We start from the raw sequence: 72089 nt of genomic DNA, 5'->3' as shown, positions 1-72089 counted from the left end.
AAAAATAGCAAGTTTCATTGAATGGAAGCTTTAAGCATCAATGTAGATTGACTAAACATGATTTGATTTAATATACAAGCAAGTAGATTGACTAAACATGATTTGATTTAATATACAAGCAATGTTTTCTACAATAGTGGATATGGTGGGGGCTATGATGGTAGGCCTTGCAGGCCCTGAGGGAGTGTGGGATTGTGTGCACCCCCATGAGGACAAAGGCACATGTATATGCACCAAGAAGTGGGGAGGGGTGGATGACGAGGGCATGCAACTGCTTCATCATCGCAGTTGCTGCATGGCGAGAGAGTGGAGCAAATGCATGAGAGGATGTTGAGGTGCATGTAATGACAGGAGCAGGAGACTAAGGCATCCGTGGAGGTGCCCACAACAACAAGCTGGCAGGCACACCCCTGACATGCCATTGGAGGTGCCACGAGTAGGTAGGTGGGCAAGCAGGGGGAGCTAGCGGGGGGGGAGGGGGGGCGGCGGGGAGGAAGGGAGAGCTGGCACAGAGGAAGGGAGATGGAGAAGAAGAGAAAAGAGAGGTGAGGGAGGGAGAGGGGAGTGTAGGAGAGGGTAGAGGAAACAAGATAGAGGGGGGAGAGAGAGAGAGAGAGAGAGAGAGAGAGAGGGGGGTTGGAGAGAGAGAGAGAGCGAGAGAGAGAGAGAGTTCTTGCCATTTTTGTACACGTCACCAAAAGATGCTCGCCAAAAAAATGCACTCGATTACACCCGACTAGCACATCCGTCTCTCCTAACTCATCTGGGATACATTTTGTCCTCTTTGAATTTATGTAGCTTCCCCTTTCTTAGCTTCTCTTATGTCACTCATGTTCTAGCTGCTCTCGGCATTTTTACCATCACTATCCCTCAGTTGCTTACTTCTCAACTCAATCACTCTAGCTTCCCCTAGCTCAACTAATCTGTCCTCTCAATTGCTTAGATTTTTCTACCCATCACTCATGGACGAAGAGAAAGCTTCCCTCTCATCACCAACATCTCAGTTGCTCTCTGAGCTTTTTGCCCCTCATAGATGTCTTCTTTTTGAAGATGCCACCCAAGTTTAATAAGTTTCTCTCATTCCAAGATTTCTAGCCCCCATTGCATGGTGCTTTCTACAAAACTGCACAGCTGAAATGAACTCCATAAATATGGAGGGATTGGACCATCATAGTCTGCAAGTGGATTCGAAAGATTTGTCAAAAGACGATTGGTGGCATGTCTTTAAGTGTCTGTGACCAGCACCTTGTAAAAAGGTGGAGTGCATTGATGTCAAACCATAGTGTTTGGAAGATTTTATGATGTTGCATTGGAAAGTATACCAAGATGCTCCGAAGATGTCGGATAGTTTTTTGCAAGGGTAATTGCAATAAAAAACTTTTCAAGTGAAAGTCAATCGAGTGAACTTTGCTGAGTAGGATACGGAGTTTGCAGTGAAACATAGTGCTCGTTGGATGCTAAGATTGCCAGATGGCAGGACAAAGAATTGAGATTGAAAAGTGGGCTGTCATGGGATGAGTCAATTACAAAATCTACAACCTCTATGTGGATGCATAAAGACCACAGATTCTCCTCCATGACTACTATTAGAAGGATGGGTTTCATGCATGCTAGCATAGGGGATGATGAGTTGCATGAGCTCATTCAAACGGTTGAGGTTGCATAGAAATGAAAGGAAGAAAGCAAAACCTTGCTCTTTGATGCATAGACTTCATTAGAGAAGAAGTCATTGGAACAACACTGGGCTGAGGGTCTATCTTCAAATGCACATGATATCTATGCAATTCAAGTAGCAATCCTCAAGATATAGAAATTAGGTGCAGTAGCCTGTAATGACCTACTAAGCAAAGTTGACACGCTGTACTTAGAAGACTCTCAGGATAAAGGTGATCAAAGAAAAGGTATGTGCTCTCTGGTCAAATATTTTCTATGTTTACATGTGCTTTAATGGCTTATAATATGCTTTCTTGTACATCATCATGCAATGATTGTATGTGCTCTCTAGTGTGCTTTCTCATGTGCTTCTATATGCTCTTTTTTGTGCTTTAAAACAATCCTTATGTGTTTTGTACAACATGTGCTTTTATGTCCTCCCTATTGTGCTTTGAAGCAGTTTATATAGGCTTACAATGCGCATCATTTGGTTTCTGCTTATGTATTCACAACACCAAAACGTTTCAAGACTAGAAAAAAAGTGGATTCTCTTTGGATAGATTTGAGACTATCTACTTGAAATGTTGCTTTAACCCTGTCCCACAGGAACTTTGAAGTAGCTCATGAAAGCCTTTTCATTTAACAAATCAACACTAATATGCATTTTGAAGTACCAAGTTTCAAAGAAAGGCTCTACTTGATTCAAGTGAAGATATTATTCATTGATATGTAGAGGCTGAAATTATGCTTTTGCAAGAGTAACAAATAAAAATAAGTGATTACTAAACACAAAGTAATGCAAAGCACCCCCATTGGAGGCCAAAAATTAAGTCATGGTTTTTAACACAATTTATTTATGAAATACTTGTCCTGTAGAAACGCAACTTGAACGTTTGGTCAACACATTTTAATGTGTATGCTACTGCAATGAATACAACAAAGGAGGTTGTATATATAAAAACAAGCACGTGCACTACTACTCTTGAACTACTTATTGGTAATGTCGGAGTTGCCCTACTCCACCGGGAGTGGTGGCCTTATGTATAAATTTATTTTGGCATTTCAACCTAAGGTTGCATCCTTTGTCACAGATCGTCTGTCGAACTGAACAAGTGATGCAAAATATGAATGCCTCGAACATATAAGATAAGAGTATGTATGGGAAAAAAAATGAGGGCCGTACCTTCGGCACAAGCTTGCTTGGTAGCCACAACAAACATGCTTTTCAATGTCCTCTTTGAATTCATTCGGACACCACCCTCTTTGGACAGAGCTAACTCCAAAGGAAAGCTCTTTGTTGAGTGAGGCGGAGGGACATACGTCTTTATGATACAACCTTTTGAGGCTGAGATGACTCTGTGTTCGGCAAGTGCTCGTATCGCCTCTCTCATCGGTGGGGCGAGGCCTCTTGTAAAACAACACCAAAACACAAATAATGAAGTGAGGGACAAGTCTAATTTTAATGCGACGGTAATGCAAGTCCTTTTGGTACAGTTCTACTTCTATTGGATTGGAATTTTCATGTCCAGCCCCTTTATTCTCGAGGGTTCTTTTTGAGGCTATAGTGTCTATAAGGATATCTGGAATGAGAAGAACACTACAAGGCATAGGTCCTTTTTCGACAAAAATACCGACATTTTTTACATTAAAAAAAAATTTACGGGCACGAATGTCATTATTAATGTCATTAAAAGCGTCGAAAAAGAATGGTCGCTATAACGTCGCTATATAGTGATGTTGATAAACATCGCTATACAGCGACACTGATAATCGTCGCTATATAGTGACACTGGTAAACATCGCTATATAGCGACGACTAATAGAACAAAAAAAAAAGCATTAATAGGGCTAAACAGGGCTATAGCAAGCCCTGTTTTGCCCCACTAATGTTTTTTTTTTGGTAATTACAAAAAAAAGTTTTTTATTACAAAATTTCCCTTGCGAAAAGGGTGATACAAAATCACTCAAATGAAATGATCGAGCAATAAAAGCATATACATGTTGAACATATACAAAATTGTTTGTTACAAAATTACCCTTTCGAAAAGGGTGATACAAAATCGCTCAAACGAGCCGATATACAAAATGACATACATGGCGAAGTATATGCAAACTACTATTACTATTACTACTACTACTACTACTTATTCGAATCGTCGGCATCGTTCTCCTCCTCGTCTTGTTGGCATGATCCTTGGTCCTCCTGAGCTGCGCCTACTCCCTGACCCTCGTCACGTGCATCTGATCCCTGGCCCTAGTGATCAGTCACCTCCGGTGATGGGATGCTCGAGCTTTGACCCTAAGAGTGAACCATATAAATTAAAAATTAGATTGGAACTTAAAGAATAAAACAATTTAAAAAGTGAGATTACAAGTAAGAGTAGACTTATACCGTGCAAGTAGCCACCTCATCCCAATCGACCATCGCTCCAAGGAAAGAGAGGGTTTCTACGCCCATCACTACAACTAGCACTTAAGGCGCTAGCTGCAGGCTAATGCAAATAACAAAAATAACAAAAGGAAAAAAGAGGAAGTACTTTCTTACCTAGAATAGTCCTGCTCGGTGTTTTGTGGACTAGCCCTACAAAAGAGAGGAAACATACCATTTTTCAAATAACTAGTTAGAGGAAGGAGGAGTTTAAAGAAGCAACTTCTCAAAGGGATTGGATTGAGGAGACAAGGAGAAAGAGAAGGAAGAGAAATACAAAAAAGACTAGAAGAAAGAGAAGGAAGAGAAATACAAAAAAAACTAGAAGAGGTGAGTCTTCTTTCTTTCACAAAATCTCATTTTTTGTCTTCAATCCTTGAAAATCAAGCATGAAAACTAGCACATAGCCTTAGCAATACAAGGAGAAACATACTTCAATACTCACAAAATGAAATCTCACAAAAAACGAACCTACATTGTTTAAAGAGACTCACCTTCTTGAAAAACTTCTTTTCACACAAGCAAAGAGGGAGAAGGGTGGAGAGGGAGCACAAGTATTAGGAGAGGGGTGAGTAGTGGTGAGGACTGGAGAATAGAGTGGAGGAAAGCGAGGTTGTCGGATATAGGTGGGAGGAGAGATTACTAAAGAAAGCGCCGTGTCGCGAGGTTTCGGGTTTTAACCCACAGTGTCGCTATATAGCGATGCTGGTCAGTCGCTATATAGCGCTGCTTTTAAATAAAAGTGTCGCTATATAGCGATGGAACAAAGCAAATCGTCACTATATAGCGATGAAACAGGTCAAAACGTAGCTATATAGCGACGCTTTAGGACACTTTTTGTTTAAAGTTAAAAAAGAAGCTCATAGATGCTATTTTATTACTGTTAATATATTTCCTTGCAACTTATGTTGTGATTTTATAAGTGCAGATGGAAGGGATGAGTGGAAGCTCGTCCGATGATGTGCTAATGCCTGGGAGCACAAAGTGGCTTACGGAGAGGCTATATTGTCATTGCGCTCATTGCAAGCGAGAAGTATGACATCGTCGTATTATCATGCACCACTTGCGGATGTATGGGGAGGAGCCCGAACCAGTACCCACCATTGGTGTTGCACGTGTTGATGGATTATTGGTAAGTCAAAGTTATTTAAGTTCGCGGTTAATATTGGATACCATTATAATACGAAATCTTGAGACAAGATCTTATATTTACACGAAATCTTAAAATAGGATGAGGAGGTTGACGAGGGTATGCATATACCTTCACACTTTGAGCAAGACTATAGTCTCCCGGATGATGACGAGGGTATGGTCGACATGATGGATTCTATTTTTAGGGGCACTACATCCCATGTACACGTGATATCAAAGTTTGAGGTTAAAATGCGAGAGTTGCAATCAACACAATTGTACGAGGGTGCTAGGATGTCTAAACTACCTGCTTGTCTCTTAATCTTGAATCTGCAAGTAAAGTATGGGTGGTCGGATACAAGTGTCTTAGCCTTAATGAGGTTAGCTCTTGCATTAATTTGACTCATTATTTGGATATTGTTTGTTTTGAGAATCATCATGTATGGATTAGTGTACCGAATCATCATTATTCGAAGCCTATGTATGTTTGAATTGTGATAGGTTGCTCTAGAAGATGTTGCCTGCACCAAATACCATGCCCGCATGAAGAGATGAAGCGAAAAAGATGCTAACAACGGTGGGTATGGATTATGATACCATCCATGCTTGCCATAATGACTGTATTCCCTTTCGTCCTGAGCATGGAGATTTGGCTAGTTGTTCGAAATGTGGGGAACAACGATATAGAGATGACTTGCAGGTACCGATAAAGCTCTTGAGACACTTTCCCATCATTGCAAGAATACAGCACATGTTCCGATGCAAATCCATAGCAGAGTAGATGACATGGCATGCATCTCATCGGTCCACTGATGACACATTGAGGATTTGTGCAGATTGTGCAGCTTGGAAGTACATAGATAATTAGTGGCCGGACTTTGCAAGGGAGCCACGCAACTTACATCTTGGGCTCGCCATGGATGGCGTGAATCCTTTCGGATTACACTCGACATCTTGGTCGACATGGCCCATAGTCGTGGTGAATTACAATATCCCACCATGGCTAATAATAAAAAAGGGATACCTCATGCTTGCACTACTTGTGCCATGGAAGTACAAGGCAAAAAATATGGACGTGTACATGGCACCTTTGATAGAGGAGTTACAGATATTATGGAGAGGAGTGCGGGTCTTTGATATTTCCAGAGCTCCTAGACATACCAATGATATTATGGTCAGGGGTATCTTGATGTGGACCATGCATGACTACCCAGGATATGGAGAGTGCACAGGTACGTGGTTATGTCTCTACATGTATAATATAGGATTATGCTTTTATGACTCTCTTTCGCACGCATGTCTTATACTAACACATTCATGCACGCGTGCAGGACTTGTTACAAGTGGGTACCATGCTTGTCCTGTTTGTGGACCGGGTTTGAAATCGCTTGCACGATACTCCAAACATATAAGGAAAAATGTTTATGAAGGTCATGCTCGATACCTTCTGCTGGACCATCTCACACGTGGAGGTCAGCTTGATCCGCCACCATCATATTTGAAGGGAAGTGACTGGATTCAAGATTGGAGGGCGAATGGAGAGGAACGTCCTCCTGGTATAAAGAGACTGTCGATCTTTCACGAGCTTCCTTATTGGGGTCAGTTACAAATCAATCATCTCTTGGATCCCATGCATATCTTCAAGAATGTGGGGGCTACTGTTTGGGCACACTTGGTTGGTTCCAAAGACTCGAGAGGAGTGCAAGAAGACTTGCGTGCTATGAATAGGATGTCTCGTTTGTGACCCCAAGTGCATGCTTCGGGAAAAGTTATCCTCCCGAAAGCAACGTGGATCCTCTCTACGAGGGTGGAGGCAGCGGTCAAGGCAGACATTGCCTCTTTTCAAACACCGACAGGGTACATGCATTGCTTGAAAGGAGCATTTTCAAAGGACAATAAGCTTAGTGGGCTCAAGTCCCATGATTGGCACAAGGTCTTACAAGTATTCTAAGCTGTAGAATTAGTGTACCAATAATCGTGATGCGTTAACGTAATTATGATTATGTTATATTGTTGACATGAGTTCTTTGTTGCTTTGATAGTTCATCCTCCCAATTATAATAAAAGAGTGCTTACAAGAAGATGTTAGAAATGCTATATTCAAGATCAGTGGTATTGTGAGGTATGCTTACTATCAAATCGCATTGATTGCATTTTCTTCAATTTAAGCTGAATAATCTGTAGACTGATTATGAAAATATCTTACATGGGCATGTGAAATAGGTGGATATCTCAAAAAGAGATCTCCATATCGAGCATCAAGAAGGCTAGGGTGGAATCCATCGAAGCCGTATGCTTGCTTGAGAAGCACTTTCCCTCGAGCATTATGACAACTCAAGTCCACTTGCTTGTGCACATAGTTGATGAGGTGGTTATTGCAGGTACCGTTCATAGTCGATGGATGTTTTTTCTCAAGCGGTTTATGAAAACTTTGAAGGGATTTGTAAGACAAAGAGCAAGACCAGAAGCAAGCATGGCAGAGGGATGCTTATATTGTTGACATGAGTTCTTTATTGCTTTGATAGTTCATCCTCCCAATTATAATAAAAGGGTGCTTACAAGAAGATGTTAGAAATGCTATATTCAAGATCAGTGGTATTGTGAGGTATGCTTACTATCAAATCGCATTGATTGCATTTTCTTCAATTTAAGCTGAATAATCTGTAGACTGATTATGAAAATATCTTACATGGACATGTGAAATAGGTGGATATCTCAAAAAGAGATCTCCATATCGAGCATCGAGAAGGCTAGGGTGGAATCCATCGAAGCCGTATGCTTGCTTGAGAAGCAGTTTCCCTCGAGCATTATGACAACTCAAGTCCACTTGCTTGTGCACATAGTTGATGAGGTGGTTATTGCAGGTACCGTTCATAGTCGATGGATGTTTTTTCTCGAGCGGTTTATGAAAACTTTGAAGGGATTTGTAAGACAAAGAGCAAGACCAGAAGCAAGCATGGCAGAGGGATGGCTTATGCAAGAGTCATTAGTATATATCACGGAGTTTCTTGCATCCACGGATCCCAATATGCCATAAGCTTGGCATAACAAGGATGATGATCGCATCATTGGCGAGGCTCCCCAAGGAAAAGGGATTGAAAGAAAGATGAGCGAAGAGCAAATGGAGAAATTCAATAAGCTTTGTATCCTGAATAGCCCTCAGATGCAGAAGTGGATTGAGAGATATAAAGTGGCAAAAGCAGAAAGAATAAATGCAAGGACGAGATTCAAAGTAATGTACAGGCGATTGCAACCATATCCACGAGATCTGGCTCTTCTTCCCACTCACATGTCATTTGATTGGCTACAACTGGCTCTATGTAAAGCCGAACGCGATGGAGAGACAATAAAAACAAGCGCGAGCGAGAGTTATCATTTGGATGTATGATGCATGTAAGTTTCTTACCTCTTAAGTAATTATTTATAGCAATATACGCTATAAAATAGATGCATCTTCATTGTTTTAATGATGCTCTTTTACAGTACAAAAAGTACAGTGCATTATGGTCATATGGACGATATTTTCGTGTGGAACGCATCGATTCAAAGAGAGTCACGTATGATTGTGGAGTCATGGATAACTTCACACAAGATAGCCGAGCAAGTGCTTCGGATACCAATCTTCTCTCCTCACAGTTGGATTATTGTGGAACCATACGCGAAATCTATGAAGTTGATTTCAGATGATTTAGTATTTTCATTCTTGATGTAAAATGGTTTAGAACTATTTACAACGGTCCCCATGCGACAGTGAGAAAAGATAGTAGCCATTTCTTTGCAATAGTCTCCACCAAACATTGGACCCATGAAAGTGATACTTTTGTTCTTCCCGAGCACTGTGAGCAAGTGCATACTAATGATTTAATTAATCGAAGCTTTCGTTTTTAAAGATCCATTGATACATGTACTTAAGCATAATTTCATAGATATAATTGACGACATTTGGCACACATCTTCAATATAGGTGGTTTTTCAATCGTTCTGATCCAAGATGGTGGTACCTGATCCAAGTTGCACCACGAAGTAAGCAAATTTTTGAAGATAGAGATGTGGATATGGAGATGCCACTACCAATGCCGAGTCCAATTGATCCTGATGAATCTAGCGAAGAAGATAAAGATCACAATATGAGCCAAGAGGAAGATGCACATAATGACATCGCACGGGAGGAAAATGGAGATCACGATATTGAGGAAGAAGATAAGGATCATCAAGAATCACCACACTTTATTAAAGAAGATGATCAAGTACTTTTAGGTTAACGTACGATGCCAGAGTACGATGATGATATAGGAGATCAACTCGGTATAGAGTTAGAGATAGACTTGTTTGGCGCGTTAGACTTGGCTCAAGATGAAACAGTTGATGTAAATGCTCTTGATTGATTTTTTTCATCTCAAACTTGGACATGAATATATGAGCTTCAAAGGCTTGATGTACATGCTCTCATACTTTTATTCTCTCAAAAGATCAAACATGTATGAAAATTTAAAAAAATTTGTCATTGGAAAAAACTAACGTTTAAGACCTATATGAATAAAAAAGCTCTCTGTAAAACGTCGCTATAAAAAAGTATCTCAGTGTTGCTATATAGCAACACTTACGATTCTGATAAACGTCGCTATACAGCGACTTTACAAATCGTCGCTATATAGCGACGTTTGCCTAAAGTCGCTATATAGCGATGCTTTATGAGGCACGCTTTCTATACCGACGATTAGCGCCCCGTGTGTGCTAAACATCGGTACTTAAACGTCGCAATAGGATCCGTGTGTAGTAGTGGAATATGGTATTAAAAAAACCAGTGAAAAGGGTCGCTCGAGCAAAGCAACCAAATAATGATAGGAACAGAGAAATAAAAGGACAACTAAATGTATCGCCAATGGGGTGGATAGATTTCGAAGCTTCGTGCCGTACAGAGGCATTCCTTGGCTCGGGTTCTCTTGAAGAGTGAACTTGCTCATGGCGGTTTTGGGATACAAGACTTTGTACATTTCTGCAATGGAGAGAAATCGAGACATATTTAATTTTGCATATCTTAGGCTGCCTGGACGAGGATGTCAAATAAAGAAAGAGAACTGGAATTCCCAAAGAACTCGAGGGAAAAATAAGAAGACGTACTTCCTACTACTCAAGTCCCTCTTACTTTGGAAATATTAAGGCGTAGCGTCGAAGTATATTTACGCTATTTGAGCCTGCTCATTCCTAATGGACGCTCGCAGCTATGCAGGAAACCCATCCTTGTGTACAGGCAGCACATCTTGCTCTCCTGCAAATCGTCATGTCGGCCTTATAATTGGGTTAGTCATCGCTAGTTCGCTGTGGAAGAGAAAATGGAGGGACACGACATCTAAGAATCTGGCGACTACAAGCACAGGTATTCTTCGAGAACATGGTAGGTATATCCTTGAGGATTTTACAATCACCAAGTTCTATTTGCCCATCGATGTAACAATCTTCTAGCGAATTCCAACTTTTAGATCAGCAGACACCTATCTCGATTCGTTGAAGACAGGCATAGGAGAGATTTAAGGTTACGCAGTGGGAGAGAACCCTTCCTATGCATTCAATTTGCACCGTCCTCGGGATACGCCTTACAAGCAGTGGCCTCATTGTAAGCTCCAGATAGATGTTCATAGGCAAGCCGTAAGCTTTATTCAAGCGAGGTGGTGCTGGGGGGAACCGAACGGATGTGCCATGCGGGTAATGAAGGGAATGCCCATGCGGGTAAGGAAGGGAAAGGCGGCTGTCCAAGGAGGACCAAGAGCAGAGACGGCAGGTGAATTCAGAGGATGAGCGAGGTATAGAAGGAGAGACTGTGCTTTCTCTCTGCAAAGGTTGCCAGGTATCGATGATCCGACTGTGCTTTCTCTCTGCAAAGGTTGCCAGATTCCACCATTATCATCATAGCTTCAGAGAGCCATCACAAACGTAAGTTCTTGAAAAAGAAGCGAAAATTTTGACTGGAATTTTGAAAGGAAACTGGAAAAACCGAGGAAAAACCGAGGACCTCTTTCGAATTCCCCCTGCTAGTGTCCATGGAGTCTCCAGATCCTTCCGAATCATCTTGGTAAACATCGTTCTCTGGTTGCGACATGCCTGGTGAGATCTCTTCATAAAACGTTCCAGATAGGAAGAGAGATACGCAAGGAGAAGACACGAAAAAACGGAGGCAAAAGCAGGTATCCAAACAACCTTACATAGAAGAAACAAATGGTTCTCGTTTGGGATATGATCTTCCGTGCCCATGATTTTCTTAGTTTTTGTGCCAAACTGCTCCATACCTTTCCTTTCTGGAAATTCTCTGGAAGCAGCGCACGTGAAGCGGTAAAACCTCGACATGTCTATGATTTGCAATGTAAGCCCGAATGGATGCTTCTCGGCACGGAGACGTAGAATCTATGAAGCATGAACTCATGTGGACACGGTCCACACCTACGCAAGCTTGTGTTGGAGAACTAGTCTCTGGTTGCTGACTTATCGTAATTGCGCGATTATTGAGAATGTTCAAGAATGTATTATAGACCTTGCCGTGGAGGAAGTTTGCTCCAACAAGCTGTGGATCAGGATTCAATTAGTTCGCCAACTGCAACACCTCCGCGTTGAAGCCCTGCACCAAATTGTTCACGTACTGGATGCACTTACAATCCTTGCTCTTGGTACTGTGAGCTCCTAGCTTGTAGAGAGTCTGCAAGGCATAAGACATGTTGGCCATATGTCTTCAGCATTTTGCAAACTACATTTTGGGAGTGTACTCCTGGCTGAAACCAGTGGAGTTGATCGGGGAGTTAATTGACAAAGTCGTTGCTATCGAACACCATGGTGAACACGGCCTTGGAAAGAAACATTGAGGTCGTACCTAGAGCTCCCAAGAGTGGTCGTAACTCCTAGAGAGTGTTCTTGAAGTTCTCAGTCTACTGTTGAAGCATAATTGCGCAATCTGAAACACAACAAGGTTAAAAGGCGTGCTTCTACATGTCAATGATCAAAGCACAGGTTCACGTGAAAATCGAGCTTGACTTGAAGTGAGGGTCTTAGATAGTTTTTGTCGGATGCATCAAGAATACCACCAGACTCCAACATTGTTATCAACAAAGCATAGATTCTCCGTCCCAAGCACTCGCAACATTTCTTAACAACAAAACGTACACAGGTCGAATCAGTTGATTACAAAACATACCTTGTACCAGATGGATTCTGCTACTCAGGGGCCAAATCGGCACAAAATCTCAACGCGTTACCTCTGCGTTACATAAGTACTAACTAGCAAAAGTCCCACCCAACGATGCTAGATAGCGAACCAAACAAGGACGTTGATTCAACACACACAATGATTCCAAGACCTCAGTTCAACATCTTGAGTCTGTTCGATCAACTTTTTATGCACCTCGGACGAACACACAATCAGACCATATGTTAGTTCTAAAATCTCACAAGACCGACCTTGCTTAACATTGCAAAATATTTCTTCAACTTTATCCGAGTATGTATCCTTAGTAAGGATGTCCAATCTGCTCATCTGCAGACCTAAAACCTTCAGGAATTAACTTAGTTTTTTGTAGCTTGGATGTTCAGTTTTGCTGATCCCCTCTAACCTACAGATATCAAACAAGAATGAGCAATTTGCGCTCTTCAACACTTCTATGTCGAAAGAACGCTCCTCCCACAAAATTGCTTACCTAGGCTTGCTGCATCAGACCCTTTTATGATGCGCAGCCTCCTCACCATGGTGACAAACATTCTGCTCGGCAAACAACATTCGTGTAATGAACCTTACAGAATTACAGAGAAAACCGGCAGCATTCAAATACAACATTTGTTAGCTGAAACTTATAATAGACCTATCATGCACAACTGGACATCTGAATAGCTCCTTCGAGATCTATATTGTGAAGAGTACAAAAAAAAGCGACAGTTTCCAATGTGTATGATGAAAGCCATTAACAAAGTCACTTGTCTTGCAAGCCGACAGTGTCCGCTCTGTCCATGTAGTGCACAATAAGAGCGATGATCGAGAGGAAGAAGAATTATCAATTCGTGATCCGTGATCATATGAATAAGGTTGCCCTGGAGATGAAAGCACTGTTCAAAACATACCATTGATGAGCCGTGTCATCGACAATCTGTTAATGACTGAGCTCGCTACTAAGACAGAGAGCGAAGACGTGGAAGTTTGCGACTATCTGATGAGGATGATGGTAGGCGTCATTGAAGAGGCTGCATTCGGCACACAATTCGGATGTCTCAAGGGACAGAAATCGGGAGACCTTAAAAGCTTGGAATCCAAAGTAATTCTTTGTGCACAGAGATTTATCGCTGCACTCCGGTTGGACGAAAGCTCCATTAAGCACTGTCGTTGGAGTCTTCTTGCCTGTCCTGCAACAACCAGTACGAAAGTTTCTGACTCTGCTCCCCTCGATAGGTGATGATAGGAACCAGGAGCAAATTGGGCCATTGTAGAGACGAGCCTTGGAAAATTCCATGTCTAGAGCAATCAAGTCCTTCCACCATTGCAGATGATTTTGCTTGAAAGGATGGCCCTTTCGATTGAGGAGTTGCTGATGGTGAAGGAAGGCACTTCCCAAGGAACACTATGTAGAACTCCTTGGAAACCAGCGCAGCAAGCAAGCCAAAAAGTGAAGGAAAAAGGCAGAGCCGACGACGACGGTGAGGAGGAGCTCGAAAGGCAGAAGCCTTTGGTGCAAGTCCATCGAATGCATGCAAGTAGATCGACCCATTACATGTGGACAACGTGGAAAGCCTGCATGCACCAATCAGTCTCTTCCACGCGTCGAAACCTGGCACGCGACAATCAGCCTCCACATAAATCGAGCACAAAATCATTTTAAATAAAAGCATTTTCGCTTCTCTCTCAAAAGCACCTTGTCTTCACTTAGGCCTTCACGTGGTAGGCCAAAAATCAAACTACATAATAACAAAGAGGAGAAAATGTGATGAGGGGGTGGAAATCCCCACAAATATAATGAGAAGGTGGAAATGCTCTATCTATGATAAGAGCTCTCATGGGAAGTGTTCTAGGTGTAAGTGCCACACACAAGGGAAAAGTAAAATGCCCCATCTATTAGTTAGTAGTAAGGAGAGAGATCAAAACGAAAGGTGGTGGAAGGAAGGCACCTTTGTGGACTAAAAAAAGGAGAGGTCAAAGTTAAACGTGCCCTAAAGAGTGCTCTATTAACAGCCCATCAAATGCAGAATTATCGACACTAAACACAGTTTTGCAAATGCACAAGCTATCGGCCCATCACCCTCGCACCCACAAACTCTCTCTCTCTCTCTCTCTCTCTCTCTCCCTCTCTCTTAGTTGAGCTTCAGCTCACTTGTTCGACGTAACCCAAAATATCTTCGACGCCTTTCATGCTCCAGAACATCTCCACTTTTTCTGCAACTTCCAATTTCCCACCGCCCACTTTCTCCAACCGCTTCCATCCGCTTTCCGGCACTACCACCCTTCACCTCGTTGACGCTCAAGGTGACTTCTTGGCTCAAACCCACCTGTCTTTTGAAGCTCCTTCTTGTTCGTTTTGACGACTGTGAGCTGACTGATCGTTGTAGACCCCGTCAATTGTCGCCCACCTCACAGTGCTAGTGGAATTGCTGCTCACCGGGTGCGACACGGCGGATAGCTAGCAGGGTGGGGAGTGAAAAGCAGCAGTCCCTGACTTTTGAGGAAACTTGTTTTATTATATAAAAACTGCGAGCTCACGTAGAACGCTTGCCGCAGTGTAATGGGTTTGTATCTTGTTTAAATGGAACGTTGCAGTTGGAGTGGAGACGAGGCCACAACTGGTTTCAAGCACAGCAAGGTCAGCGTAAAGCACAGCGGTGTCTAACCGAAACATGATGCAGGAAGACTTTTGCTCGAAGCGAAAAGCATGAACTCCGTTTGAAAGACATTAACCAAAGCTGCAGACGTTGGTATGCACGCAAAACGAAAGGCTGGGAGCGTACTCTCCAACGAGACGGTCAGAAAGGAGGAATTCCGTTCAGAGCCCATGTTAATATCCAGCTAGAGGTCTAGGGGTAAAGCTAGAGCACAGCATTTTCAAGGAGACGACTGTGCATTGCTCGATCCCGGAGAAATGAAATCTACAATCAAGCGCATGCAAAAGTGAAATCGAAAAGTAAGCAGCATGAAATTAAGGGCTTCAGTATATGAGGAAAAGGGGATAGTTTTTAATGAAATAGATTAGAAGAGACGCCTTTTTGGTGAACTAGCAATCGTTTCTTGCACCACCCAGGGTTCTCATAGAAAAGGAAGTAGACAATGTTTTGAAAGGGGAAGGTATAGAGGACATTGTGCTAGAAGAGGTGTTGTGGACAAGGGAATGCAAGGGGAAGAGAGCGGAGAAAAGGGAGCAGAATTTCGCTCGATACATTTTGATTACTAATATTTAAAAAGGGCGGCCAAAGTAGTGCCAGGCAAGAAAAGAGAACATGGAAAACACCGAATCGTGGTATGAATTGGACCAATTTTGAAAGACTACGCGATTTATCATGGCAAAATTTAGCTTCTTGAAGGTACAAAACTGTTCAGACCTACTTGAGCAGTAAGAGGAAAGGAGGGAAAATGCTATCGACTAATAAAGAATGCAAATACCAAAAGGAGAGCTGGATCTGTCAAACAGAAGGATGTGATAGAGGTGGTACAAAAGAGCATTGGTTATCATCAATAACAAATAGTTGGGTTATTGGAATCAAGGTCCATTCAGTTTGGCATGGGAAAAACGGGAAAGAAGGCCAAGGTGTGCATGCATCATAATAAAAGAAAGTTACCATATCTAAAATGGTTATCCTTAAAACTTGTGTTTAACACTGGGACAATCAGGTTCTCCTGACAGCCACCCTTGTCACCATTTGGCAGGATATTGTATACCTTGCATGCGATGGGGAGCACGGGACTTTAGCGACCACTGAGAGGCAGGAACATTTCTGCAAGGTTTGGCCTGCAGGTATCTTTTATATCATTGCCATGAGAGGTATTTGCTGGATATATAGACCTCCACGCTGGTTGTTAGCCTCTGTTCCAGGCAGTAAGCTGGGTTCTATGGAAACAGGCTGGTTTCTCTGATGGCCAGTTTGTTTTCTTTCCCATCATCAGATTGCTGATTTGTATGGCTGTTTTTTAAGCGTTAATAGAACTTCTTTTCTCTCGGGGAAAAAGACACTGGGACACAAAGGAAACACTCTCTATATGCAGGAATGAGTATTTAAGCAAAATCACTCTTCTACCATATAGCTTGGATCTGAAGCTAAATGTGAGAATTTTTCAAAATGTACGAGTAGAAGATACGCTCTTCCAAGGAATAAGGGCACATTATAGTAATGGAGGATCACATTGCAAGAGTAGATAATGCAAAGATAGGGGGGTTGAACATTGCTAATTTGTTGGGACACGAGATGATTCAAAGATGGAGAGCAAAATCAGAATGCACATAGACAAGCACTGGTCAGACTGTGCTGCATTGTAGCTCATGACCAGTAGTCATCCATGGGATAAGGACATGCATTACTTGCTTTGGCTTAGAGGATTAGTTTGGTCATGTTCCTGCCTTCATCTAATCTGCATACTAGTTTCACATTAGATGTTAAATGACACTATTGAGAAAGCTCATGTTACATATTAGGGGATCAACAATCCCTTGGTGAAAAAAAATCAAGACCCGTCTCTTACTATATCACGAATGCATCGCATATGCTTATACCCTTTGCTAGAGAGGACACAAATGGATGCATGCTTTTGTCAATCTTGGCAAAGCAGGAATATGGCATGCAAAGGTGCGAGATATCATGCTTGATGGCATTCACGATTATCATAAATGGATTATCTTAGCATGCATTACCTTCACGTTCACATAACTCTGAATTTCTTTACGTGCCATTGAATGCATTAGTCCAGTGCACTTTCACATGAGTTCTTTGCATGCAAGACTTTGTTAAGTGATAGAAACTGCGCCAACACAAGCAACTGAAATCCACGAGGTCCCATGCGATCAGGAAAATCTGAAGTCACACCACTTCATATCTTCAATAAGCCACTGAATTTTTCTTTCCCCTCTTGTGTTGATCTGAGGAAGATCCCCTATGGAAATTTAGAAGCTCCATGTGGCACTGTAGCTGAGAAAATGGAGCAGTTAGAAACCAAAAATAATATTGGGGCTTGATGTTCGATAGGAGGTGGCTGCTACAGGGCGCTTACAGCAGTGAGCTACGCACCATGGGCTAGAGAATATCAAATTCTACTACGAAGTTAAAATTTGCACGCTAAAAGCAGCAAACAACCAGGGAAAGAATTATGCAGGTTGAATCAACACCTATCTATGTGGATGTAGGTGTATGTTTGCAGACATGCTACATACACGTGGGTGCACACATTTAAAATCACTTTACTAGCAGGACATCCTTAGTGTATTGAGGAGGAGAATCTTACAAGAAATAAATGACATAAAGCATTCTTTTGCTTGATCATTATTGTGAAGAACACACATTCAATGTGAAAGTCTTTCCAATGTAAAAACTGTGGAGCATGATATTTTTTGAGGGTTTGTGGTTGATTATAAAATATGTATTTTATTCATGTGTGCTCGTCCTTGTTGGGAAATACAATGTCTACTCTCTCTCTCTCTCTCTCTCTCTCTCTCTCTCTCTCCAGTCTTTATGAAAGGTTTTTAATTCTCTATTGGATGTGGTCTGAATTTTTGATCTCCTTTGAGCAGATACGGAAGTAGAATCAGAAGTCAAGTCATGTGCTATGGACTTTCAGAATTTCAACCTAGGTGATCTATCTATGAATTTCACGATGACAGACGACCAAAGTATTCCTACGCTCGCACATTGGCAGACCACATGCAATCGAAGAAATTTGTTGCAGAAAGAAGTGGAAGCAGGATGGGGACATGAATATAAGGAAAATCTCATGTCGTGTTCACTTCCCAAATTTGTAACCCATGAAATGTCTGACCCAATTACTTCTGGTACATTTCCAGACTATAGAAAAATAAATGGTCAAGATGAACAGGATCCAAGTCAACAATTCATGCAATGGTCAAAGAAAAGGCAGAGATTCAAAGTTTTGCTTTCAGATATGAGAAGAATGGAGATTACCTTATCTTCTGTACATGGAGAGAAAGAAGGCATTGCATATCAAATTAAAGGCTTGTCTGAACTTCTCAAATCAGTGATTGCAGAACTTGAGCACAGCCTTGCACAGAATTTTCTTTGCTCAAATAGCTGCGAAGATAGTTTCTGGGTCTCTGTTCAGGCCATGGCCAACAGAGTTGGTTTCGACTTTGCTGAGTTTAGAAGCCTTGTTCAACTGTTCTCTTCCTTCGACACTGACATACCTGGACTGGATGATCATGGGTCTGTCAATCCATGCATTCTTATGGAGCAAAGTATCCAAGGACCTGTAGAAGATCTGGAAGTATTTAATTTGTCAAGTCAAAAGAACTTGTGTGCAATTCCAGAAATTATTCCTCAGGCATCGCAATGCTATCCAGATCTATGCTCAATCCCTTTGAGCATCCCAGAGAAGGGAGCATCTGACCAGTTTCCTTTTGAACCTGCCACTTTGCAGGCTCATTCTAACATAAGCTGTCTGAACGTTGGACCTTCCACATTACCTGATATTCACACCAATCCCATGCCTATTTGGGGCTTCCATAGTTCCAACCCAGATTATATTTCTTCTGATCATTTCAGAATACAGGAGGGGAACACAGCAAACTTCACCTCTGGTAAACATCCATCAAAGGATGAATTTGTTGACAGTTTACTTGGAATTCATCCACACTCATGGGAAAGAACACGCTTGAATAATATGGGCTCATACTTTACACTCAATGAATCTCCTGCAACAGTAACTGGAGTGCATAAGCAGCGGCAACGACAACGACAACGGCGGCATGCCATGATTCAGGGTCATACTGTCATAAAATCTGTCAATTCTGTAAGAAAGAATAGCTCATATAAGGCACATGAGAGTTCTGGTATTGTTGATGAGGTTCTTCCCTATGTCCTACCATAGATGAGGAACTTTGATTTTGACACATTTTCTTGAATTTGCGAATGGTTGATTCACAGCAGCTCTTTATTTTGTAAGTCTCATTGTTTTTTCATACAGCACGAGTTATGAAAACCATGTACTAATTTGTAAAAATAATCCCATGCAGAACAAATTGGAAAGGGGTTTACAATTCCTGCTCGAAAAGGAACTAAGACCTAGTGATGTAGGGAATCTTGGACGTATAGTACTTCCCAAGGTAAGAGCTGCATTGATCTCTTGTATTGTCTCTCTCATGACTGAGTCTTCCTAGTACTGAAGTGAACATACTTCTATGGTGTTTCCTGTATGTAATTCTGGGTGCTGTTAACATGTGGCATGAAGGAGGTGTGTATTCGCATATATAAATGGTGGAAGCCTTATAAGGAGGAGGTTGAGCACCCCATTTAGTATTCCCTGGGGACTTTTGGTGCTCAATGGGCTTTGGCACAGCAGGGTGTGGGACCTGTGTATCTGGTGCCCTCCTTCCCTTGACTCGTGGCCCCTTACAGGGCTTTGATATGGTATTAGAGCCATCCTTATGCCTGCTTGCGGGATGATGCGTGGCGGTCTGCTTTGTTCTGGGCAGTTGCAGGTGACGCCCCATGGTGGCATGTGATATCTATGCATTGATTGTGCTGATGGTGACTTGTTGATCGCAGCAGTGGCAATAGTCTGTACCTGTAAGTGGGCAGAGCTTGGCGTCCACAAAAGGATAAAAAGATCTATGTGACCAATGGTAGTTATTACATTAGGGAGCGAGTAAACTCATCAAAGGTCCTATAATCTGGCATAATCTATTGCCATCAGGATTTTGTAAAAGAGGAGCGTACATCAGTTTAAGACTGAAATCTTTCGGTTTAGATTTTGAATCTCTGATGAGTGCTGCACCTTCCCTGTAAACCACCGATTACCATTTTTGCGAACACCCTCGACTTTTTGAGTTGGAGCTGTAATTTAGAATTCGAGACCCGGCACTGTGCAGTGTGGTGACTCGTCTTTGAGCGGTGAAAATGTCTCGAATCTGCGTCTGTTGGGTTGTCTCATGTTGTGGTGGCGGAGGGGGACGTGGTCTCCTCGATCTCTACACCCGCTGAGCTATGTCCAAAGTGACCCCTCGTCTTGGGCGGTCTCCTCTGAGGAAAGCTGTGATAGGTCGGACCTCAGTAGAGTGTGCTCTGATCGCTCTCCATGTCGTGGGTGGCCTATGCAACCCTCTATCGGTCATCCAGACTGCCCGCATATCAGCTACCTCCTCCTCCTCCACCCCACTATGTCCTGGAGCTGACTCAAATGCATAGAAATTTGTGACTCGCCGCTGTGTTTGGTCAGCCTTTGTATCCTGTGGTCTGGTCGCCTCTTGTTGCTCTATGATTTGTCGTAGCAGGGTCTCCTTGTGTCAGCGCAGCTCAAGTAGGTAGAGCCCAATGCCGACTTGGTCATGGAAGTGGATCAATTGTGACAGTGGGTCGAAGCCACTCCCATCCTGATAGAGACAGTGGTATCGCCCTTGGATCTCGCAGTAGGCTGGGTAGGTGCAGAGAAAGTGCTCCTCTATCTCAATCACTCTCAATGTGCATAGCATGCAAATCCGCTGCTCTTTGGGTATGCGTGCTGCTCTCCCTGTCTCAATCCTCAGCTGATGGGATGAAACCTGTATCTGTTCGATAGAGATCCTTAGTACATGTGAGACTCCTATGTCCTTGAGATACTGGGGTCTGATGATGAATCCCTCCTCCGAGACACTCAAGAAGTGGTCGCGGTAGAATTGGGTTTAATCTCATCTCATGGGCTCGACTCAAGGGGTGCATCTATACTGTACTGAAAGGGAGGGAGCCTATCCATTTGGATTCCGTGTCTGGCAAACCATTTGGATATACGTGCATACCATGTGTCTGCCCCGCTCTCAGCTAGTTGTCTGGATGACTCTAGGGCTAGCCTCGGTAGTCTCCAATGGGGTAAGTCCCAGACTCTATGAATGAATGTCACTGTTTGGAAGATGGCATCAGTCTGCAATGGTGTCATGGCGAACTCTGCTTGTACTATCTCATGCGGGAGTGAGGACTTGCTCCGAATCATCCTAGATCCCATAGTCACCTGTAGCCGCTCACTCTGCTATTGGTATATCACAACCTCAGAGAGAGAGCGAGAGTTTATTAATGTCCATGGGACAACAAAAAACCATCTAGTATAGAGAAGAAAGGACATCCCCTCCATACTTTGAAAAAAGTGTCCCTCCTAACAGAGGTTGCTCTCGATGATCCCTGCATGCTCACCCAGATGGCCATTAAGGTATGTATAGTATTAGTCCAAATATTGGCCAGTGTTTGAGAGGGGTGAACTTGGGATACATCCAATGCCTCTGTACATCTGGCTGTCCAAATATGCCATGCTGAAATGCTAGCCAGAATCTCCCATGAAGTGTCTACAGAAGCATGTGAAGCTCTGAAAGGAGTGAATGAGACATCCTAGAGAGAACAAGACTCTACTATGTGTCGACGAGTAGAAAAAGCCCCATCTGAATCATGCCCCTCGAAGAAGACCTGAGGCCCCGTAAGAGAGAGCCAAGCAATTGAGCCCCAATTCATGAAGAAGGGTGCCGTATGGAAAGTGCATAAGATCCTAGCAACACCCTTCCAGATCGTCCTTGCCTGTCTGCACCCCCAAAGGCAATGCTGAACTGTCTTAATTGCAGAATGGCAACGAGGACATGTAGGGTCAAAACCCGAACCTGGACATGTAGGACATCCTTGTTTGAATCCAATCTGCTCAGAGTCTCATCTGTCCACTCAGCTACTATCCGAACTTTGCTTGAAACTCTCTCGTAAAGTGCCATAACAGCCAAAATAACCTTCTGATCATAGCCCACATCCTGCAAATGCCTACTGAGGCGGGCTCTAGGAACTGTGTCAAAGGCTTCGTGAAAATACACAAAGCAACAATAAAACCTTTGTCTCTGTGCCCTCGCCGCCTTAAAAATACATCTGAGTGTGAGAATGTGGTCCATGGTCCCATGATCATTTCGGAACCCGGCCTGTTCATAAGCTCTAAGCCCTCGCATCTCTGCGAATCGAATGACCTCATAATCAACCATTGATGCATAAATCTTGGACATGACATGCCGAAACATAATGGTTCATAGGATCCCCTGCCTTGCGGATAGGTGAGATAGTATTAAGAGTCCAAGTGCCTGGGAAGCCAAGCCAAACAGCTTCATTCAAGAGCTTTGTTAAGATTGGGGCAAGGATGTTTATCCCACATGCAATGAATTCAGATCCTCATGATCTTTTGCTTGGCCATTATGAAGCTTAATCATAGCATCCTTAGCACCCTTTCCGACAAACCACCTGTAGCCAAATTCTCCCTCGGACAGACTCATATAGACTCATCACACTGTTGGAAAGGTCACCTCCCCATCTGTAAGCCCCCATATGAGGAGAGCATGGGGGAGGGAGACCTAGGGCAGTACCCAACAGAAAAAGAGATAAAGAGGCTGCCACATAGACAGCATCATGGCTGTCATGTGGGCAGCACATCTAGAACTGTTATGGGCAGGACAAAGGGCCAGGATAGTGCGGAAGCATGGCAGATCTGTACGGATTACAGACGCCTGCTGTACAGCTGGTTTCAGGGTCACGTACGGAGCTCAGGTAGGAGCCCTAGAGCTGGAACAAGCCCGGAGCAGAGGCAAGACAGTCTGGGACAGATTGCGATGGCCTTGAAAGGAGGGCCAAAGCCCTAGTATTGTGGGCCAAGGGCCCTTGTAATGAGAGCCCTTTAAGGGCGGTTTTTTCCAGCAGACTGGTCGGTTTTCAGACAGACTGAGTTGGCCAGATTAGGGCTGACCAGTCGGTATTTTTGCCAGGCCCTTGGGGCCTATAAAAGGAGAGGCCCTGGGCCTCATTTCACATCATCTGGAGCAGCCAGTCCACCAGCAGAAGGAGCAGCAGCAGGGCTACCTTTGGGCCTATAGTCAGGAGGAGAAAGAAGTACCTTGTGCTGCAGACTTAGCTTGCAGGAGGCTGCCCACCTAGGCTGGTTTCCAGACAGCAAGGTGGAGAGGATCATTCTAGACGGAAAGTCTACTTACGCTCGAGCTGGAGCACGCGGGCTCGAGTCTAGAGATAGCCAGCAGATAGGAGAAGGACCTTGTGGTAAGATCAGAGGACCACATCATTGGTGGGACTCTGGATCTGTCTCTTTTGTATTGTGTTCATAGTTGTGGACGGAAATATATATTTTGGTGGTTTCTCTATCTGGTTGGTTCATTGTCTATTGATGAGTCTGCACACCTATTGTATGCACATAAGTAAAGAAGTTTGTGATTCCACACCCACACCGCACACTGTGTGAGCTCCTGAGCATTACTATAAGTCTTCCGTTGCGTGTACCCTCTGTTGGGGTCTTTTCTAACATGGTATCAGAGCCCAAGTAGGAGGCTCACAGGTGTGGGAGCCTGAAGGCAGGGACCTTGCTGAAGGACGACCCTGATTCAGAAGCTCTAGGGAATCGACTTCCACGACTGGAGGATTGTGCCCTTGCGAGAAGGAGGGTGACTCAGGTTCAGTCAGGTGCGTTCAGAGTTCTGGTTTACTGAAATTGAGTTTGGTTGACTTTGCTGTGTGGTATAAACAGCAGAGATGTCGACTTCTACAGCCTCTTCAGCCCCTGCTTTCCCTTCCTCCTCCTCCAGTTTTCTCTCTTTCACTATCCCTAACTTTGGTGAGTCTGGGAACCTGGACGGGACTAATTACCCGATCTGGAAAGTGAAGATCCGGAGTCATTTAGTGGCTCGGAAGTTGTGGAAGTTGACCACGGGAGAGGAGTCGAAGCCGGAGGACATGGTGGACAGTAAAAGGGAGGTACTCATGGCAGTAGACAGAGAGGAGCTTGAAGCTTGGGAAGAAAGAGATGCCCATGCCCTGGCAATAATCATAGGGACTACGGCGGACTCCGTTCTTCCGCATATCCAGCTGGCCGAGACGTCAGTAGAGGCATGGGCCACCCTGAAGGATCTGTACGAGACAGACAATACCTCCCGGATTGTGCTTCTTCAGCATCAACTCTACAATCTTGATATGGAAGAAGGCGATACGGTACATAGCCATTTGACAAAGGTCAAGGTGGTGAGGGATCAGCTGGCAGCAATTGGTCAGAAGACAGACTCATGCCATCTGGCCTTGATGGTACTGAGGAGACTGCCTCGGAGTTTCAAGAGCTTTGTTACGGCTGTGACAGCAGGACAGAGGACCAAACCTCTGACGTTTGAGGAGTTGTGTCCATTACTGCTACAGGAGGAAGCTCTACAACGAGGACAAAGACGACAAGGCGATGCTGGCAAAGGATTCTGCTGGCAAAGGAAAGGGCAAGCCTAACGGTGGCAAGTCCAATAAAGATGACTCTGACGATGAGGGGACTTCGAAGAGGAAGAACAAGAAGAAGTGTTTCTATTGTGATACGCCCGGACATTTTGCAAAGGACTGCAGAAAGAAAAAGGCGGATCTGAAAAACAAACAGGAGTCTGACTCAGATTCAGAGGGAAAGGCCAAAGCAAATGTGGTAATCGAAGAGTTGTTCCTGGTGACATCACCGAGTGTTACCGAGGTCAGATATGTTGATCCAGAAGTCATAGTAAGGATGTCTGACATAGAGATGTGGGTCGACGAGAAGTCAGATACCTTTGTGAAGGTGAACGACAGTATGGAGCGCTTGGTACCTTCCAGGTGTGTGGCTGTTGACACTGACACGAGGGTGGATTCCATGGAAAGCCCTGGGGTCTCATGGTCAGATGGATGCTGGACTTCAGAAGGGGACAATACAGGATTACACAGGATCTTGGCGGGTGCCTCATTGAGGTACTGGGTTTGCTTTCAGAGCGAACATTTAGGCAGTACAACAGTCTGGTATGTATTTGATATTCTGCATTTGAGCCTTTATAGCATGCTGTGGAGAGACTCTGCTCTTCATTTGTCTCATGTGATAAGAGATTGGAAGGAATTGGCCTTCTTCGAAGGCAGAAGGGGAAGTATTGGTGCTTCTTCAAATCTTGGACGCAGATTGCTAGAAGGTGATGGACAAAGAATACTGAAGCCAGAAGAGTACTTGCTTGAGAACTCAGCGAGAGTTCATGGTCCAGGTTATCTAGAAATATTCATTGGTTGCAGACCTTGCCAAAGGAAGGACGGGTTGAAACAGACCCTCAGAGCATGGTGCCTGGAAGACTCCAGGTTGTTCACTCATTATGAGGGGGACGACTGGAAGATCGTGACGGCTGGGTTGCTCGAGTTTAGAGGCGGGAACGTGACTGAAGGAGGTGGTACCAGGAGGTGCTACCGGAGATGGACCTGTGTACCAGGATGGTGTGCGGAAGCGGAACCGGACCTGGTGGAGCAGGAGCCACTGGATGAAAAGCCAGGAAAAGATTTCGACATCGAAGAGTTCCAGAGGACTATGACCAGGGAGTTACTGGAGCATCGTCATCGACGTGTTGGCATTGGGCTGAGATGTGTCGGTGAGAGGGGGTGTTGGAAAGGTCACCTCCCCATCTGTAAGCCCCCATATGAGGAGAGCATGGGGGAGGGAGACCTAGGGCAGTACCCAACAGAAAAAGAGAGAAAGGGGCTGCCACATAGACAGCATCATGGCTGTCATGTGGGCAGCACATCTAGAACTGTTATGGGCAGGACAGAGGGCCAGGATAGTGCGGAAGCATGGCAGATCTGTACGGATTACAGATGCCTGCTGTACGGCTGGTTTCAGGGTCACGTACGGAGCTCAGGCAGGAGCCCTAGAGCTGGAACAAGCCCGGAGCAGAGGCAAGACAGTCTGGGACAGATTGCGATGGATCTAGGACATGGAGGCGCACTGTTTGCAGTAGGTTTTGGGGGGGCTGGACCCTGTATATATAGTAGGACATCTGCCCTTGAAAGGAGGGCCAAAGCCCTAGTATTGTGGGCCAAGGGCCCTTGCAATGAGAGCCCTTTAAGGGCGGTTTTTTCCAGCAGACTGGTCGGTTTTCAGACAGACTGAGTCGGCCAGATTAGGGCTGACCAGTCGGTATTTTTGCCAGGCCCTTGGGGCCTATAAAAGGAGAGGCCCTGGGCCTCATTTCACATCATCTGGAGCAGCCAGTCCACCAGCAGAAGGAGCAGCAGCAGGGCTACCTTTGGGCCTATAGTCAGGAGGAGAAAGAAGTACCTTGTGCTGCAGACTTAGTTTGCAGGAGGCTGCCCACCTAGGCTGGTTTCCAGACAGCTAGGTGGAGAGGATCATTCTAGACGGAAAGTCTACTTACGCTCGAGGTGGAGCACGCGGGCTCGAGTCTAGAGATAGCCAGCAGATAGGAGAAGGACCTTGTGGTAAGATCAGAGGACCACATCATTGGTGGGACTCTGGATCTGTCTCTTTTGTATTGTGTCCATAGTTGTGGACGGAAATATATATTTTGGTGGTTTCTCTATCTGGTTGGTTCATTGTCTATTGATGAGTCTGCACACCTATTGTATGCACATAAGTAAAGAAGTTTGTGATTCCACACCCACACCGCACACTGTGTGAGCTCCTGGGCATTACTATAAGTCTTCCGTTGCGTGTACCCTCTGTTGGGGTCTTTTCTAACACACACCCCCAATCGAAGTCGGTGGGATCTGCATCACCTGTAGTCTCCTGATCATGTAGGCTTGCGGAACGGCGTCGAAAGCCTTGCGAATGTCTACGAAGCAAGCGTAGAGTTTTTGGTTTCTGGACTTCGCCTCCTCAATGATATCCCTCAAAGTGAAGATGTGATAATGTTGCCTTCTGAATCTTGCTTGCCCTAGTGCCCACTGCCCCTGTGGCTCTGTACAACTGCTGATCTCCCTCTCTAGTACCGATCCATAAATCTTGGCCCATGGGGTGTCTTGCTTTGTGTATCGGTACAATAGTGGTGGTGCTCCAAGCCGGTGGGAAGCCATGGCATGCAACATGGTTGAACATCTGTGCTAGAACCGGTGCTGAGACCCCCTGCCCATGTGCGAAATGCTCAGTCTGTAGGCCCTCATGATCCCGTGCTTTCCGTTTGTGTAGCCAGCGGAGTGCAGCTCGCACATTTTGTGTAGTGAACAAGTGACAGGTAGTGGGCTTGGGCATAGAGGACATGTTGTAAGAAATCCTAGATTTACTGTATTTAGAAATGTGCTAAGGAACAGGAAGGAGACTGAAATAGCAGAGAACAAGGAATAATTGTATTGCTTGAGTGTCTGTAGTGTAGCTGTAGTGTGTCATCCATACAATTGGGCCTCTCTTATATAGAGAGTGAAGAGTCACACATGAAAAGGTGTGTACTCCAAAGTGTATGTGCATGAAGAGGTGTGTACCCCTTGTGAAGGGTGTGACCCTTGATGAGAGGGTACATTACAATAGGAGTGTCTCTTCAATAGAATGTCTCTTGTGAAGGGTTGTGCCTCATAGGAAGTGTCCCGTCGAAAGGACATACCCTTCCACAAGTGTCCATTCATCAAACCATCCATAAGTCTAGATATAGAGAAAGGAATACGTCACAGATCGTGACATCCCCTCCCACTCAAAATAAGACCCTGGTGGAGATAATGAACTGATGTAGAAAATATCACGGTAAATTCTGAAAATACGGTTGTAAAATGTCAGGGTACTGCTGTAAGTCTTCATCAGATTGCCAAGTAGTGTCGGAGTCATCCAGATCTCGCCAAAGAACAAGGAATTCCGTGATAAGTCGATGTCGAGTCTCTTGCTGTCGATGGTCCAAAATACGCTCAGAAATAAGGAGAACATAACCATCTTTGATTTCTGGGACATAATCACCTGCAGAAGGAACTGCTTCATCACCTGGAATGTACATCTTTAGCCAAGAAATATGAAATGTCGGATGGATTTTACCCCATGATGGTGGTAATTCCAATTTGTAACTTAAAGGTGAATTTTTCTTGATGATCCGGAAAGGTCCATAGTATCTTGGTCGCAACTTAGGAAACACAGACTTAACCATCTTATAGCGATGTGGGGCTACAAATAATAGCATCATGTCACCAGTGTCAAATTCCAGGTGACGTCTATGTTTGTTGGCAGACCGTTGATACCGCTCTTGCGCTTTTCGCATATGATCCCTGACTTGGAGTAGAATGTCTTGCATTTCTTGAACCAGTTGATCAGCTAGGGCCACTCGATGTTGAAGTACAAAATTCGTTCGTACAATTGGAATGTGTCCATAAGCTGCTTGGAATGGAGTCATGCTGATGGCACTATGGAAAGAGTTATTATAAGCAAACTCAAGGAGTGGTAGATACTCTTCCCAAGCTGCTAGGTGTGACTGAATATAATGTCGAAGCATTTCTTCCAGAACTTGGTTGACTCTTTCAGTCTGGCCATTTGATTCTGGGTGGTAGGCTGAACTAAACAGTAGAGTTGTACCCAAAGATTCGAACAATGAAATCCAAAAGTGACTGGTAAACTTAGGATCTCTATCGGATATGATATTCTTGGGCGATCCATGGTGTCGGAAGATGTGTTGTATGAAGAGTTTGGCGATGTCCGGAGCCTGTGCACTTCTTTTGCAAGCAACAAAGTGTGCCATTTTGGACAATCGATCAACAATTACCATAATCTGAGTGTTACCTCTAGAGGATCGTGGTAGTGTTGTAATGAAATCCATGGAAATACTTTCCCGCCTTTCAGTTGGAACTGGAAGAGGCTGAAGAAGTCTTGTTGGAAGTCATCGGCTTGCTTTCATTTGTTGACAAGATAAGCAAGATGTAACCATTTTGATGACGTCGCTTTTCATCTGAGGCCAATAGTATGTTGCACTGAGTAACCTATAAGTCTTGTTGATGCCTGGATGGGCAGCATAAGGAACTACATGATGCTCTTTTAACAAAAGACGTCGAACATCCTTGTCATGTGGTACACAGACGCGATCTTAATAATACGGAAGGTCGTCCGTATAAGAATAGAATGAGAAAATCTTCTGTTCGGAAGTCGAAGGTTGATCTTTTGAAAGAACTTGTACTGCTGTGCTGAAGTCTTTATCATTGAAATACTTCCCTTTGAATGAATTCGGAACATCCAGAGATAATGTAGAGATTACCATAGCTGATGCTAGAGTTAACCTGCTGAGAGCATCTGCAACTACATTGCGTAGTGCTAGAATGTACTCAATGGTCATGTGAAAGTTGGCCAAAAACTCAACCCAGCGTGCTTGTCGAGCGCTTATGACTGGCTGAGTAAAGATATACTTTAAAGAGTGATGGTCTGTCTTGACCACCGAGTCGGCTCCCATGAGATAATGTTTCCAAGAGCGATAAGCACAACGGCAAGAAACTCCTTATCATAAACCGGGTAGTGGGTTTGGATATCGGAATGTTTCTGGCTGTCAAAAGCAATAACTCTGCCTTCTTGCATCAAGACTGCTCCTATAGCGATGTCACAAGCATCGGTCATGACCTCAAATGGAAGGTTTGGGTCAGCAATAGCCATAACTGGTGTGGTAGTGAGTGCTTGCTTGAGTTGTTGGAAACTATACTCTGTTTCGGGAAGCCATTGAAAAACTGCTGTGCTTTTCAATAATTCGGACATAGGAGCTGCGATTTCGGAAAACTGATAGACCTTTGTATGGTAGAAGTTTGCCAATCCGAGAAAAGAGGGGACATCATGAACATTCTTAGGAGTAGGTCAGTTTTGGATTACCTCGACCTCCTTGGGATCCACAGAGATGCCTTGAGCTGAAATAACATGTCCCAAATATTCTAGTTGGGTCTTGAAGAACTCTCTTCTCAATGTTGATGTAGAGAGAATTTGCGCGGAGAACTTCAAAAACTTGGTGAAGATGTTGTTTGTGATCATGTAGGGATCAGATGAAAACAAGGATGTCATCGAGGTAAACGATGACGAACTTATCGAGGAAAGGCCTGAAGATGTCGTTCATTAGTGTCACGAATGTGGCTGGGGCATTGTTTAACCCAAAAGGCATGACCAAACATTCATAGTGTCCATACTTTGTTCGAAAAGCTGTCTTGTACTCATCGCCTTCTCGTATGCGAATTTGATGATAACGTGAACGAAGATCAATCTTTGAGAATTGTGTTGCATGTAGAAGTTGATCGAAGAGGTCATCGATGCGAGGCAATGGATACTTGTTTTTTATAGTGAGCTTGTTGAGGGCTCGGTAGTCAATGCAGAGGCGCATTGACTTATTCTTTTTTTCCACAAGTAGTACAGGAGATCCGAAAGGGTTGCGACTGGGCCGAATGTGACCTTTGTCAAGTAGTTCGGTCACCTGTTTGGATTTCTTCATTTTGAGTGTAAGAAACCCGATAAGGAGGTTTCGACGGTGGATTACCGCTGGGAATAAGTTCGATTGGGTGATCCACTGGTCGTCGAGGTGGTAACTGCTTTGGTAATTCCTGTGGAAAAATATCTAGGTAGGGCTGGAAAAAAGGTTGGTTGAGGTATTTAGGAGGATCCTTTGTTGGTGTCTCCTCTACTGCCGTAACCAACAAAAGTGAAGTCTTTACTTGACGTTTACGAACCCACTTCTTTACTTGTAGGGCAAAGGCAACTGGGATTGAAGGAGAGTCCCTAGAATCAGTTAGCTCAATAAGTTTTCCCTGGTGGACAAATTGGATAGTATGGCTGCGAAAACTGATTGATGGATCATAGTCGTAGAGCCACTGTTGTCCGAGTATGACATCGTACCGAGAAAGAGGCATGATGTCGAAGTTCAACTTGTCTGTATAATGTTGGATGCGAAAAGACAAGTTTTTGATCCTGGTGTTGCACAAGAAGGTAGTTCCATTTGCGAGTTCAATCTGATAGTCTATGAGACTAGGACTGGTGGTCAACCGAAGTTTGTCGATCATAGAACTAGCTAGGAAGTTATGAGAGCAGCCACTGTCGATGAGGATAGTGACCGTTGTTCCACGAATCGATCCTTGAACACAAAGTACTTGAGTGGCTAGGGAAGGGTCGGGGTTGCTGGCAAGGCTCAGGTGGATGGTATTTGCCATTTGAACAGCTTTGCCTTTCTTGTCTCGTGCTGGGGTAGCATCTTCTGTTTGGGAAGTGCTAGGTTCCATATTGGAATTTTGCTTTGGTCGCTTGGGACAATCGAACCCTATGGTCGCCTGTACAGATGGTACAAAGTCCTTTTGTGCTGGAGTTGTTCTTCTTGTAAGTGGCCGCACCTTTATGTTGGGGATGACGGTAATGACTTTGTGAAGAAGAAGAGGCGCGATCCTTGGAGGAGTGCTTCTGTTGGAATCCAGCATATGATTTCTGAGACTTGTGGGGATCTTGAGACTGTCGCTGACCTTGATTACCCGAGTTTTTTCTAAACCTGGGGTTATCTTGAGGGCGAGCACCTTTGGCCATAGTAGAGTTCTGTGTTCGATTAGCACTCTGCTTCCATGTGTTTTGGAAATCTGTTATGTACTCTGCGTAAGCAATAGCGCTAGCTGTGGTGGTGATGTTTGCTTTAAGGACATCAATGCGTAACGAGGGATGTAGGCCTGAGATGAAAGCATGAAGGCGATGTTGGAGATAAGTGCACACTAAGTGTACTATTTCCTAGTCTACATTTGTCTAAGTCTAAGTCTAGTCTTTATGTCTTGAGTGTGTGCCATGTGGCACTTCTACAATTATCCCATAAGCACTCTTGCTTTATGTCTTGTACTTTGGCCCATATATTCATGGGTCACATCATTGTAATCTATCAGTCTAGCTTGTGTCTTGTCTACACTCTTCTCAAGGTATTTCTTGTCTTTCACTCTTGTTATTTCATTTCCAGTTTCTAGTTCTAACATGGTATCAGAGCTAGGTTGATCCCTCTTCTCCCTCTTCTCTCCCCTTAGTCTGCCTTTTCTCAGATCTCTCCCCCGCTGCAGATCTGCCCCTCTTCTCATTTCTCCCTCTTTCTGCCCCGCCATTGCGCTCCAGATCTGTGTGTTTCTGCTCCAGATCTGCGCCAGATCTGCGCTCCAGATCTGCGCACCATTTCTGCCAGATCTGAGTGCCAGATCTGCGCAGTTCAGCCACAGATCTGAGCGCCATTTCTGCCAGATCTGAGCGCCATTTCTGCGCAGTCCTGCTGTCACTCCTGCACCCGCTCCTGCATCAACGTACCTGCTATCCGTACAGATCAGCGCCGTCTGTACGCCGACCATACGTCGTCTTCCATCCGTACGTCGTCTGTTCTCCGTACTCCGTACGCCGTCCGCACGTCGTCCGTACTCCGCTGTCCGTACAGTCCGTACGACTGTACGGAATCCGTACATGCACAGGCCGACTTCTCTAGCTGCTATTTGAAATCTGCTCCATCTTCACGGAGATCTGCGCCATCTATTCGACCTCCTGGACTGCACCCTTTTTTGCACCTCTACCTCTGCCTGGGATTAAGGTACTGTGCTTTGCCTCTTTCAAGTTTGCTGAGCAGTCTCTCTTTTTTGCTGGTTCCTCCTGCTTCGATGGGCTGTCATATGCTATGGCCTTGACAAAGTGGTGAGAGAACCGGCTTCTTGGATCTCTCCTCTCGTTTATTTCTGCAATATTGTAAGGGAATAGACATTGCCCTTGCATCCTAGCAAGAGGTAAGACCTTCCCACATGGCATCTTCCTCTCATTCTCTCATATCTAGTGACAAATTTGCTGAGCAGTCTCTCTTTTTTGCTGGTTCCTCCTGCTTCGATGGGCTGTCATATGCTATGGCCTTGACAAAGTGGTGAGAGAACCGGCTTCTTGGATCTCTCCTCAAGTTTCATACTTGGCAAATCAAAATCAAGTGCCATCTTATGAAAGAAGGTCTTTGGGACATTGTTCACCGTGCTGCTCCCGAAGGTCCCTCTGAGCAAGTTGTCACTGCCAAGAACGACAAAGCCTATGCTATCATATTGCACGGCCTTGGAGATGATTACATTCATCACATCTCCGACATACAGTCTGCTCCTCAAGCATGGATCACTTTGGATACCCTTTTTGGAGCCCGATCTAAAAACTCTAAGATTGCACTTATGATCTCATTCTTTGATCTACATATGCAGGAAGGAGCTACTATAACCTCTCATGTCAATTATCTTCGCAGTCTTATGGTTCAGCTTGCGTCAGTCAAGTCTCCCATCTCCGAAGATATTGCTATTGCTGTGCTTCTCAAAAGCTTACCTGACTCCTATGCTACTCTTGTCACTACCTTCAAGTATCATAATAATCCTTCTCTTGAGGGTATCATCAATGCTCTACAAGAGGAAGAAAGAACTCAACAACGAAAGGTAACTGACACTGCATTTTTAGCAAAGAAAGGAAGTTCTGAGGTAAGAAAGCCTTGCACCCATTGTGGCAAAACTAATCATATGGAGAAGGACTGTTCCAAGGCTCATCCATGCACCATTTGTGGCTGTGATAATCACCGGGAGAGGGACTGCTACTCCAAAACCTCTACATCAGCCCCTGCATCTACCTCAGCCCATGTTGCTGCAACATCTCTATCAATTGATCCTGCTATTCCTTCCTCACATGATGAGAAGTGGGCTTTCTGATTACTTCTATGTCTTGTCTACCACCTTGACCACCAATGATGTAGGTCAAGGGGTTCTAGTGTTTTAGTCTTTCTATTTGTCTACAGTCAGTCTTCTGTCTATCTAGTCTTGTCTGTCTGTCTATTTGTCTATCAATCTGATTGTGTTTTAGATCCATCTTATCCCTACCCTTGTGGACCCATATGAGGATATCACTTGAGGAGGGGTGTCTCAGGATCTTTTGTCTGTCATGTCTTCTATCTTGTCTCTCAGTCTATCAGTCTTTATGTCTGTCTTCTAGTCTTGTCTTTCTGTCTTACTCCTAGTGTCCACTTAAGGAGGGTGTTGGAGATAAGTGCACACTAAGTGTACTATTTCCTAGTCTACATTTGTCTAAGTCTAGTCTTTATGTCTTGAGTGTGTGCCATGTGGCACTTCTACAATTATCCCATAAGCACTGTTGCTTTATGTCTTGTACTTTGGCCCATATATTCATGGGTCACATCATTGTAATCTATCAGTCTAGCTTGTGTCTTGTCTACACTCTTCTCAAGGTATTTCTTGTCTTTTAGTCTTGTTATTTCATTTCCAGTTTCTAGTTCTAGTTCTTGCTTTCATATTCCAACAAGCGATCATCATCAGTTAACCCATCAATCTCCAGTACCAGTGTGGTGAACTGAGAGATGTAGGAAGACAGGGAGCCTGCTTGCTCCAACTGTCGAAGTTTTGAGCGTGCTTGGAAGTCCGCATTGGCAGGTATGAACTGCTTACGGAGCACGTGTTCAAAACCGTGCCCAGGTTAACACACTTTTGCCGTCCTTTAAGCGTGTTTGCCACCATAGGAAAGCTGTATCCTTAAGGAGGGAGGCTGCCAAGGCAATCTTTTTGCCTTCTGTGAGGTCAACAGTATCAAAGTACATGCGCAATTTTGCGAGCCATTGGTCAACTGTTCGGCAATTGCGTTGACCAGTGTAGGCTTCCGGAAGTTTAATGTCAAGTCTTTTAGTTTTGGAAGCTTGGAGTGAACGGTAGAGGGCACTGAGTTCAGTGTTTTCTATCTCTGGTGGGAATGAGTCCACATAGTCGTCTGGTTGCGTCACGTCATCCTCTGTATGTGTGGTACTACGAGAATCTTGGAGTTGTTGGACTTTCTGGACCAAGTCGGAGATGCTGTCCTGAAGCTGGGAAATTTGAAGTTGAAGTAGTGCTTCGCCTTGTAAGTTGGCTTCAGGGGTCTTTTTTGGACTTGAGTCGCTTATCTCCGGAGAGGCTGCACGCGAGCGTTGCGACATATCTGAGGTCCCTGTGAGAAAAGCATGAACCTGCGCTCTAGTTTGTACCATTCCTGGAAGAAGATTTGGGCTGCTCCCTGAAGTTACTCATGTTGGAGGGGGTAGGAGAAGCAGGATGGAACCAGCCGTGGAAATCTGGTAAAGGAGGTCCTGTCTGAGGTTACATTGGTGATGCCGAAATGGGTGTTACTGCTCGTGAAAGTAAAGGGGTAGGTTGCAGAGTCCACAGATCTGAGAAGGGATAAGGAGCTGCTGTCGGAAGTGGAGGATATCCAGGAGAAGGAGTGCCTTCAGAGTGTAAATACTATCGTGGGGAAGGTACAGCCTGTATAGGAGAATATCTGGGAGCTGAAGCAGGTGGAGAGTACCCTGGAGATGCTGAAGCTGAGGGGTAAAAGTCTCTCCAAAGATGGACAGCAAACTCGTGAGAAGAATCGGGTTCTGGGTATCTATGTGTCTCGTGGAACACAACTTGGACTGTGCTGAGGAAGTAATGTAACTGAGGTGCCTCACGCAGAAGGTATAGGATGTGGTCCAAATCATTGGAAGGGCACGCGACACAGAACACCCACGATGCAAAAGCTCCGAAATGGGCTGGTTGTGCAATCTGAACACGATATTGTATGGTAGATGATGCTTGAGGTGTCCTTGAAGGGACTGGGGAATTACCAGGGGTTTCCATGCTTTAAGGAGGCGGCTTTCATTTGCTGTAATTTGATAATAAGCATCAAATAACAATATGAAAGAGAATCCTTAGAAATAGAATGGAAAGAATCCACCTGGCATAGATTAGATCTACCAATTAGTTGCATAGAATGGCCTGAAAATCTCTGTCCGGAGGTGCATTTACTATCTTTGCAGGTTCACGTTGAAGTGTGAGCAAGAAAAAGGTGCCTGGCGAGACTTTCGAGGCAGATAGGGGCGTTGGCAGAGGCATGGTGCAGAAAAGGGTAGATTGTGTGGAACCAAACACGCTTTTCCTGCGTTGAATTCAGAGGAAAAATGCCTGTGGGGTGCGAGGAGCAGATCTGGGCCTGGCTGGTCGGAATTGGAAATGTGCTCACAAGAACGCAACACTTTGGGAAAAATATCTCCGTCGAACGGCGAAGGGGTATCAGGGAGGCGCAGTTCACAGGCTAAGGTGGCGAGATGAGCCAGCAGGATTCAGGCTGATCGGAATCGCGATAGAGGGGCAGAAAAGCTGCTGGGCATAGGTAGGTATGGTGGCGATTGCGACAAAAAGTGCAGCCTGCTTGCATGTGGCAATTCTTGCTGCGTGCTTCCAGGGCTGATTCGCGGCAGCATGGGCAGGGATCTGGCGCTGAAAGACTGGCAGGAACCCAGGGCAGCAAATCGGCTGATGGAGGGCTGCGTATGGCATGGAAGGGAGGCGAATCCTGCGTGACGAATTTCCGTACGGGCGTCAAACGGGAATCGTCATATTTTTGTGTGGCTGCCTAGGTCGGGTGGTTGCCAAAAATTAAAATGTGGGTTTAATTAACCCTTGGGTAGTCTAGGGTTAGGCCTAAGGTATGGGGCTGGATTTTCCTCTTTAGCCCCTCTAGGTACCCTTTTATAATGTGCTTGGTGCCAAAAGGTGTGCCTATTCTAAGGGGTGTGACCCTTGGAATAGGTGTACCTTTTCATGAAGGGGTGTGACCCTGTTTTCAAAAGGGGTGTTTCCACACGAAGAGGTGTGTCCTTTTTTCCACGATGGGTAGTCAAAACTTGGGTGAGGAGTCAAAACTCTTCATCAAAAGGTGTGTCCGATGGTGGAAAAGGTGCATCCCTTGGTTTTGGGACAGCCCAAGCACATGTAAAGACACGATTTTTGTCGTGTCCATTCACATCAACTCGTGATGTATGGAAGATGGAGAGGCCATTGATGACTTTAGGCAGGGTTGGCGCTAAAAATTTTTACGCTCATTCTCTCCATCTCTTCCATGCACAATGTGCACGGATATCCTTCTAGCGGAAAGAGATGTATCAGATAGGCGCTAGAAGGTGGGAGGCGGCATTTCCTACAGGCAGGAGCGAAATTTGCTCTGATACCACTGTAAGAAATCCTAGATTTACTATATTTAGAAATGTGCTAAGGAGCAGGAAGGAGACTGAAATAGCAGAGAACAAGGAATAATTGTATTGCTTGAGTGTCTGTAGTGGAGCTGTAGTGTGTCATCCATACAATTGGGCCTCTCTTATATAGAGAGTGAAGAGTCACACATGAAAAGGTGTGTACTCCAAAGTGTATGTGCATGAAGAGGTGTGTACCCCTTGTGAAGGGTGTGACCCTTGATGAGAGGGTACATTACAATAGGAGTGTCTCTTCAATAGAATGTCTCTTGTGAAGGGTTGTGCCTCATAGGAAGTGTCCCGTCGAAAGGGCATACCCTTCCACAAGTGTCCATTCATCAAACCATCCATAAGTCTAGATATAGAGAAAGGAATACATCACAGATCGTGACACATGTCCAGTGGTGCATGCCTCGGAACATCATATAAGGAGCATGCATAAGTGTGACACACTCCCGAATCAGTGATGGGAATGGGTGGCTTCTCCTCTAAAAGAAGCCCCCATCCAAGTGTCCGGTCTCCTCCTCAAAATGATCTGATGATCTCTGATGAGAGAGAGAGAAGAAGAAGAAGAAGAAGAATATATTATCGTCCTCTGAAGACCAAAAATCGGCCTATGGGACCTAAAACAATACAAAACCTTACATACATAAAGACTCCTCCCTCAAAGGGGAGGGTAAGAGAGAGAGAGAGAGAGAGAGAGAGAGAGAGAGAGTCTATTAAATTCTTCGGAAGACAAAAAAGTGTCTATGAGACTAAGAAAAAGCTGATACAATGAGCTGATGGATGGAGCCACCAAGCGGGCATCAACACCCAGAACGAATACAAAAGAGAATCCATAATTTTACCCAAGACGGCGTCAATACATAAAGAGAACTCTTTTAGTGGAAGGCAACGAGCCTAGGAGGGGGGCATTGATGTGTGAGGCAGGTGTGGTGGCAAAAACCCTATGATAGGGCACATGCGATTGTTAGCATGTACACCCCGTTGTAGCCCTGCGACAAACACGTGCCATTGTCACCCGTGGATCGTGCATCTGGTCTTGTGAGCATGGAGGGAAGGTCCCCAAGTGTGATCTGCGCCTCAGTATGCTGACGAGTTTGGCGTCTCTCTGACTCTAGCTCCGGTCCTCGCAACCATTGCCTCTGTGGGTCCTGTTGGTCAGTCCTGTCTAGCTGGAAAAACTCGGCGATCATGTTTTGAGTGGAGTCTGGCTATGTGTCATGATTTTCGCTGTGTGTCCTATGGCCTCATGGAGAAGGCTACTAAGCATCTGTGGTCTGGATAGAATAGGAAGTTAGATAGGGAGCCGAAGCCATCTCTGAAAAGGCGGTGATACCGACCCCTGATCTTGTAGTACACCGGGCATTCGAAAGCAAAATGCTCCTTTAACTCAATCTCTCGCGAATCGCACAATGTGGAGATGTGACCCTCTCTAGGGATCCCCTTCGCTCGACCACTCTTTATACGTAGACAGTGTGATGAGACCCGGACTGCTTGATCAAAATCCTGATGGAGTAAGCCCTCCTTTGAAATATGTAGGCAGTGATCTCTGTAGAAGCTGAGCTTCACAGGGAGCTCACGAGGTGCCAACCAAGTCTTGAATGTCTGTAACTATACACACAACACAAGTATCCCGGAAACATCAAACACCAGCAGTGGCTACTGCAACTTCGGATCTAGAACGAGGGTCCAAGCCAAGTAGTAGACGTCCAGCGAGGGAGACTCCACGCACCGGCTCCAAACTCACCACGAGTGCCATCGACTCGGCAACCGGCCCCTTCAACTACGCTTAGCAGAAGCACCGCCGCGCCAAAAAATCACTCTGTGGGGCAGCTCACAAAGGCGACCCAAACAACCTCAGGCTTTACGTCATCCCATTAGCGCATCTAGGCAAACGCTCTTCACAGCTGCAGGTCGACGGAAAACAACCCACGATAGAATCCCTGATGGAATCTTCTTGATTCTGCCAGAATCTTTGTTGGATCCACGAGTGACACATGGCACTCACCTAGGGTTCACCCTATCTTATTCACCACGTGGTAGCAACAGCCTTGCATATTTGCCACATCAGCAATGCCTTTGCCATATCATCAAGTAGATCCTATCTGCCACCTCAATACTCATGCCATGTCAGTCTTATCCATCCACATAAGCACCGACTGACATGTGGCACCACGGTCTCATCTGCCACTTAGGCATCCTTGCCACCTCACTGGTCAAAGTCAAAGTGCCACATCATCAAGCCATGTGGACAAGCCACATCATCATTGCCATGTCACCCTGCCACCTTAGCACTGACACGTGGCAGAGTCCCTTGGCAGACACATTTACCCCTTGGCAGGCACACTGTGCACACAGTTGACACCTCACACAGTGCCCCACAAGCAAATCCCCTGTTAGGCACAGTTCTCCATGTGACTCCAACTGCCACATCATCGTTTTTCACCCTTTTTTGCACCTCCACCTAGATCAAGTCATATCTCTTGATCCAGGAAGAATTTGAAAAGGAAAAACGTGTTAGAAATCGACCAACAGAGGGTACACATAGCGGAAGACTAATAGAATAGCTAGGAGCTCTTATAGTGTGTGTGGGGAGTGGAATCACAAACTTCTTTAACTTATGTGCATTGAATAGATGTGTAGACTCATCAATAGACAATAACCCAGCCAGATATAGAAACCACCAAAACAATATATTTCTGTCCAAAACTATGGACACAACAAAAGAGAGATAGATCCAAAGTCCCACTAGAGCGTGGTCCTTTGATCTTACCACAAGGTACTTCTACTTTCTGCCGGATATTTCTAGACTTGAGCCCGCGTGCTCCATCTCGAGCGTAGTAGACTCGCTGTCCAGAATAATCCTCTCCACCTTGCTGCCTGTAGATCAGCCTAGGTGGGCAACACTTCTATCTTAGTCTGCAGCCTCTCTAGGTCTCTTGGTCCTCCAGGGTATAGGCTCCAAGGTGGGTGGAAGTCTGCTCCTTGCTGCTTGTTTGAAGGCTGCTCCAGAAGATGTGTCATGAGGGCCTGGAGGCCCTCCTTATATAGGCCCCAGGCCTGCCAAAAATAATCGACGAGCAGCATCATTCTGGCCGACCCCAACTGCGACCGGTCTGCTGCAAAACCTGCCCTTAAGGGCTCTCAAAACTGGGCGAAAGGCCCTCACTTCTGTGACCAACCTGCAGCCCTAACCAGCCGACTTGTAGTCAGCCTGGTTGGCTGCCTATAAGGCCTATATGCAGGCCCAAAGCCTGCCCTATGCAGGTGCCTTTTGCCCTGCCATGCTGCGCCATGTGCCAGCTCTGCTTGCACGTTGTGTCCCTGCCTGTAGACACCCGCCATGCTGCCATATAAAGGCTGTACCTGTCTGTACAGGTCCTTGCCTGTCCTGCCATCTTTTGCGCCTCTGCCAGAGGCTCTTGTGCTGCCCCGCCACCTGCTTTAGGGAACACATCTTCCCATAGTCCCTGCCTCCTTGGTTCCATGGATTTGTGCTGCCCATGTGGCAGCCTATGTTTTGTCTGTGTATGCTGCCCACATGGCAGCCCATGTGCTGCCCATGTGGCAGCCCCTTCAGGCCTTGGTCTACCTCTCCCATGCTCTCCTCATTTGGGGGCTTAGAGATGGGGAGGTGACCTTTCCAACAAAATGCTCGTTTTTTTGTGCTCTACGCACTTGTCACATCACGCACACATTTCGGCACATGTTACACACACTTTCTAGCCTCGGCATCAAATCCACTTCTTGCATGTGAAAGCACATGTGAGCGTAAGGACTGAATCTAAGTAGGAACTATTTGGGGATTTTTGGGCATGGCTTCGATTTCATTACATGTCCTGAAACCCAAACTTCTGCACATCAGTGAGCAGACTTCAGAGTTTTCAAAGGCATTGGCCGATTGATCAGTGGGCAGTTTGCACATCATTTGAGTTTTGCACTCACATGCCATCATTGTAAAAGCGGTTTTCTGGCATTGTGAACTCTATATTGAGCCTTGTAAAGCCTCTTGGCTATTCTCGGCATCATTGCCATAAGTCTTGTAACAGATTGGTTATATATTGCAGTTCTATCTTCATCGATAGTTCAGATTGCACTTGATACAAACAGTGTTTTGTTGTTAATTCAGACAATGATTTTCACAGCACTTAGAGTACATTTCTTGCACCATTTCTACCACTAGCAACCTCAATTTGGAGGCATCTGCTAAGTTAGACAATTTCAACTATGACACATGGAAATATAGAATGGAGATCATTCTTGTACTTCAAGACAAATGGAAGTATGTCGATGGGTCTACACCTAGACCATCTAGTGAACCGGTACTAGCTCCCACCATTTCCGTAGCACAAGTAGAAGGTTCTACACTTGCACCAATGGTATCCACATCTGTAGTAGATCTTGCCATTGCCTGAGCACAGGCAGAACAAGAAAGACAAATATGCATATATTATTTGATCAAGCAGAATGTGCAAGATGTCATGCTTGGATAGCTCAACATAGTGAAGACATCCAAAGAAGCATGGGATATGTTCGCAGCTCTTTACGAGTCTAAGAACACTTCCAGTATTCTCACATTGAGAAACCAAATCAACCAAAGTTTTTGCAATAGCAATGAAATTGGTCATGCTTACCTACTCGAGATCAAGGATTACAACAATCAACTCGCAGTAGCAGCAGGAGAGACTATGAATCCCGTAGAAATGGTTCACCTAAATAGATTAGGAGAGAGAGATGATAATTTAGTCCAGAATATTGCTGTGGAAGAGGAATTTTCGTGGAAGAGGAAATCATCGCGGTGGACATTGAAGTCACAGTCATTATGCCAATGAGCGTTAGAATATGTTTCTTGCAAGTGAGGATATGCAGAATACTGAAATAGTGTATCTTGACATTGATTGCAGTTTTCAAGTCGATCAAGATCCTTGGTACATCGACAGTGGTGCATCATTGCACATGCCAAAGCATCAAGAATGGTTCACAGAGATGAAACCATTAGAAGGATCAAAGAGTGTTATCTACACTGCTGATAACAAACCGAATCCAGCTTAAGGAAAAGTATTGTCCCTATGAACAATTTCACTAGTACGAAAGGATTGGTGAAATATGTACTCTATGTTCCAAAGCTCAACAAGAACCTCTTGTCAGTTGGGCAAATGGCAGAGCCCAACTATCGAGTCATCTTCGATGGAGATGAATGCATGATCAGAGACAAATCCAGAGGATATCAGCTAGTAGGAAAAGTAGTCAAGGAAGGACGCTTGTTCATAATGCTAGCTTCAGTACCAGATTTGCATGCCATGTCAGCTCAACAATAGACGATGCCAATTTCGGTAGTATGACACAAGAGTGAGGGGTGGGCTAAGAGAGAGAAATAAAGAAAGAAAGATGTATCAACGTCAGCAAGAGGCCTCACGGGCCTATGAGACAAAGCACACACAAAAAGAGTAAACACCAACGTCAGTTATAGACTAAGAGTCTCTTGGGAGTGTGTATACACTCCAAAAGTTATTATAGATTAGCTATGATCTACTACGAAAGATAATTAGCCTGTATTACATCAGTTTAAGACTGAAAGTCCTTGACTTTGGTTTTGAAAAGTGCTTTTCCATCTCTATAGACAGCCCATTTTCCTTCCTTATGAGCGTCGTTTACTTTGTTCAATTCTATGGCTTTCATCAGTTCCCCATCAGATCATTCAGGCTGAGTTTGGGGCATCTCCATTGCAGTTAGATGCAGCATTCCAGACTATCACTTACCTATACCACGTGCGAGACTTTTGCTCCTATACTACAGGGCGACGCAGACTACCTTGGTTGGTGCTATCCTCTTCTATGGTTGGTGCTATCCTCTTCTATGCCTAGCACCTGAGGGTGACCAGAGATGGTGGTATGCACACACATCCAAGTGGTTCGAGAGACTAGGATTCCACATAGACAGGCTGATCATCTGTGATAGCAAGAGAACCTTTAATCGCTCCACTTTGTCTGAGAGGTTTGGCCCCAGCAAGGGATGCCATACATGCCTACTGGTTGGCCCAAGGAATCCAAGAGGAGAACCTTGGTCCGTGGACCCTTAAAGTGTGAGTGGAAGCACTGTCACTCTAGTCAGGCAAGAGAGGGGTATCCTCTGCTCAAGCGGGCATGCACTGCCGGTCTCATTGTGAAGATATGATGAGACAATCTCAACTAGTGAACCATTGAAAGTAAATTGCTCTGTGTGCATAGCTGCCCGGGAGTTGCTGAAGATCAAGACCTTGGTTTTACCAAGGTTGACCTTCAAGTCATGGGACTCATAAAAGGGGATGAGAGAGGGCTGAGAAAGAAGAAAGAAAGCCTATTAATGTCCAGGGGAGACCAAAGTTCTATAGAACAATAGAAAAAACATCTAGTACATCAGCTTAGGGAGGGCACATGGCAGCTCCCAAGGAGAACACCTAAATTAAATCCTAAAATAAAGCATATATTATCGGCCATACATCATTTTAAGACTAAGAGTATTTTGGTTTTGATTTAAACTCCCTAATGAGTGCTATTCCTCCACGGTACACTACCCAGTTTCCATCCTTCCTAGCAACCTTAACTTTGGCTAATTCTGTTGCTTTATCCTTCAGCTGAGCTCTTGTGAGTTCCTTAGCTAACCATACCTTGGTCTCTTTCATCTTGGAAGATTGCCGTAGAGCCATACCTTGGTCCCTTTCAGCTATAGGTGTTAATAGGTGGCCTATGTGCAGACAACATGGCATCCAAAAGCAGATGACAAATGGCCTATGTGCAGACAATAGGCTGCACACACTCGGACAATAGGCAGCCTGTGTGCGGACAGGGTGCTCATAGGTACCCTATAGGCAGACAATAGCCCGACCACAGGCAAACAACATGTAGCACTCAAGTACGAGCGACATGCGTGAAGACAATAGGTGATTTGTGGTGCGGACAACAGCTGGGCTTAGGCAGACCATAATTGGTGAGGAAGTAGGTGTGAGCACGATGAACCAAGCAGCCGACATCAGGGAATTAGGATAATAAATGTTGGGCCACCCAACGGTCAGCCATCCAAGCTAAGGATGAGCATCTGAAATAGAGATGGGAAAAAAGAATCTAACCAATGGAGAAGAGGGAGCAATCTGCCCAACCAATAAGGACTCTGCCCATCAGCCAGGAGAGAGACCCGAAGGGGAAAAGGAAAGAGGAGTGGGAAAGAAGGGGTGTAGGAGTATTGTGGGGAGACTCTTCACCTTATGTCTGCAATAGAGATCTTATATCTCTTCATTGACTTCATGTGCACATTGAAGACAGGTCATGAGAAGCAGTTTAGTGGACAACAAAGAGGTTTACTTTGAGGAGTCAATGGAGTAGGTTTTCTTGGGTCTCCTAGGCAGCCATACTTAGAGAGCAGAGACGTTCTTCAAAGTGTGGGATGCAGGGTTTGTTTCGATTGACAAACTATGGTATGACTTGGTAGTTCGCACATTTGCATTTAATATTTTGGATAATCCTCAATTTCAAGACCCTCCCAATGTTGTTTCTAGAAGTCTTTCTTCTTGTAGTTTAGGGCTTTGTGCATTCACGTGCGCACCACACACACATACGTGTGCGTGCATACAGACACACATGCACGTGCCTCGCTCGCACACATACCTAGAGCTACATACATACATGCATGCATGCATGCATTCATGTATGTATATGTGTATATGTACATGTACGGATACATATATATACATGAGACAAGGAAGGAGTGCAATGTCTCACAAGGTCTTATAGAAGCATTGCACTTCTCTGTGGTTGTCTATCCGTAATGGGACCTACGAAACCCTATGGTCTGACTTATAGGCTTGTTATAGACTCCTCATTGGCCGACTTAAGTATTGGGTTTTTCTAGTGCCGATTTTCAATGTTATCTGAACATACCTGATCCTTATGATGTGTCCAACATATAATGAAAATAAACCTCCGAATTGCAATGGGATCATCACAAAGTGTTGATGGAGAATTTGGAGTTATGTTGATGGAGAATTTGGAGTTATGCTCTTTCGCCTTTTATTCCTACAAATTGGAGAGAAGAGATCTGCCCCATAAGTTTACAATGTTTTAATACACCCCAATGATTGGGCGACATGTATTTGTGACAAGTTGCATATACTCTGTTGAAGAGCATTGTCTGCCTCACTAGCCACCACGTCCGCACCTAAAGGCACAGGTAAGACTATCTATGTGTGTGTGTGAGTGTGAGTGTGTGTGTGTGCGCGTGCGTGTGTATCAAATTTTACCCCAAAAAAAGTGTGTGTGTGTATCAACATAAACTGAAGAGTTGTGCTACTAGATTGATCGAGACCTTTCTCAGACCTTGCTTGATGTTAGTGCTTATCAATGATATGAGAGATTAATATTTCCTTCTTTGGCTTCTCTCATAGAGGCATTGCAATCAGTACTTGGCTCCCAAGGATTGACGGATATCCTTTTTTTAAGAGCCATTTTTAACGGCAGCACTTTAAACACTGTCTATGGCTTTTCACTCAACTAAGAATCATGTAGAAAGGTATCTGTAGACTATTACGTGTAACCTGTCGAGGATTATACGATCATTTGGGGTGGCAGTTTATGCTTCAACAATCCTTTTCAGTGTTCTAGTGCCATTCTCCATGCATGACCTTGACATAGACTTACGCTACCATGTTCTTCAGATGGCTTGTTATGGTAAACTAATCTCAAGCATAGCTGCTTGGAGATTCTCAGTGCACTGCTAGGCGGATCTTGTTTGGAGGTCAGGTAGTTTTTATTACACGTCATTGGAGAATGATAAACGTTCACAGGATTCAATGGGACATATGATCTGCGTACCTAAAAGGTTACGAGAGACCATGCTGAGTGTGTGGCATAGTGTGGTGCTGTTAGAATTTCTTTTGCAGGGTGGCCAGGAGTAATCAAAGCTGTCCTAAGTGGGCATAACTGGATTTGCTGCATTCTAACATTTTTCACATATGTTGCTAATATTTTAAATAAATGTGATCCCTTGTCTGCATGTTCTTTATTTTTTAAATTCATCCTTTTCTTCATGTATTGTGTATTCTTAATAGTCAAAATTCTTGTCATAATTTATTTCATTTTGTCTAATGAAATCTTTTCTTGCCGCTTCAGAGACAAGCTGAGGAGAACCTTCCCCATCTCAAAGCAAAGGAGGGTTTTACTCTTCCATTCAAAGACATGCAGGCACGATGCATTTGGAACTTGCGGTTCAGGTATCACAAAATTATATGAATTTAACTCGTTGGCTCAAGGTAGTTTTGTGAACCAAAGAGAGATTGATCTAAAAAGCTAATTTCCTTCGCAATACAGTGATCTCTTTTCTGAATTCTATGCAGATTCTGGCCAAACAACAAGACTCGGATGTATTTGCTGGAAAACACAGGTCAGACATTTAACAGATTGTGTCTCATGGCTTATTCCCTGTGTTTTTAGACAATTTAGAAAATCAGAAATTCGTCTGTATTACATGCATCACTGTTCTTGATGAGAAAGTAAGTTGAAGGTGATTGTATAACATTTATGTGTCACATATGCATCACTCTTCTATATGAGCAAGTATGTCGGAGGTGATAGTATAGCATTTGGATAGATTCTCGCATCACCTGGCCCTTCACTCTAGTGTGTCCTATGTAATAGGGAAGCCTTGCCACCAGCACTTAGATCTGGGTGACCAGCCCCGACACTGTCTCATCAAGTTATATCTTAGGAGAAACACATGCCTGTACAATTAATCCATGGATGTAGCAGAATGGATGTTTTTTGAAGAAATCTTATTTTGGCTCATCCCAGCTTGCAGACTTATTTATAGGAAACCTGCTATACCATCCAGATGTGCCATGTCTTAAGGTGGCTCCTCATCAGAGGTGGCCACTTCCCCATTAGGTGGGCTTAAGTAAAATTCCACTGGTGTGACTGTTGTCACTTGCCCATTATGCGAGCGGTGTCCCCTAGGAGCCCTTGCTTCTAGGGCATGGAGCTTGGCATAAAGCCCTCTAACAATGAGCTTGCTGAGAAGGGCTTTGCTCTGCATCTCTGGTTTGATGATGCCCATTTGCCTCTCCGCACCAGGATGACCAAAGAATGTGTAATGCTAGGCCGAAACGCAATGAAGAAATGTTTACCAAAATGCACAAAATGCACCATTTCTAGATGAAAAATTTAAAGGATAAAAACAATAAAAATTTGGGATTTTGTTTTGTTTTGTTTTGTTTCATTCTTATGAAAGCAACAGCCAAGAATAAAGCCTCAGGCACAAATACATCATGCATAGCATGCAGAACAATCAGGTGCTGTTTCTTCAGCTTGCTCGTGAATTCTCCCCTCCTTCCCTTCCTCTCAGCCATATTGGGCCTGTCCTTTGTGGACATTGCAGGCCCTTGTGCCTTGAGTGAGGGCTTATTTGTGGGTGTGCCCACCCTGTTCAGGCTAAGTTTATCTCTGAGTAGAGCCCTAGAATAGGGCTATTGGTAGGGCTGCATGGCTCGGCCTGTAGGGCTGGCTGACCAGGCCAATCTAGGGCCTAACCCTGGTCAGGTCAAACTGACCTGGCCTGGGTCGGTTAACTGACCCTGGGTCAGCCACATGGAAGCCCCTGGGTCAGCCACTGCCAGACCTATAATGGCTCTGTCCTCCTTTGATGAGCAACATTTGGAGCATTCTTGTTTGGTTGGTTCCCTTGCTGTATATACAGTTTTCATTGCCTCATTTATGTGTCAATTCACTCTCTCTGATGTGTGCTTCTGCACTGCACCACTCTCACATGGTATCCAATGTTAGGCTTGCAAGCAACCAAGAGAGGGTAGCATTTAAGCGCATGGCGTGTGCTACGTAGTTTACAGGCACGTAGTGGGGCTGTTTTGCTGCGTGCTGGGCTGGTTCACGACAAGCTAACGCATAGCTCCTTGGAGATTCGTAGTAGTCTGCCCCGGCGACCTGAGGGTGCAGTTCCAAGACCTAGGGCTGTAGACAGCACGAAAGAGGTCGGCCATCAGTCCTATAGGCGGCCTGGTCTGTCCAGACAATTCGCTGCAGCAGTGGCCGGTATGGTTCCAGGCAGTGGATCTAGGCAGCAACTTGGGGCTGTTTGCCCATGGCATCTTGCAGGAGTAGCTTGGGGCAGTCTGCCCACGCCAAGGACTGCCAGCAGGGTCAGCCATTAGTCCAAGAGGCATAAGAACTCGGCGGCTGTTTGCCCACGGCATCTTGCAGGAGTTGTTTGGGACAGTCTGCCTACCCGAGGACTGCCAGCAGGGTCAGCCATTAGTCCAAGAGGCATAAGAACTTGGCGGCTGTTTCCAGCAGCCTATTGGGGTCATGGACATTGAAGGGGGCATGTATTGCAGACGTCATCAAGCTAGTTTTCTCCATACCTCCATTTTGTCTTGCATCTCTTTCGCTTCCCCTTGTGGCTCGTTTTTGCTAGGATCAACAGAAGGAGTATGAGGTTTTGGAATAGCTTCATGGGACCCCCGTGTACAAGTAAGGAGGACAAGCTCAACGGCACGAATTATGCCCATTGGAGGGTCAACCTTGCATAGCTCCCCGGCATAGTAAATATATTCAAGTGTCTGGAAGGGATGAGCAAAAGCCTCAAATGTGAAGACTCCAAGTAGCATCTTCTGTTGAGGATTTACTGGGAACCAACCTCTTTTCTTCATCATCATATTGGATTTCCTTTTTGTACTGTACATTCCCAGTAAACGCAGTTTATAAAGAATCGAAGTATGAAAATTTCTGAAAATCAAGCACACAAGGTTGTGAAAGTTTATTACACTTTATCTAGGGGTAAGTTTTCGTGTTCACTTTCATGTAAAACGTTCTTTGAGCAGCTAGATTCTTATGTGAAACTGCTTTTGGATGTGTTTTGGTTCCTGATGTATGTAATTGGTCTGCTGCATCTATTCTATCACTTTTAAATTATCAAATAAGATTATCCCTTGTGCTCTTATGTTACAGGAAACTTTGTCAGATTCCATGATCTTCAAGAGGGAGATTTTTTAGTATTGTACAAGGATGATGCCACAGGAAGCTATGTAAGTTGTCCTTCTATTGAAAACAAAGGCATCACTAGTAGATCAGCTGTCTTTTCCATTTCCGTTTATTGATGCGTCCAGTGATTGCTTTTCTCTGTGTTCCAACTTGACCTCATTGGTTTTTTCTTTGATTTTTAAAGCTAATTATTTCTTTCCTTTGTATAATTGGAATGATGATTGAAAATCTCATAAGTTACTCAGTTTTGAATGCACAATTGGGCTTATAATATGAGATTGCTTATGTTTCTGCAGATGATTAGTGGAAAAAAAGCTGCAGCTTTAAGAAATCCATCAAAGGCCTTGGAAAAGAGTGAAGAACTAGGTCTTTCTATATCAACTGAAACACAGTGTGGTCTTCCCCTTCCTCCAAATTCAGAAAGCACAAGAACAGATTCTCAAATGATGAGTACTGCAGATGACAAATCAACAACTTATAATGATGAGTATGGAAGACAAACAGATCTCCTAGTGTGCAGCACATCAACAACTGCAAGCATAGAGATCCCTAAAGGATCCTACATAAATGATTTGGAGGACCCAGAAGACATAATTCGTGAATTTTCAAAGTTTGAGGCTGACAACACATCTATTGATGATATCCTTGGTTTGGAAACAAAATAATGTAACATGCCATTGTAACAAAAGGTTAAAAAACGGATCGGTATCGTTAAAATGTATGTTGCAGAAAAGTGAGTAGAATTTGTACCTGGAAAATCTTCAGCGACTTAATACATGACAACTTTTACCTTCTCTGTTTTTCGGGGCAAGGCTACCTCTTACATCAGAGTGTCGGACGACGCAATACATCTGTGCAGGTGTCTTCTCTGTCACCTTATGGAAGCGTATTGAACGTTCTACCTACCTCTAGTGTTTTATGGGACCAAAAAAAGTCAGGACAAATGTTGGGAGCTGCATTATTCATTTTGGGCCCTGATAATGAAATGTCCTTTGGAGACTCAATAGAACCTACGGGACAAACTAGATAAAGCTAAACATACTAATCTCTTGTTGCAACTCTACATCAGTTATCATAGATCATGAAATAGGTGAGACGCTTGCTCTATTTGTTTTCCGACTCCAAGATTTTCCAAATCTCCACGTTGTATTTCCCAATTTTCTTGCAAGACGATTGAAAATGATTGTTCGGGCAAGTTTTGGATAGCAAACTTCATTCTAATGTGCTCAGATATTCTATGATAGAGTAGTGCGTGTGAGCTTCATAGATCTCCTTTTGCGGTTACGTATCTCCATACCAATATGAGTATTTCCTTTGATAGATTGTATTTGGCTCCCTTTTTCCCTCTTGTTTGCTTCGTGGCAAGTCCATCATTTCACTTTGTTAGCACTGCCCGGCAGACTATAGCAACCCGTGTAAAGTGGACGTCCTAAGATGATTTTAACCCAGTGTAGCTGCTTATGCTTGGGCACTGATGACGACATAAGTGTTGCTTTGCTTGCTAAGTATGTCTTTCTTTTGTTTTTCATAAAAGATTTTGTTCTCTCTTTTTCCTTCTCTTTCATTTTTCTTTTATTTTTTGTGTAGATTTTTGTTCTTTAGAACATCAAAAAAATCTAAACTTGTATGATTGGACTTATTCTAGTCTTACAAAGGTATATTAGTTTCCTCCCCTGACTCCTTCCCTCTCTCCCTCTCCCTCCACTCAGTCCCCCCTCGCCCCTTGTCTCCCTCTCCTCTCCCTTCTCCCCCAGTCTCCCTCTTTTGAGAGATGTGAGTAGGTTCTAACTTTGCTGGAGGGCAGTGCACATGGCACCCTCTGCCTCTTGTTGATGTAGAGAATAAAATGAATTGGCAAAGTGCTTCTCCTTTCTAGAGAGAGCATTCCCACTTTTGTCAACAACATTGGGTAACATGTTTGTGCTTGGACTCGCAGTCCTAAAGCTATGAATCTCTACTCCATGTACTCAATTCTTTTGGCAATCATCTATTCTACCTCTCACCCATAGGGGAAAAACAAGATGAATTTCATTCATGTGGCCTGGAGAGAGAGAGAGAGAGAGAGAGAGAGAGAGAGAGAGAGAGAGAAGAAGAAGAAGAAGAAGAAGAAGAAGAAGAAAGAGAAGAAGAAGAAGAGGAGAGAGACAAGGGGGGGGGGGCTTGCCGAGAGAGAGAGAGAAGGGGGGGGGGGGCGGGGGGGGGGGGGGGGGGCTTGCCTAGAGAGGAGAAGGGGAGAGAGAGAGAGGGGTGGGCGGGGGGGAGGTTGGGCGCGGGGGGGGGGGGGGGGGCTTGCTTAGAGAGAAGAAGAGAGAGAGAGAGAGAGAGAAGAATAAGGGAGAGGGCAGGCCAAAGAAGTCGAAGTTACTAAATGCAGGCATTGAAGGCCTGTTACAAGGAGCATTCTTGGACCAATCACCTTAAAATAAAAAGAAATGTTAAAAATAATACATATTTTTCCTTTCTTATCACACATCTTCACTAAGGCCTTCTTATGGAAGGCCAAAAAAGACCATGATTGCGTTTTGGACACTTGGCAATTTGGAGGAGAAGAGCTTAGGAAATGTTGCAGTGCACCCCCTTGGACTGTTAGACTATTGGATTATGACCCTTGGACTCTTGCACTACCAACGATCCACGTATACACACATACACACCACATGCACAAGCACACACCATACACACATGCGTATGTGTAAACAACATACATATACGAGCATGTATACATCCACACAAAAGCACACATATGTTCACACACACACACACACACACACACACACATGTATGTGCGCACACACAAATGCATATACCACACAAGTACACATGCATGTGTACATATAAGCATGGGATGCACACGCACGTGTGCATTCGATGTCTATATGTAGGCATGGAATGCACGCATACATATAGGCATGGAATGCACACACACACGTGTTCGCAAGTAGACATATACATGTACATGTGTGCACGACATACACATAGTAGGAGGTCACATAGATGCAAACAAATCACACATAAAAACATGTGCAGGTGCACATGTGCATGCACACAAACACAGAGGTGAATATGTATACATGGACATGCAGATACACATGCGGGCACACATACATAAATCCTTCTGTGCTTCAAACTATTTGATCAAAGAATCATGCAATTGATATAATGATGCAGCACTGTGTGGGTTCCCTACTAGTACAAAACCATTGGTTATACTCATTTTTTTATTCCATATAGGTAACTTAATGAGTTATTCCATTTATAGTTGTATGTGACTTATAGGTCCTAGTATCTATATGAAGTGACAAATCCTCTCTCTTGTGCCTCCCAAAAATAAATCCCCATCCTTCATTGTGATTTGCTTGATCATAATTTTGGTCTTGTTATCTTCAGCTTAAACCAAGCACCAAGTTAGACTTAAATAACACCACATTATTTGCATATAGCATTGGAACAAGGACATATCCAAGTATTTGGATGTCTCCTCCTTGTCTCCGTATCCAATTTCCAAGATCGTCTTTGAATACCCCAAAAAGGCTTGGGAGAGTGGGCATCCTTGTTTCATCTTGGTGGTTTGATTTCATGGGCTTGTATGAGTCAACTAACATGCATCTTTTCAAATGCTTTGTAGGAATCCACAAAGATAGAGAGAGATTTATCTTTTTGAAAAGCTCTCTCTATCACTAACCTATGGCAGCTCAATGATCGACTATCAAGTCCTTTGGCTTGAGTCTGGCTTATGATGGAGTTATCACATTATTATGCTTTATTTTTTCTCCAAAGTAGTCCCGAAGAGATTGTTTATTAAACTACTCACCATGATAATTCTATGATCCATTGCTTATTTTTTACAACTTGAATTATGTTATTACATAGCTAGTTGAGGGGAAAACCGTTTGCCAATGCATTTATTGAAGGTATCTCTGATTGTTGTGTCCAAGTTTGTCCAAACCATTTGATCATTGAGCTCCCCGATCAAGTGTCATACGGCTACACAAGGGAATGATTTCTTGTTTTCTTATTCCATCTCTCTCATATAGTCCTCAAATCAATCTTTTGATGTCCTCCCACTTGATTTTCTATTACGAGAAGTATTTCTCAAAACTCTTGTTCGAAATGACCTAAAGTATTTATAGGATCACACCAGACGTGGCGGGGTTCAATTAATACTTGAATGGTTTAGTCAAGGACGCCTAACTAAAAGTGTGCCATTAATAAGTATCATGGGTGATGCCATTGAAAAATACTCACATTAATGGGTAGTTATTTGTAAAGACCATTACTTAGCATGATTGGTTAATCATTGATATTTGATGTATATCACTACGCTAAGTATTTGATTCATTAGTGGTACATTATTCTACTAATGGTGAATTGGTTTATTGAGTACAAGAAATAACATGGGTGGATCGGAGTACAGCTCAAAGGAATAAAGGCTAAATGCCATGGTTTTATGCTAGTTCTATTAAATGTATTAAATGGCCAAGAGTCATTACATTTTGATAAGAGTACGTTAGTAATTATTAAATTTGTGGTGATTGTTCTTCTTGTGTTCTAAAAAAGAGTCTTTTCTGTTCTTATTTTCTTGTATTCTCTTTTTTTTTATTTTTCATATTCTTTGGCATGAGTTTGGCATCCTTCATGTTGTCCTTGCTATATTGTAATCTTCATCAAGCTATGCATAAAGGCACACCTTTGGTCCCAATTTTCCCATTTCAAAGTTCTTATGGGTTGTTTTTATGAAAACAGAAAAAATTTGATTGAAAAACCCTTGATTGAGACGATTCCATGAATCCATGTCTAACTCTAGGGGTGTAGTTGAATGCATTCATTTCTTCCAATATTGTAGGCCATTGCATTTTCTTTATCCTTACCCTTGAGGACCCATGTTTAGAGAGAAATAGTAACGTATTACATATCATGTTTGTTGATGGTCTTTTCCCCTGTTCTCGAGTTTGACTGCTTCAATCACATTGGTTGAGTTTTTGTGCACTGTGAGCAGGCAAACTGTATGAAGATAAGCAAGAATGCTTAAGTGGAAAGGAACAGATAGTAGTAGAACCCACCATCAATTATATTATAAAAGAGATCTCTATTTACAATAGCTCATGGTTGCGCAATGTCAATAGTTACACTCAATAATTCACCCTCCCTATGTCTCGACTGGCTTAGAAGTTCTATGAGCCCTTACACAATAGTCTCTCTCTCCGAAGTCTCACACCAACTTCTTCTATCTCTATAATAGATGAATCCTCTATCTAAAGAAAAGCTTGTTGACTTTTTAAGGGTGAGTTCATCGCCTGCTAAACTAGCCTAACTAATTCGGTGGACTTGTTCTGCCGTTGGTTAGCCTAGTGGGAATCTTGCCTAGCTTTGAATCTTTCGAGCTCGTTGTCATCAACATAGTCTGGGTCTTTGCCACTTCCTCATCACCTGCCACCTCAGCTCAATAGTCCGGCTTCTGCATTATGAGCTGATCTAAGTTGAGTCACCTATTACCAGCAAGGATTAACACTCACCTCGACTATTCTTCGAGTGTTGTTGTTTGATGGATAGAGTTCCCCCAATAGTGCATCTCTAGCTCAACGAGTCTCGTTATCTTTCTTGGAGGAGCTCGATGTTCTATGCGTGGCTCGAGTAAGGGAGATCTTCTTCTCCAAGTAGAGACTGTGGCACGTTGTGGTGGAGGTCACCTCTGGGGCATCAATTTTGTTGTGGATGCCAGGATGGCTTGCCCTTCCACTTGCTATTCAGCTGGATCCCTTGGAGGTGACTCCAGAGGCGAAGTAGGCCATGCTAGGGATTTGCCAATCGAATCCCATCTGGTAGCTTCGAGACACCAGAGGCCATGAATAGATCCATGTGAGAGGAACTGGTGAGACTATCAAGGCATGCTCCTATGCATTAATCAAAATCCTAACAAGTCCACTGAGATCAGAGTGCATCTAGGCTCGGTTCTCAAACATTGTATTGTCCTAGCAATATACCCTGTCCTATGGCTGGATCCATTCATCAAATGAGGACTGGCATAGCTACTTGATGTGTAAAAAGTAAGTTTCAGTCTCTATTAAGGCGTTGCCTAGCAACTGTTCAACTAGGTGCAAAACTTGGGCAAAATAGGATGCCAACTGGAACATGCTCGTTGACCAGTGATGTGCAATCTCTCCTTGTTGAGCTACAAAAGCATCCTACTACTTAATCACCAGTGCCAACGCTACATAATCAAAGGCACTAATTGTCCATTCATAGTGTGAAACCTCCTTAATAGGGTCACAGTTGAGATCCAAAAATACCGATTGAAACCAGATGTTATGGGCTGACATATCCTTCCACTCTTCCTCTATAAAGAATAAAGGATGGGGAGGAGTTATCCCTGTCAAAACCCAAACTCGATCCAAGAGAACTCGAGTGTACTCTGCATATGGGTCCATTTCCTCAAAATTTGACTCCTTGTATGCAAAATTTGTGGTAGGAACCAATTCTTGCTCCATAAACTGAGGGGGAGATGCTTGTGTGGTGGCATCACCATTCTTGCTCCATGAACCGAGGGGGAGATGTTTGTGTGGTGGCGTCAGTAAAAAGGTGTGCCTCTCCCACTTGGGGCTTGGGATCTAGCAGTAGTAGAGTGTGTGCCATTGGTTGGTCTTCTATTGTAAAAGCGACCTCTCTAGAATGCAAGTCCCTTTGACTGAACTCGCCTCAGCTGTAATTGGTATAGTGGTGGATGACAATTGGTACCTGCGGCGGCACTAGGCCCCAATTTCTATCGGAGATGGTGGAGTGAAGGATAGACCTCATACCACCGACGAGACTCATCTCGCTATCGGTGAAGTTGGCTCACTCAACACACATTGACCCCATGGAAAGGGATGCACTGCAACATCCGCACTCACATGTCAATTGGCAATATTAGGGAAGGAACCATTATACCCACCTAGAGGTTGACATGGATAGTGATTGACACACATGGCTAGGGATTGTCTTGCATATGAGCTTAGTCAAGACATATTTTACACTTTGATCTATATGCATATTTCTATGCATCATTTTTTGGGGTTCTTGTTTGTAGGCCTAACATGATGCAACATCATGATTGGTTGAGAATCGATCAAAGGACAATTGTGCCTTTGATTAGTCTATATACTACCTTGGTAAGTGTGCTAACATTTTATAAGCATTTTATTAAAGTGTCTAAATGCCAGCCTTTAATTATTTTCAAATATAAAAACGCCAAGATTTGAGTATGCTACTGTAGATAGAGTGACATGGATAACAAAACTATGTGTTGGCATTGAAGCCTGGCTACCACAACTTGAATGAATTGTTCTTTCATTTGGTTGTGATAGTCCTAAGTGAGTTAGCATACCTCTCCATAAGTCTTGCATTGATAAATCTAAGGCATAAGGATACAATGTTGGCAACTTCAGGGAGTACTCTATGGAAGATTATCCCCAACTACTGATAATTGGAGACTAGCCATGAGTATTGTTGTACTTTTTATATTTTATAGATAGGAATGTGAGTATGTAAATGGAATTCTACTTATGACTCTTTCTTGTTAGAAGTGACAGTATAGTGATGAATAATTCTCACTTGTACCGTGTTAAGGGCAATGTTATATGGTTGCATTTGGTTTACCTATACATTGAAAATTGTTTCAGTAGAGTGTAGTTGATAAGACAAACACACACATGTATATCCATTGTAATATAACATAAATCTTATGACTAATGGGTATACTTGATTTGATTTGATGGGGTTTCAGGCCTAATTTTAGCACTTGGACTAGAGGCCAGCTGTCTTCATCGATTACTAGACCTTGATGTTTGGATTGACATCAATTTCATGGCTGAAAATAGTGCCCTTGGTATGTATAAGTTAATAGGGTATTTAACACACACACACACACATGTATGTATATCTATGTACATATTTTCAACCCTCTATTGTGGAGTTTGAATGCTAACGAGACCAATTGATGGTGAAAACTTTTAGACCAATTGATGGTGAAAACTTTTACTACTCTCCGTGATTTGTAAGTAAAAGTCTCCAATTATCACGGATAATTTGTTTATATTCTCAAAGTTTTAATATTAGCTGGAAAATTATAAATTTTGTTTTGTTTCTTTTGTTCTTTTATGGATGACCTTGACCAACTGGTTGAAGGATGTTCACTTGTTACATTCTAAAGTAGTCCCGAACCGATTGGTCGAAGCTTTCTTCCATGAATATGGGGACTAGGCTACCTGCCACTGACTGGTTGGAGAGATTTACTACTTCTAGAATCTACTTACTTTTCATTTATGGATTTAGACTCGCTACCATGTGGAACGGGTGTTGTAATAACCCATAAGATTTCAAGATTTTATTTGAAGGGTACACCCAAGGCCCATTCATTTCCATCCTAATATGAGTTGGATGTGTATTTGATTAATAATATATTCATCTATGTATATAGAAGCCATATTAGAACATGCTATTGATTATTTAAGCCCAAAAATTGGACCTTGCATTCACCATTAAATATACCAAAATAATTTTTATTTCACAACCCTACTCATTGATATCATGAGGTCTTACCTTTGCTTCTAAGGCCTCTTGTTAATCTCTCTCACACTCATTTCGAAGTGCCTCTAGGGCCTCTTGTTTTTCTTGCTCACCTCGTTGGATAGGAGCATGTTATTTATCTCAAAATACCCTCCGGATCTCATGTATTTCTGCTTCCCACTGAACTCAAAGTTGTTTTATAGTTTCAATTTTCTCCCCTAAAGACGCATCCAATAGAGCAATCTCTTCCCTGTGATAAACATCTACTTTTCGTGTCAACTCCTTGCTTTGACGTAACTCTTACAAAGTCGACGCTTTATCAATTTCTAGATGTGTCACCCTCTCTCTCGCATTGATTCCCTCAGTTCATCCTCCACTTCCCATGTCTCTTGTTCTAATTCCTTGCAAAGTTCTTGAAATCCGTCATTTCACCACTGTCAAAAGAGTTCACTTCCCTTGTAATATTTAGTATTCTTTTCCCTCTCTCTTGGGCAGCATTACAACCTGCTCCTTTATCTTGACCAAATTCTTCCACCTCTTTTCCACTTTCTTCGAATGCCTCCACCATGTGATAGTCTAGCATGCACTCTTCAGATGTGCTCTTGATTGATTGAGCACCCATATCATCAATGGGCTCCATACCCCCATCTACTAGACATGATCTTAATAAGACCATCAATGCTTCTTTGAGCTACAAAAATGATTGCTCACATTGATTAGTCCATTCATATGTCACCCCTCTCGTAAGCAACTTTGTTAGAGGTGCCACTTGCTTGGTTGTATACCCTATAAATCTACAATAGTATGCAATATGTCCTAAGAAGGACCAGAGTGCAATGACGTGAGTCGGTGAATCTAGGTTTTGAAGCTCGACAAGTTCCATATCATAGTCATAATCAATGTTTGGTCCCTCTCTTGGAGAAGACTTTCCATTAAGTCGCATAGAACCTTTTGGCATATGTGCTAAAGAATGAGAGTCTGGAGGAGATTCAGATTGTCCATGTGATCCCCTTAGACTAGTCATTCATGAGTGACTAGGCAACATATGTCTATGGCTTTTACAAGAACTACACGAGGGCATAGAGGTGGACACAGTGCGTATGTGAGGACCTAATTTCTCCCTATGCCCACTCTCATGAAAATGGCCACCACTTGCAAACTTCCTACTAGAGCAAGTAGGGGTATGGTTGTTCTTCAAGGTCATACCATCCTTCTCAACTTGCATACTTGCCTTCACTATTTCCACCTAAGGATGTCACTATCGGAATCATTCCTTGAGGGGAGTAGTGTACGTTATACTCTCCCAACCCACTTGATATAGCCCAATTATTTCGATGAATTACATTCACTGCCATCGAATCTCCCATAGGTGACATGTCTTGGCGCATAGATCTAATCAATTGTGAATAAGGTTGTTCATGTTCGGATCTCTCATCCTCAATTGCACTTGACATTTATGCCTTAGAAACATCATCTGTATAATTAGAAATGTCATCCCCATCGGCCTCTTTGAGCCACTCCTTTGGTACCACTCTAATCTTCACACAGTCATCCTTAGGGCCAAGAGTAATTGTCCCTTACGTGTCGCTAATGAAATAAGGCAGTTGTTTGAAGGAATAATGCCTCAAGCAGGCACCGTATGACATGTAGATGAAGGAAAGACTAATTCAACAATCATGGGGTGCTTGCAATGTTTAAGATATATAATAGCAACTTTGGAGCCTCTCTCATAATCAAGATGGCATTTTTGGGGAGTGAGAGGTAGCATGGCTAGAAGGAAGGGGGAGTGGTACCCCCCTCTACTTTGCATGTTTTCATGCCACATATGTGGCTAATACCAGCTTGAAATAGATCTATAATTTGTTTCCAAATCCAAAATTGAGCACCTTTTCGAGCCACCTCAATCTGAGTTATGGATCAAAAGTTAGGACCCTCAGAAGTTTTGTCTATGTATATGTGAATGGGGCAAAAAAACAAAGGGCCACCTCGCATTTTGGCGGTCGAAATGCCACATGGCACCAAAAAAGACAAGTGTCCCACATGGCATTTTGGTTGCTAAAATGCCACCTGGCCTTTTTGTTTTGGGTTCCCCCTTTCACATATACATAGACAAAACTTGAGATGGTCATATCTTTTGATGCATAACTTGGATCGAGGTGATTCAAAGAGCAAAATTACTCAAAAATTTCAAGCTCTTTCTATTCATCTGCTTAGGTTTGGGATTTGGCAACAAACTAAAGGTCTATTTTAAGCTACAAAGTTTTAGTGCATGTATGGGAATGATGCAAGAGCATTTAAAAGAGGGCTTTGTGTGTGTGTGTGTGTGTGTGTGTGTGTGCACGTGCATGTACTCTCTCTCTCTCTCTCTCTCTCTCTTTCTCTGTCTGTCTGTCTGTCTGTCTGTCTCTATGTGTTTCTCTGTCTCTGTCTCTCTCTCTCTCATGGCCTTTTGATGATAGGAAAAAAATTTACTCGTGGAACAAAAAATCGCAAATAATATAAATTAGGCTCCAAATTACAGTCATGCCTACATCTCTTAAGGAAATGGTTATGTTTATCTATATCCTTAGTTTTAGTCTTTTATGGATATCCTTAGTTAGAGCTTGGCCTACTTCACAAGACAAATACACAAGCAATTTCTTGCACCCTTCTCTTACAGTTATGTAAGAGAGAGAGAGAGAGAGAGAGAGAGAGAGAGAGAGAGAGAGAGAGGTGTGTGTGTGTGTGTGTGTGTGAGAGAGAGAGAGAGAGAGAGAGAGAGAGAGAGAGAGAGAGAGAGAGAGAGAGAGAGAGAGAGAAGGGGGGGTAGAGGGAAGTGGATAAGAAGATAACGAGTATCAGAGAGAGGGAAATATACATTCACTCACACACGCACGCGCACACACACACACACACACAAAGAGAGAGATAGAGAGAGAGTGAGAGAGAGAGAGAGAGAGAGAGAGAGAGAGAGAGGGAGAGAGAGACAGAGAGAGAGATAGAGAGAGAGAGAATGATCACCATTTTTTGGCACACTTGCCAAAAGATGCTCGCCAAAAAACATCCCCTAGTGTAATCATGTATTGGAGACCATCAAGATGGAAGGATAATACATCCTAGTTGCATGCAAAGTAACCATGCTAGAATATTTGGAACACTACATTAAAATTTTTCAAATGTGAATATGGTTTTATTGTGCTTGCATGTCCTATTCCCTACATGCTAAAAAGAATAAAAGCCAAGTCACCTTCCCATGCTACGACCCACCACAAGAGAAGAGTTTGGCATGGTCTATAATGTACAAAAATTTTGCCATTATTTGCTTGTTGGTAACCAATTTATTTTCCATGTGGACCACCAAGTATTGTTAAATTTTTTCAACAAAACAGCCATTCAAGATTGCTTGGTGTGATGGTTGCTTTTAGTCTGAATTCCATTTAAAGATCATTCACAAACCAGGAAAAACCTATGCCAAAGAAGATTACATCTCAATTGCCTTCTTCGAAAGAAAACCAAGATGTTTCCATCAAACTTCTTACCGTACAGTTGTTTGCTATTAGATTTGTCGATACCAAGTATGATGAATTGATGCAATACCTCTCTCAAGGAACTTTACCTGAGCACATATCCAAGGACAAGTGCATACATTTGGCCTTGAAAGCCTGGACATACACTTGAATTGGTGGCTAGTTATATCACCAAGGAGTGGATGGTATACTCTAAATATGGGTTTGACCACATGAACATGAAGTGGTTCTCAGAGCGGCCCACACCAAGCCTGCTGGGGGTGATTTTGGTGGAGAGTTAACTATTTGTAAGGTCTTGCAAAATGGGCTATTGTGGAAAACCCTATTCAAGGATGCTCATGCTTGGTGTCCTAGGTATGATGTGTGCCAACAAACAAGCCAATTGCTTCCTAAAGATCATATGCTCTTCAACCAAGCCAACCTTGGGAAGGTTTCCAAAGATGTGGATTAGAGTTTAAGGGGTTATTCAAGTCTGCTCAACATACACATAGCAATTACGTTTTTGCAGCCTCAGATTATGCCCCCAAATGGTTTGAGGCCAAGGCATTAAGAGATAACTCGGCCTGCATCATGGCTGAGTTCTTATATAAAAACATCATATGTACTTGGGTGTCCAATTGAATATCTTAGTGACCAAGGAACTCATTTCATGAAGAATCTCTGACCAAGGAGTTCCACCGAGTTACCACAACTTATTACCTACAGTGTAATGGCTAGGCCAAGTCTTCCAACAAACTAATTAAGCTCACCATCACCAAGACATTAAGTATTCACCGATGTCATTGGGATTCCAAGCCACATGCAACGTTATTGGCTTACCATAAATCCTATAAGGTTACAACAAGCCTAACCCATATCATAAAGCTTTTGGATTAGAAGTAGTAGTCGCTTTGGAATACTTGGTACTCAGTCTCCAAGTTGTTGTCGAACACCATCTTGGAGAACCAAAAACAAACAAAAAATGCTTACATCAACTTACTGAGCTAGATGAGTTATAACGCTGAGCAGCTTGGTCACAATAGGTAATCCAACAAAGATGGAAAGCTTGGCATGATAGGCACATTGTGCCCAAGCACCTCAAGAAGGAGATGTCGATTCTGCTCTACAATGCTAAGCTTGGCCCTGTGAAGCCAAACTTGAAACTTGGTTGTGATGGACCATACCGGCTAATTCAAGTGTTTGACAATGGGACGGAGCAAGTAGCTGACCTTGAAATTCAAGTGTTTGACAATGGGACAGAGCAAGTAGCTGACCTCAAGGGATAGGTAATTCTAGAGCGATTGAACAGAAGCTGAGTTAAGCCCTACCAAGCAAAGACATGGTTGCTGGTCCCCAGTTCATCATGTAGATTGTTGAATAGACACATCAGCGTGGTAGTGCCATTGATGATAGATTTAATTTGGTGAATTATGAGCTGAACTTGGGGTTTACAGAGTCCAATACTGCACTTATGCTTCCCTTGATGAAGGCACGAGAATCCAACCTATCAATTGTGGCATGCAATCTAAAGAAAGATGCATCATTGCGGGACACTCTCTCCTTTCATGACATCATCATCTTTACCTTACTGCTCTCAATCTTCCTTACACTCCCTTCATCCTTCATGCCTTTGTGCTCTCTCTTTCGTGGCTTATGCCACCTCCTTTGAGTCCTCCCAGCATGAATTTTCTCAGCCAAACCCTCCTATTTCTGCCACCTTTTCTCTCATTGGAACTTTGACTTCAGCCCCATCTGCATCCCACCATGTCCGCCCTCGTTTTCAGGCTTCACACCCAATAGATGCCACTATGGATCCTCTTTGCTCATGTCTTCTAGGGGCAAAAGTGTGGAATGCCAACGTTGCTTAGGGTATCATGAGTAGGTATGTAATTGATGACAACAATGTCTTCTTCACGATCGATGTATTCCTCTAAATTAGGAATGATATGGAGTTGTGTTTGTACTTCCTGTCGGCCCCAACTATAGTCCTTGTGGATCATGCCACCTGCAATATGTATTTTGAGCTGGTTACCTACTCCATGTCTTAGGGGTATACCATTAATAGGCCGGTTGATCCCCAAGATCATTCTTTTTTCCATTTTCTTCCAAGTTTCATCAGCCTTAAGAGAAGCTCAGGAAATTTTATGCTCAAATTTGTTTAGTTGGCTGCTATGGCGTATAGGACAAGCTTGCCAATAGACTGGTTGAGCATATTTACAAAGCTTTTGATCAACAGCTAAAGAAAGTGGCCAAGGGGCATGCCCACAATGAACTTGTCCCTCCATTATGTATGCCATGGTATCGGCTACCTCAAGATAGGTACCCTGACCCTACCCTGGCCTACTCCTCCCGCCATTCTTGAGGAACCCTAGCCTACTCCTCCTGCCAGTGTCGTTGCCTGGATACATGTTTCCCCAGCCCTGCCTGCCTGGTTCTAGCCATAGACAATGTCCGAGCATTCACCCCAACGGCCTCTATTTTTGCTTCTGCTTCCACCTTAGTCACTCTCTCCACCTCTACCACTACTGCTTCCATTTTTTCTACTGTCACTGTTACCATCTCCCTCACTGCTACCATCTCCCTCTCTGCCTTCAGCATTCTTATTATCGTTGCCATCAAGCCAGCCTCTATCATTGTTTCCACTCCCATAATGCTGCCTCTAATCCCTTCTCCTCTTCCCTTTGCAACCATTACCTTACTAGCCCCATTAGCCACTTTTGTTTTGAGCTCCAGTATAGATACTATTAATTTTAATGATAGTGGAGCACAACAACAACTGTAATCGATGCCGGTCTTACTACCACTACAGTTTTTACCAATCCAATCATTACTACTGAAGTCTCCACTCCCGCCTGTATTCCTCTTGTAACTAGCCCGCCTTTTGGTAGCTAAGCCTTTGTGTCCACCTTGGTATCTACTCCAATCTACACCCCTCCATATCTCTTGGTCAAGAGCCCACATGCACTCCACTTCTTCAACTGGGCGAGTAGCCACAGATGGGTCAACGAATTTTGGCTGTATGACCCACCTTTCCTCCCCAGGGTGATCCTGATTGCCAAGGAATTAGTGAATTATTTTTTGTGGATGACTCTCTGCTCTCCACTGTTGACCAGTATGTAGACATCCAGCACTAACTTCCCACGGAAGTGGCTGGTGTCTTGCACACCCTTTATCAGGTTGCCCTCGACTACCTGCATCCTTTTGATGTTTAATGAGCCTAGAACCGTAGAATAGGTGTATGATAGGGAGGTATCCCATTATCCAATTGATGTTTCACCTATAGGTACCCCCGGAGGCTCCTCGTCCTTTTGCAAAAGCCCTTGTGTCCTCCCTACTATATATGTCGTCGGATGTTTTGTGGGCCATCCTTGGTAGAGAAGACTTTTGGGTCACCTATTGGACCGTGAATGTGGCTATTGTGGCTCCCTTTCATGCCCCATTTTTGCACCAACTACCAACTTGAGTCATCCCCTTCAAGTATCTACCAGAAAAAGGTTCTCTTTATGACCGGGTTGCACACGAGTTTGACAAGCACATGAAGACTAAGATAGCCAATCATGCACACCATACAAGAGTTTCCTCATTTGACTGCCTCAACTCTGCCACAGTATTGTGGGTCCCTACTTTGACTATTGTAGAAATTACTAGAGGTAGCTGCGACCGAGAATACAGGTCTATGGGAAGATTTTCTTCAAATTGTGCCAATCGCCCATTACTGAATTTTTTGAGCCGTAAGTGTAGCATAAGTAGTATAAGTTTGCACACTTAGGCATTACAGACCCAAACATGGTCTAGGTGATCGAACAAGGGAAAGAAGAGTGGTGCTTCCATCCAGATGAAGTTCTTGTCAGCATCAATGCTTTGCATCTGTGGCCACTAGATCTAGTACTTAGTCATCCTGATCCTCTTCATGCTTATCTTATGGACCAGGATGCCCCGAACCCTCCTTCACTTTGGCCACCACTCTCGATGGCCTTGCCAGACCCGACACCCAAAAACAAAGAAGACGTCTCCAACGATATCCCAGGTCTCACAAGTCATCCAATTTTAAAGATCAACTCAGTAGTGCCACGCTGTGAAGAGATGAATATCGACAGGGACATGGATGAAGCTGAGCCAAGGCGAATTGTTGACCCCTAGTCAACAAGGAACCCAAGCACTAAGCAACGAGTAAGCAACTAGGTACCCTGGTTGGCCTAACGAGCAACCAAGCACCAATGCGGTGGATCTCCAAGCAGCAAGGGTAGGCAGCAAGTCACCAACGTTGTAGTGCAATTAGATCTTAGCAGGTTAGTTGCTAGAACCGCCTAGCAAAATGGGAACCATTCCATAAGGGTCTTGATGTAATACAGACATGCTTCTTGGCGTGCAAGTGTCTTGTGTGGCAAGTCTTAGTGGGTCTCAAGTCTTGTTTTAAGTGAATGAGTGGTACTCCTTGAGCCAAGGCAATGGTTTGTGAAGCCTCCAACTATTTTTATTGGCCGAGGTTCTTGATGAAGACTAAGTATTTTGAAATTGGTTGTTTCTTGCTACTTGTTTATGTTACAAAATAGAGAGCAAAGGAAGAGAGATGCAAAGTGGTGGAAGCTCTACAAAGATGCTCACAATAGGAATGTGTGTGAGAGAGACAAGAGAGAATAAGAGCTTATCCAACTTTAGAATTGGATTTCATTTCCATACCACACACTTCAACCGTGTGTGTTCTTATACACAAAATGGGATTAGGGTCCTCATCCACTCACCCACACCTCATTGGCTCCTCACAACCACTCTACCATGCATCCATGTCTTGCTTCAATTACACAAAGGTATTCTAACATCCCCTCTCAATGCGAACGTGTGACACCCACATGTTGAGCATTGCATACAAGATTACAAGATTCCTTTGCGGTGTGGTACATGTGTTCAAAAACCAATGTTACATGATTACATTCTTTTCTTTCCTCCTAGAGAAGTCCATGCTCATTTTTTGGTGAGGTTTTTTTGTTAAAAATGCATTAAAGTTGAACCAGATAAGGGATTTCATTATCCCCTCTTGCTATATTAATATTACTCTTCCAATTAGAGGTTTCACACTCTCTTCTCCTTTGCAACACCTTGGATCGAATTCTCTTCAACCGTATGGCAATACACTTTTTGCCATTTTACAAACCACTTGCCAAAAAGAGTTCTTGGGACATCGATGCCCAAGGAGGAAAGAAAACATTACTTCCATAACCACAGCCCCCCTTTGAATCCATGGAAAATGGCTCAAAGAAGCCATCAACCAAGAGGCTACCAACTCAAGAGCTCCTTAGGAAGGATAAGACGATAAGGTTAAGCAAACCTATCAGGTGTGAGCACATGACAGCTTCTCAACCTTGGAAACCGGCTTCACGAAAAAACAAATGGTTGTCACCAATGCAAATTAGAAACACCACAGGCTATGAGAACCTTAGAATCACTGAAGAAACTTTGGCCAGGAGCAACAGATTACATGTCGTGGACACCCGAAATTGTCGCCGTGTATAATATGGTCACAGAGAACCCACGAAGGCTTCTATCAACCAAATCCAATCATTGCTCAGAACAGTGTCAAATGAGATCAGAGATGTTGAGGCGACTCTGTCTGTCTCACGGGTAGCATGAATTTATTGCAGATGATAACCAGTCAAGCCACACACAACCAACTAAGGCCCCAGACAATGGAAAAATGGTTTTTTTGAAAAAACTCAAGATGAAGTTTATGTTTCACCGTTGCTACAAAAACGAAATTTGCAGATGCCAACGACCAAATAACAGAGGTTGGCGCAAACGCTGGCCTTCACGCAATCACAAAAAATGTGAGGCCGTCACCAGTAGTAGATCCCAAGGTAATCGAAGGATAGTTGCAACTAGATGAGAAGCTCCTTCTGAGCAACGAAGGCAATCATAGAAAGAAATAGTCGCAGGAACTTCGAGCAAGCCTTCAAAACGTTCAGCGACGACGATTGATTTTCACGTCAATATATTCGCCTTTTTGTAAAGGAATAAACAATCGGCTACCACGGATAATAAACAATCGGCTACCACGGCAGGATTCGTCTCACTGGCAATGCAAGTTAAAGTGACGATTGACACAAGCCATGTAGACGAACCTCTGGCAACTCATGAAAGACTAGGCAACTATTATGGATTTGAAGCGTTCTTGGTTTGATATTCTGAAAATGGACATGAAGCCTTTCATTCGTGTCAAGATTTAATAGTCCTGAGGCCAACAATAATAGCAAAAATACTTGATGCTCTTTGAAGTGGAGTTTTAATAGTAATAATATTATAACACATCAAAATTTATTAAAGTTTCATGGATACCCAAAAAGAAGAGTTCCTGCTTTAATGAATACAAAATTCAGGACCCTGCAAAAGTATGACTTAATAGTAGTTCAAAATCAAAAGTCTTGTCCATGTATCAAAAATGGACTTCCATGCAAGTACTCTAGACTATGTCCCTATTTTTGAGGAAGTAGTATTTCTTTGTAGATGACAGATTTCCACGGAGATTGTTGTAGCCACTTGTTGAGTCAGTTGTGTTGAAATATTTTATGAATTTTTCTTCTAGTGTATCTACCTTGCCTTTTTTGTCCGTTGTCGCTAGGACTTCTGCTTTGAAACCCTTGTGGAACGGTTTGTACCTGTTGACATCAGGTTTCATTTTCAAAGGAGGGTCAGTTCTGTGTCATGCAAGCCGTTTGTGAAGATCACTAGTTTGTGCAATATATTGTTTTGTTGTGGGAATGCATTGAATATAGTATACGTAATAAGTGCCCTCTATGCCTTCTTCTTTGTCTTCGTCGCGCTTTCCTATGTGTAAATACGACATTCAAGAGCTATGAGTTACTCAATGATTACGTGAGAATGAAGATAGCATGTTTGTAAGATTTGTAGTGAAGAATGTAGCTATAGGTGGTGGTGTTACATCGGCCTTTGGTGGAGTCGGGAAGAATTTGAAATGTTCATCATATGCTTGTTTTGTGAAATTGAAATCGACAATGGCAGTCACACGTTTTATTACAATCGGCAACTTCTTTCCCTTTTTTGCTTGATCACTTTGGTACATGTTGTTGAACTCTGCTAGTATCACATTTCCAATCTTTTGATATGTTTTGAGGAGCTAACATTGTGGCTAAAATGGAGAGCTTCAAGGAAAAAAGTCGAAATCCTTTCTGAATGTTGATCTATCACAGCTTGTGCCTCTGTTCTCAACATCGTTGGAGTAATGAGATCGTCCTAATTTGTGATTTTTTGAATAAGCTACTTTGTCAGTCCTGCATCATTCTTGTATTGAGTGGTCGGAATAGGAAAGGAAATTTGAATTTGTAAAGCCAAGCATTATGATATTTACCATCAGCCCTCATGTCTTTGTCCCCATGTTCATCTTTCCATTGTTGTACGTCCTGTTGGTTGTCATCCATGAAATTCCTAAGCTCTTGTAGTGTGCTCCATCCGTAAACTTTACTCATGTTGCTCTTTTCCTGCCATGTTTGCGAGTCACATCTGAGCTATATACAAGAAGTAACTTTGCCCCTTTCTTCTTTTTGCTGATTTCTTGAGATCTTGTTGATCCAATCGAGCTTTGTTTTTAAATTGATTGAAAATCTGCAGACGAAGAATTTAAGGTAGAATGAAGGAAGAAGAATTATATGTAGCAATGAATATAATAGTGAATTAACATATGTGTGAATGCCTACTTTTTTAATGATGATTTGAGATATACCTCATTTGTGATTGCCATTCTTTGTCGTATGATCTATAATCGGGCAAATCTGAGTGAATCTGCACAAACTCTAAAATATTAGAGAATGAAATCTTGGAATTTGCACAATCATTAGAATTTAATTTTTTTCCCTGCATAATACAATCATACTTACACAATCAAAAATCAAATGGCATGTGAATGAAATCTGATGGTGAAATTTGATTTAGAATTCGTAGTTGTCGGCGAGTTGTAGCTCGAGAGAGCATTATGTATGTTAGTCCAGGTGCAAATGAGTTTTGTATCGCAATAAGAACCTTTCCACTGAGCATGCATCCTTGAGACTTGTGTCCAGTGATTGCATATGCAAGGGTTATTAGAAAGGTTGTCTTATGATACCATATGGAGTTCAGAACCTTTCGTTTGTGTTTAGGTCATGTAAGTGTAATCTTCCCGTTAGTTGATAAAATCTTTGCATGGATTTTCATTAAATCATTCGTTTGGTTGTCATTATCTAATGCAACAACTGTTGTAATTGCACCATTTATAGCTCTAATAGAGAGATCTATATTCTCAGTAATCATAATTCGTGCTCCGATTGTGATTTCTTGTCTTGAGTGAAAATCCAAATTGTTCAGCCATTCTTGTAACTTGATTATGTTTTCGGCATTTGAAGTCACTTTAATTTTCTTGATTTGTCTTTCATTGAATTGGTAAATGAAGAATGAGCTCATTGTAGCACCGTGTGTCGTTTTGATGAGTACAGAGTATAGTTGTATTATTGTTGTCAATGAATTCGACTACCTGAATTTCATTGATGAACAAGTTTCCTAAGTAGTATTGGATCTCTTCTATGCTGGCCTGTCGTATTCTAATAATATTTAGGAAATCGACATATATTGGATCTTCGAGATGACGAATGGATGTTTGTAGAAATGAGTATTTAGCAATTGTCCAAAAGCTCGAGTTACAGATGTGGCATTTTTTACAGTAGTGGTTGGCTTGAATTTTGCACTTGCACATAGGCGGTAGTTGTGCCATGTCTTCGAATAAGGGTTTTTTTTTTTTTTGTCGAATGGTTGTAGGAGTGTTTGATTACAAGCCTCGCATAACTATTTGACAACCATGTTTAGCATTTGGCAAGTCATCATCGATATTTCATCAATAATGATGACGTTTGTAGATTTTAGATCTTGATAGCGTTTGTCGGTTATCGGAAGCGATGCACGAAACATGTCATGCTTCTTTGGAAGAGCAAACTGATGATGGAATGTAGTTGCTAAAAGCGGCTAAGTCTTAGTGCCATTGCACCTGTTGTGGCTGTAAGAACGATCAATTTTCCTTATTCTATGTACTTGTGAGTGATGTATTTGGTCATGAGGGTCTTTCCTGATCCTGATATACCACAAATCACATGAAGGCCTCCTAGTAATTTAGTCATTTTATCATAAATTTATTGTTGCTCAGATGATAGAGTCGCTTTCTCAAATTCCTTGAACTCGTCTATCATTCGAAGGATTGAGATTCGAGATCTGTTGTTGATGTTGTCTCCTTCGTCAAGATCTGTTGATGTTATACAATTTCCATCCAATGCATGTAATGGACTCTTTTGCAGAATCATATTTGTTAGTTGGTGGCGATTCTCATCAATAAGCATGTGCACCCTGCAATATTGTTCGACGATTGATTCAATGTCATCTTCTATTTGTATGAGTTGTCATATATGACATTCCAAGAAGTATGACTTTGAGCGATTCGCCTGGGAAATGAGCTCATTTTCACTTCTGAAATGTATGTGCTTCAGTAGCATATTATAGAAAAATCCATCGAAATGATGAATAGGATGGTAATATGTAAAGCGTGCAATGCATGTGGAGGGATATAGATAGTTACCAAAATAATCCTTAATGATTACATTTGAATTATTTTTGCGCTTGCCTTTTTGAATATCAATTTTCTTCTAGAATTCATAGAATGTGAGGTTTCCCATGATGTTTGGTCGACCACAATACGTGTCTACTGGATGGATTGTTATGACACATTACTCTTGAAGATATCATTGGCATAGCGATGCTGGAGATGAATCTATGAAGTATATAGTCTCACTTCTTTGTATAGTGGGAATTTACAAGCACGATAGTGTTGCCTCTATTGGTGATGTTGGCTTTGATAAAATACATGCAGCTATCATTTTTAATTTTAAAGGATCTAGATTCTCAAGTCCGAGGAGCTTCGCATCCTTGATGTTCAAGTTCATATGTCCCATCGGCTTTGTTTTCATAGCATACTTTAAGAGGTAGTATGATAGGCATGTATTTGTTATTCTTTGAATGTTCATGTGTGCTTACCACAACAATGGTATGCTAGCATGATATGGGACAATGTTTTGATGCTCAAGGGATGGGTGATAATAGAGCCATCTATGTGTCAGAGGATCCAATGTCGGTCTAGTTTTTGAATGGATAATAAATGGAAATCCATATTTGCATATGTGGGTGTTATCACTGAATTGCATGTTGCTCGGCATGTATGAATTTGCTTTCTTTTCATCAAATCATGTAGTTTCTTTTCCAAGGAATCCTCAAGTCATGTATTCGATTCATTCAGGTACGGTATACATGTATCAATTTGATTTGATATAATTTGGATATCACCCTCCTCAATCCACAACATTATATGAGCATGCATTGATCCACGATTCTGGATCTCGTTTCTCACTATGTGATGCTTGACTCTTCTTAGTAGTCCTTTGTTAGATATAATATATCTGGACAAGAATCTTTGTAGTCGAATGTGAAATAGTACTGCACATTCAACTAGGACAATCTCTCCATGTGAATTTTTGATTGAATTGTCTTGCAATTGCTTCTATCTCATCGATCTCACACCATGTTGTGTTCGATACCTCATCTCCCGTGAGAGTAAGAAATATGTTAGGAAGTCCCCATGTTTCAACTATCGCCATTAGATCTTTCAAGTTTCTACGATGCCATGAAGGGGATCCAGGTATTGACCCTGGTACTTGAAACTTGATCACCTGTTTCGAGCCTGTTTCATTATCTCATGTTCAGATATTCTCAGATTCTGTCATCTTTGTTGATCAATATCTCTTTGTATAATTGTCATTTGTGTTGAGTTTGTAATAATGATTGCTTGTCGAATTTGGTACACTAGTAGCAAGTA

General features: G+C 43.2%; 1 protein-coding gene across 1 annotated transcript; it reads left to right on the top strand.

Moving 5' to 3' along the window:
• Positions 1-13341: 13341 nt before the first annotated feature.
• Positions 13342-50092, top strand: LOC147887629 (uncharacterized). The gene is made up of 9 exons (XM_087393076.1): positions 13342-13634; positions 14994-15036; positions 16059-16182; positions 17947-19232; positions 19402-19491; positions 46293-46393; positions 46517-46563; positions 49137-49213; positions 49466-50092. The coding sequence occupies exons 1-9, from the start codon at positions 13342-13344 to the stop codon at positions 49832-49834; spliced, it is 2430 nt and encodes an 809-aa protein (XP_087249202.1). The 3' UTR covers positions 49835-50092.
• Positions 50093-72089: the final 21997 nt, after the last annotated feature.

Source organism: Dipteris shenzhenensis, chromosome 22 (assembly GCF_047967505.1).
Source record: "Dipteris shenzhenensis isolate YYH24624 ecotype China chromosome 22, Dip_SZ_1.0, whole genome shotgun sequence".
NCBI classification, from domain to species: Eukaryota; Viridiplantae; Streptophyta; class Polypodiopsida; order Gleicheniales; family Dipteridaceae; genus Dipteris; species Dipteris shenzhenensis.
This window is presented reverse-complemented; position numbering and strand designations above follow the sequence as displayed.

Bases quoted from the DNA above. Each gene is read 5' to 3' on its own strand.
- LOC147887629 (XM_087393076.1), top strand. From the start codon at position 13,342: ATGACTGAGCTCGCTACTAAGACAGAGAGCGAAGACGTGGAAGTTTGC. The intron at 15,037-16,058 runs GTCAGCGTAAAG...TGGGACAATCAG, and splicing joins CTGGTTTCAAGCACAGCAAG to GTTCTCCTGACAGCCACCCT. The intron at 19,233-19,401 runs GTTCTTCCCTAT...AATCCCATGCAG, and splicing joins GTTCTGGTATTGTTGATGAG to AACAAATTGGAAAGGGGTTT.